Source organism: Monodon monoceros, unplaced genomic scaffold, assembly GCF_005190385.1.
Source record: "Monodon monoceros isolate NGI ecotype Baffin Bay Population unplaced genomic scaffold, NGI_Narwhal_1 Super_Scaffold_18, whole genome shotgun sequence".
In the NCBI taxonomy this organism is placed as follows: Eukaryota; Metazoa; Chordata; class Mammalia; order Artiodactyla; family Monodontidae; genus Monodon; species Monodon monoceros.
In genome coordinates, this window is record NW_021703774.1 from 79,048,749 (window position 1) to 79,120,619 (window position 71,871).

General features: G+C 46.0%; 1 protein-coding gene across 1 annotated transcript; it reads right to left on the minus strand.

Annotated features, from left to right (window-relative positions):
- Nucleotides 1-17,751: 17,751 nt before the first annotated feature.
- ATP1A1 (ATPase Na+/K+ transporting subunit alpha 1) lies at nt 17,752-50,937 on the minus strand. Its single transcript, XM_029227173.1, has 23 exons — nt 50,656-50,937; nt 38,976-39,080; nt 38,225-38,284; nt 35,740-35,943; nt 34,973-35,086; nt 34,449-34,583; nt 34,219-34,336; nt 33,493-33,761; nt 32,767-32,965; nt 32,399-32,508; nt 30,350-30,484; nt 29,469-29,661; nt 28,027-28,202; nt 25,584-25,720; nt 24,581-24,731; nt 23,811-23,979; nt 23,511-23,665; nt 22,790-22,913; nt 21,471-21,616; nt 21,226-21,356; nt 20,835-20,936; nt 18,583-18,674; nt 17,752-18,112 (listed from the first exon to the last, which is right to left on the minus strand). The coding sequence occupies exons 1-23, from the start codon at nt 50,665-50,667 to the stop codon at nt 18,084-18,086; spliced, it is 3,066 nt and encodes a 1,021-aa protein (XP_029083006.1). The 5' UTR covers nt 50,668-50,937; the 3' UTR covers nt 17,752-18,083.
- Nucleotides 50,938-71,871: the final 20,934 nt, after the last annotated feature.

Sequence of the window (71,871 nt, forward strand, 5' to 3'; positions counted from 1 at the left end):
GCCTAGCACCATGATTGATCACCCATGCTAAGGAGGGTTTGTTAGGGAATTCAGCTGCAAACCACCGGCTGCCCAGCCAAGTCCTCAGAGCGAAATCCAGGGGTACAAGGCCCCTCGGCTCTGCGGTTGCAATGACACCCTGATATGGCCTCCCTGGGTCCTGCCTCAGAGGTCCCTCCATCCACCTGTTAAGTGAATGCACTTCCCCTTCCCCACCAGTTATTGGGACAAAATGTCCTATGCTTTCACCTTTATGTGGCTCCAGATGTTGGATTTAATTTTTTAAAAAATTCTGCAGCAGAAATGTGGTGGTGAGTCTGGGATGCGTGCGTATGTGTGTGCTCCTCTGTGTGTGAAGCCAGTCTCTCAGCAGCAGCTAAAAATGTGAAGCAGCCAGTCTGTGCTGGGAATTGAGGACACCGTATGCTTGCATTTCTAGGTCTTCCTAAGGGTTATATAACTGCCCCCCCGAAGCCAGGGGGCAGGAGCAGGGCCAGCTGTGGGACATATCTCCAAAGAGGAATGCTGAGGAAGGACTGACCTTGAGAAGATGGGGAGTTGGCCAAGCCATGGAATGTTCCCAGCCTTGGGGCTTAAACAAAAACTGTATTCAGAGAGTGAGGGCTCTGTTGAGAACAAACCCTGTCTGTCTCCCTGCTTTGTCTTGGGGGCTTATCAAGGTGAACCCTTACCCTGTGGGGCACTGGATATTGAATTTAGAGCTGGGCACAGCTGCCAGAACAGAGCCCTGGTAATCCTCCCAGCCATCTCTAATTAGCAGGCTTCAGGGCATCTTGAGGGCCCCACGGAAGTGAGATAAGAGCTCCAGCCTCATCTATTCACAGAATTCTTGGGGGAGGAGAGCCGTGGGAGGGAACACAGCTAATGAGCAAAGGCTTATCAAGGGCTCACTCTGTGGTCATCCTTCGGGGAGGGAGGTATCTGATTGGCCCCTTCCCCTTGGGGGCCTTGTAGAAAAAACTCTGTTTGCCACTCTCCCTGCCCACTATCTTACTTGACTAATGCTTATTTTTCAGGCCTCGGCTCAGAGGGCTGAGACCTAGAGCAGCGTTTTTCAATCTGTGGGTCATGACCCATTAGTCGCTTGTGTAATCAATTCAGTGGGTCACACCCAGCATTAAAAGGAATAGCATAGACCATCTGAGCACATCAGATGTAATAAAGATACCTGTTGTTTCAGTTACGTGTATGAAATGAATTCTCATTGGTCATTTCAAAAAATTGAAAGCCTTTGGCTTAGAGGCTATATCTGTCCGTATCCTTCTCACTACAGGCATCAGAAACCCTGGCTCAATCTAGTTTGGACAAGAAGGATATTTATTATTTCACTTAAAAGGAAGTCCAAAGGTGGGGCAGGCCTCAGGATACAGGATCCACTTTGATTCAGGCTCCTCTATGCCACCAAGGATGGCGAGCCTTCATGAGGGGCTGGTTGTCCTCAGGCTGGTAGCAACATGGCTACGGAAGCTTCATGTCACATCACGAGAACATCACGGAAAGCAGAGACTGGCTCTTGTGGCTCTGAAGAGTGAGGAAATCTGGCTGACTTCTCTAGCTCAGTGGGGAATTGGTCACAACCGTATTCCTAAATGTATCACTGACAAGAAGTATATGACTCCCATGAAGAGAGAGACTGAGCAGGATATCACCCTGGAGCTGGAGATGGGAGGGAAGGGGGGATACCTAATCAAAGTAGCATTCTGATCATGGACCAGAGGACAGAATGGGTGAAGATGCTTGCAATATCGAAACTGATTTCTAGGATATATAAGAAATTCCTACAAACCCAGGAAAAAAGAGAGCAAGAGAAAAATGAGCAAAAGATATGAACAGGGCTTCCCAGGTGGCGCAGTGGTTGAGAGTCTGCCTGCCGATGCAGGGGACACGGGTTCGTGCCCCGGTCCGGGAAGATCCCACATGCCATGGAGCGGCTGCGCCCGTGAGTCATGGCCGCTGAGCCTGCACGTCCGGAGCCTGTGCTCCGCAGCGGGAGAGGCCACAGCAGTGAGAGGCCCGTGTAACGCAAAAAAAAAAAAAAAAAAAAAAGATATGAACATGCAATTTTCAGAAGAGGAAACAGATGACAAGATATTCAAAATCATTGCTAATCACCAAAGAAATGAATTCAAATGAATTTTTATATACATTAGATTAACAATTAAAAAGCTGGGCAATTCCAGTTGTTGATGTGGGGACAAGGGAACCCATACACGCTGCCTGTAGGAGTGTGGACCAGTGCAGCCATTCTGGAGGGCAGTCTGGTCTTCTTGGTCAAATTATGTAAATGCACATACCACGTGACCAGCAATTCCACTCCCAGGCAAGTTCTCACAAAGGCCACTTTGCGAGAGGGGACGTGTGAGGGTATTCCCTGCAGCTTTACTTGTGGTGGAGGGACGTTGTCCACAACCCCATGTCCATCACTGAGAGAAGGAAGAGGTCAAATGTGGGTGCACCAACAAGGCCCTAGGCAGCAGTTAGAAGTGATGGACCAGAGGTATCCATGGAACATGCGTGGATCTTAAAAACAATGTATTTGGGGGGGAAAAAAATCTACTTGGTGGCTGTGAGTTTTTTGAAAGGTCATTTTCTGTTTGAGATGCCTACTGAAGTATATCTGGATGAAATGACATGATGTCTGGAATTTGTCTTAAAATACTCCTCAAAGAAAAAAGTGAGCACGGAGCGGGGTAAAGAGATGAAACAAACTTGGCAAAATATTGGTAGTTGTTCAAACTAGGTCATGGCTATGTGGAGCTTTGTTATATTATCTCTACTTTTGTGTGTCTTGGAGATTTTTCATAATTAAAGTTTAAAACGACACACAAAAAACAATACCCATGTTGTGGGAAGACATTGGAATAAAAAGATACACATTAAAATGGTACCTATAAGGCAGAAGAAAGGAATGGGAGTTGGAGATGGTGAATAAAAGGGAAAGGAAAATAGAGAAACTATTTGGTGTTCCATCAGGAAGGCCCAGAAAACTCAGGATGCCCCCAGTGGAGCCTGGGATGCATAAGGGCAAAAGGGGGCGGGGGGTGGGGCGGATGTATGTTTGCAGGCAAACAGGATCTGCACAGCGCCCATGTTGATTTCCTCACGGAGCCTTCTTCCAACCGCCAAGGCTTGGTTAGGCTCCTCCTGTGAGTTTCTGCAGCAAGTGGGTCGGGTGGCAAGGGCGCAGGAGTGGGGAGGGGTCTTTGTTGGCACTTACTTCACAACATCTTAAGATCTGCTGACTGCATGGTCTTCCCCGGCAGACTGGGAGTTACAGGGTGTGGGGCTGTGTGTTGTGTTTTGCGCAGTAATGCATCCCTGGCACGTGGTACAGGGTCCACCACACCAGTGTACCCTACAACTTCCATTTATTAAAAAACAATAGCCAAGGCTTGTTGAGCATTGTCTCATTTTATGTTCACAAACAACGCTATGAAGTAGGAAATAGCACTTTCCCCATTTGGTCAACAAGGACATGGAGGCTCAGAGAGGTTAAGAAACGTGTTCAAAGTCACACAGCTAAAGCTCGGCAGAGCAGGGCCCAGTTGGACCATCTGCCGTTGGAACCAATACCCTCAATCACTGCACCACACTGTCTTGAGGGAGACAGTGAGGCCACTTGTGTTACAAGAAGCAAACACACCTGCAGCACTTTGCAAGCACCAGAAGACACTCCCAAACCAAGAGCTAAAGGTGGTGGTAAGGCTCTGGGGTACAGGCATGGTTGAGAAGGAAAGAGCCTGATTAGGGAGATGGGAAACCAAGGGAAAGAGCTTGCTAAAGACAGCGGTGGGAGACCAGCACGGGATTGCAATTGAACCCAAGAGCATCTTCTTCAAATTGCTGTGGGGCTGAGATGGTAGGCTGAGCCCAGCCCTCCCCCTTGGTGTGTCTCTTCCCTTCTAGGTAGTTCTTAATCAGCGCTTCTGAACTGGGGGTGGCTTTGCCTTCCAGGAGACAATTGGCGATACCTGGGGGGAGAGTGTGTGACTAATGGCATCTAGCGGGTAGAGGCCAGGGGTGCTGCTAAACATGCAATGGTGCCCAGAGCAGAGGACAGTCCCCACAAGCAAGAATGACCTGACCCGACATGTCAACAGCGCCAAGGTTGGGAAACCCTGCCCTGAATCTATCAATCACTCTTAACCTGTAAGAAAGTTCTGACAATTCACCTCCTCTGCTTCCTACAGTCCCCCTCTCTCAGCTTCCAGAAGCTCTAAATACAAGGACTTGGCCAAGACAGGGTTTGTCAGAAAAGCCCGAGAGCGGGCTGGGTCTAGGGAGCTTCACACGTTGGTGGCATTTCTCTTGATGGTTCATTACAGCCCAGCGTTGGCGCACCGTGCTGCCTTCTCATGCTGATACTTGGGCCTAACAGTGTGCTGGTTAATGTTTAACAGCCGGCACTCTGCGAAAACAAGCCACGGTTTGCAGCATTTGCCGACTTCCATGGTGTAAATATTCTAGCCTCCGCCAATTTCAAGCTTCTGTTAGACTTGCAAAATTCCCGAAAATGGATCAATCAAGTGAGCTGGTAGGAGCCAGCTCTCACATGCCACTGCTTGGTCCCACCTTCAGATCTTCCATTTTCTCTATTAAGCTACGCAAACACTGACCTACTGAACCAGTGGCTTAACAAATCAAAGTTTATTTCTCACTCAGACTCCAATACGGGTATTCCTGATACAGCAGCTCAGGACCCAGGCTCCTTCTGTCTTGCGGCTACCTTCCTCTAGGGCAGTGGCTCTCACACTTCAGTGTGCATCAGAATCAGCTGCAGAGGTGAAAACGTGATTCCCCAGAGTTCTGACTCAGCAGGTCTAGGATGGGGCCTGAGGATGTGCATTTTCTTATAAGTTCCCAGGTGATGCTGATGCTGCCGGACAGGGTACACATGCTGAGAACCACCGCTCTAGGGCAATACTTCTTAACTTGGCTGCAGAGAGGGATCACCCAACTCCTGATGGCTGGGTTCCACTTCCTGAGCTCCCGATTTAACGTGTCTAGGAGGCAGCCTGGTCCTGGAGATCATTAAAGCTCTCCAGGTAATTTCATTGTGCCGCCAAGGATGAGAACCACTGCTTTAGGGCCTTACTGTCACTTCCTCCATTCGCAGGTGGATGTGGAAAGAGAGTGAGGACTTTACACGGAAGCGTTTATGGGCCAGGCCTGGAAGTGATCTATCGGAGCCTGGCTGCATCTCACAAGGCAGGCTGGGAAGTGTGCTCTCACTGGGAGCTCAGGAGGAAAGCGGGCATGGTTTGCTGAAAAACTAGTGAGTTGCTGCTGTAACTACTTCCTACCTGCTGCTTTGGAACAAGTATACCTGGAGGGATGCCCACACATGTGGATCCATGAGTCTCTGTGAGCCGACATGAGCGTGTAGGAGTCCCTGGCTTTAGGGTACGTCCGGATAAAATCTACCAATGGCAACATGGGGCGCTTTTATGTCCTTAGAGGAAGGCAGCCTGATGTGGTAGAAAGAATCAAGGCTTACACACCTGTGCTCCCTTCCTCAACCACCTTTTACAAGTGACAAATCTCTCTGAGCCTCAGAGTCCCTTCTCTGTGAAGTGGGAACAGTATCTATCCATCTCCTTCAGAGGATTAAGTGAAATTAGTATAAATTAGCCCAAAGAGTGCTGTAGGCATATAGTATCTGTTCCATAAACATCAGTTCCCTTTCCTTTAGAAAATACTGCCCTGTTAGCACCAGAGGTAAGGGAACTGAAACAGGTGACCTGCCGAGACTCTGGGTCTCTCCCCCAGCACACACATGTGTAGTGAAGCACTGGCTGTGAGTGTTTCGCTCTCTGTTCTTTGGGAGAGAAACCCTCACAGAACTCATTATAGTAAAGGATGAAACTACATTTCTGGGACAGTATTTTGTTGGCAATAATGTCCTCACATGTCTGTCATTTTAGGAAAAAATTAAAACCCTGCAACTAGTTTTAAAGGGAGCAATTATTTACACTACAAAAAGATTCTTTGTGTTACTCAACAACCTCTTCAAACAGCTTTGCTTTCCTGCGCACAAATTAAGCACACCAGGGCAGCCAGGAATGCTGGAAGGGAGGGATCCTTCCTTTCTCTAGAAGGCAGAGCTGGGAAGGGCAGTCATCAACGCAGAGCCTGCAGGACGTAAGTGACCCGCCATCCTTCAGCTCACAGTTCTGCCACAGCCTGGGAAGCAGATCTGCCACTAGCCTAACGGGAGAGGCAGCACAGAGCTGGCCGGGATTAGAGCTGCCTGCCTTCATGCTGCCCAGTTACGCAAACTGCAGGTTTAGTCACCCAGCACCTCCTGGGGGCAAATCCATTTGAGTAACTGTTCAACAGTGTGTGCTTAATTTCTAAGAAACTTTCCACGATCTTATGTTTTAGCACCAACTCTAACCTTCCCTATTCTTTGTTTTCCATAAAAACTGCCCTTCTCCAGTTCTTGGCCCCGGCACTAGCCTTCTGTCACAACGCCAACACATCCGTCGCACTTGCTAAATATGGGCCAGGTACAGAGTCTTAGGAGTCTGGGCTCCGAGCTCAACTGTCTGGGTTCAAGGCAGACTCGCCCACCTCTGCCACTTCTTAGCTGTGTGACTTCAGGCAAGTTACTCCACTTCTCTGAGCCTCAGTTTTCTCATTTGTAAAATGGTTGTAGTTCGGGCCATTGCCTAGCCCACGTAGCTATTTCTATTCTGGGAACACCAAGTCTGCTCTCCTAGGTTTGTCTTCAGGGGACACTTGGAGCACAGTGCAGATGCGCTGGTGGGCGAGTGTGGGAAGTGAGTTACCCTTTAATGAACGCTGATGAAGAGTCGGGCTCTTTTCATTTAATCCTCACAGCACCCTCATATGGTAGGAGAGGCAGTTGCCTCCACTGTGCAGGCAGAAAGAGAGGTTTGGAGAAAGTCCATTACTTGTCCAGCTCTCCCATTTAACAAGCTGAGGAAACAGACTTCCCAAACCACTGCTGAGACCCCTTCTCTCTAGGCACACAGACTGAGAGGGACAAGGAATAAAAAATAAACCCGGGCTTCCCTGGTGGCACAGTGGTTAAGAATTTGCCTGCCAATGCAGGGGACATGGGTTTGAGCCCTGGTCCGGGAAGATCCCACGTGCCGCGGAGCAACTAAGGCCGTGCGCCACAACTACTGAAACCTGTGAGCCACAGCTACTGAGCCCGAGTGCCACAACTACTGAAGCCCACGTGCCTAGAGCCCGTGCTCCACAACAAGAAAAGCCACCGCTCGCCACAACTAGAGAAAGACTACACGCAGCAACAAAGACAGCCAAAAATAAAATTAAGTAATTAAAAAAACCCCAAACAAACAAAACAGAAAAAAAAGAAAAGAAACCCAGCTCCTGAAACTCTCTGAGCCCAGATGCCAGGCAGCCCCACAATCAAGCACAAGCCCACCCAGGAGGCTCTTCACCTCTGCAGCTCTGCACGCCCGGGTCAGCCTCCCAGAGGGCAGGGAGCAGGAGACCCACCAGCTAAGCCTTGCCTCTTCTTCTCAGCTACACGAGATCGTGGCAAGTCTCTCTGCCTCTCTGACCTTCTCTTTATTTATGATACATCAAGTGATTTTATTTATTTTTTATTGAGGCATAATAAACATTATTTGTTTCAGGTGTACAACATAATGGTTCAGTATTTGTATGTATTGTGAAATGATCACCACAATAAGTCTAGTTTATTTAGACTTACATAGTTACAAATTTTTTTTTCTTGTGATGAGAACTTTTAAGATATATGATTAGCAACTTTCAAATATGGTCTACAGTATTATTCACTGTAACTGCCATGACATTTCTTTTATAACTGGAAGTTCATATCTTTTGACCCCTTTCACCCATTTCACTGCCCCCCCTCCCCCACCTCTGGCAACCACTAATCTATTCTCTATCTATGAGCTCTGTTAACTGTTTTGTTTTGGTTTGCAAATTCCACATTTAAGTGAGATCATTTGTCTTTGAGTCATTTCATGGAGCATAATGCCCTCAAGGTCCATGTATGTTGTTGCAAATGTCAAGATTCCACTCTTCTTTATGTCTGAGTCATATTCCATTGTGTGTGTGTGTGTGTGTGTGTGTGTGTGTGTGTGTATGATCGTGCATGTGTATGTGTGTATATCAAAGGACGCTTAGGTTGTTTCCATATATTACCTACCAAGTTGATCCTTGAACAATATGGGTTTGAACTAACTGTGTGGGTCCACTGACATGTGGATTATTTTTGCTAAATATGTGTACAGTACTATACCATCTGTGGGTGGTTGAATCCATGGATGTAGAGCCTTGGATACAGAGGAGGAACTGTGAAGTTTTATTTGGGTTTTCAACTGTGTGGAGAGTTGTCACCCCAAACCCCATGTTGTTCAAGCGTCAAATGTGGTGCTGCAGTGAACAAGGTTATGCATTTATCTTTTCAAGTTAGTGTTTTCATTTTCTTTGGATAAATACCCAGGAGTGGAACTGCTGAATCATATGGTAGTTCTATTTTTAATTTTTCGAGGAAACTCCACACTGTTTTGCATAATGGCTACACTAATTTACATTCCCACCAACAATGCACAAGGGTTCCCTTTTCTCCACATCCTTGCCAACACTTGCTATTTCTTATCTTTTTGATAATAGCCATTCTAACAGGTGTGAGGTGATAACTTATTGTGGTTTTGATTTACATTTCCTTGATGATGTTTCAGTGATGTTGAGTACCTTTAATAGTACATATTGGCCATCTGTATGTCTTCTTTGGAAAAACGTCTAGTCAGGTCCTCTGTCCATTTTATAATTGGATCATTTGTGTTTTTGCTATTGAGTTCTTTTTTTATTTTGTATATTAGCTTCTTATCAGATATATGATTTGTGAATATTTTCTCATTCAGTAGTTTCCCTTTTCCATTTTGTTGATGGTTTCCTTCACTGTGCAGAAGCTTTGATGTAGTCCCACTTGTTTATTTTGCTTTTGTTGCCTCTGCTTTTGGTGTCAAATCCAGTAAATCAGATTGATGTCAAGGAGCTTACCACCTATGCTTTCTTTTAGGAGTTTTATGGTTTCAGGTCTTTTTCAAATATTTAATCCATTTTTAGTTAATTTTTGTGTGTAGTATAAAATAGTAGTCCAGTTCCATTCTCTTGCATGTGACCATTCAGTTTTCCCAACACCATTTGTTGAAGAGACTGTCCTTTCCCTACTGTATACCATTGGCTCCTTTGTTGCAAATTAATTGACCATATATGCATGGATTTATTTCTGGGCTCTCTATTCTGTTTCATTGATCTATATGTCTGTTTTTAATGACAATACCATACTGGTTTTATTACTATAGTTTTGTAATGTAGTTTGAAATCAGGACACATGATTCCTCCAACTTTGTTCTTCTTTCTCAAGATTCCTTTGGATATACCAGGTCTTTTGTGGTTTCTTGCAAATTTTAGGATTATTTGTTCTATTTCTGCAAAAACTGCCATTGGAATTTTGATAGGGATTGCATTGAATCTATTCATTGCTTTGGGTACTATGGACATTTTAACAGTATTAATTCCTGCAATCCATGAGCATGGAATATTTTTTCATTTATTTGTGTCTTCTTCAATCTCTTTCATCAGTGTCTTATAGTTTTCCATGTACAGGTCTTTTACCTTCTTAGTTAATTTTATTCCTAAGTATTTTATTCTTTTTGATGCCCTTGTAAATGGAACTGTTTTCTTAATGTCTATTTCTGATAGTTTATTAGTGCATATAAACAACAAATTTTTTTTTTTTTTTTTTTTTTTTTGCGGTACGTGGGCCTCTCACTGTTGTGGCCTCTTCCGTTGTAGAGCACAGGCTCCGGATGTGCAGGCTTAGCGGCCATGGCTCACGGGTCTAGCTGCTCCACGGCATGTGGGATCTTCCCGGACCGGGGCACAAACCCGTGTCCCCTGCATCGGCAGGCGGACTCTCAACCACTGCGCCACCAGGGAAGCCCGTATTTTATGTTTTTGATGTCACATTTTACATCTTTTTATTTTGTCTATCCCTTAACTAATTTTTGTATTTATAGTCATTTTTTACTACTTTTACCTTTTAACCTTTATACTAGCTTTATAAGTGGTTAATCCACCATTTTTACATTAGATTATTCTAACTTTTACTATATGTTTACCTTTAGTAGTGAGATTTATACTTTTTTATGTTTTCCTGTTATAATTATACCCTTTTCAGCTTAAAGAAGTTCCCTTAACATGTCTTGTAATCCAGTTTTGTGATGATGAACTCCTTTAGCTTTTTCTTGTCTAAAGAACTCGTCTTCAACTCTCCTTCAATTCTGAATGACAACTTTCCTGGATAAGAGTATTCTTGTTTAGAAGTATTTCTTTCAGCAATTCAAATATATCATGCCACTCCCTTCTGGCCTGCAAAGTTTCTGCTGAAAAATCTGTTGGTAGCCTTATGGAGCTTCCCTTGTACCAACAAATTGTTTTTCTCCTGCTGCTTTTAAGATTCTCTCCCTGTCCTTAACTTTTGACATTTTAATTATAATGTGTCTTGGTGTGGGTCACTTTGGGTTCATCTTGTTTAGAACTCTCTGGGCTTCCAGGATCTGGACGTCCATTTCCTTCCACAGGTTAGGGAAGTTTTCAGCCATTATTTCTTCAGATACATTCTCTGCCCCTTTCTCCCTTTCTTCTCCTTCTTGGACCTCTATAATGTGAATATTAGTTCACTGGATGTTTTCCTATAAGTCCCTTAAGCCACTGTTGTTTTTGTTTCCTGTTTTTTTCTATTTGCTGCTCTGATTGGGTAGGTTCCACTGTCCTGTCTTTGAGTTCACTGATCCTTTCTTTACTTCGTCTAGTCTGCTGTTGAACCCCACTAGTGTTTTTTTCGGTTCAGTTATTGTATTCTTCAGCTCTGTGACTTCTATCTGGTACTTTCTTATATCTCTTTGTTGAAGTTCTCACTGTGCTCATCCATTCTTCTCCCAAGTTGGGTGAACATCTTTATGACCATTATTTTGAACTCTTTTCAGGTAAATCACTTATCTTTATTTCCTTAAGAACTTTTTCTGGGATTTTATCTTGTTCTTTCATTTGGAACATATTCCTCTGTTTCTTCATTTCCCTTGACTTTCTGTTGACTTTTATGCATTAGATAAAAAAGCCACCTCTCCCAGTCTTGAAAGAGTGGCCTCGTGTAGGAGATGAACCTTATTGTTCAAACTTGCCCTAGCTCTCGGTTGTCTCTCAAACTTCTGTGATTGCCTAAGCAATCTATTTTTAGTGGCTCCCAGTAGTTAAAGGTATGCCAAGACCTGTCAGTGTCCCAAAGGAAAGGATCTCAGCACCTAGATTCAGGCTGACTGGAAGCCAGACCCTCAGGCAGCAGATTTTTTTTTTAATTTATTTATTTTTGGCTGCATTGGGTCTTCATTTCTGTGCGTGGGCTTTCTCTAGTTGTGGCAAGCGGGGGCCACTCTTCATCACAGTGCGCGGGCCTCTCACTATCGCGGCCTTTCTTGTTGCGGAGTACAGACTCCAGACGCGCAGGCTCAGTAGTCGTGGCTCACGGGCGTAGTTGCTCCGCGGCATGTGGGATCCTCCCAGACCAGGGCTCGAACCCGTGTCCCCTGCATTAGCAGGCAGATTCTCAACCACTGCGCCACCAGGGAAGCCCCAGGCAGCAGATTTTAAAGTATGCAAATACTATACAGTCCTGTGGGACTACAAACGTAAGTCCCACTGGCCATTAGAGCCAGGCGATGTGGATATGTCCTCTGGGTAGCCGTTGCAAAACTGCGGGTGCTAGATGATTGTATAAGTTCCTTTCTGGGAGAAACCAGTTACCTGGAACAAGGCAGAAGGAGAGCACAAAGATGGCCTCCATCGTCCCTCAAATTCACCTTAATGAGCTCCTAGATGTGTGCCAGACCAGAAGTCTGCTCCTCAGGCTAAAGCTCCAGGACAAGAAAATAGGCCTCTTCCTCAGAGCGACTGGGTATATATTTCAGTCTGCTGTTTGTGCTGTGCCGTGGGGTGGTAGCCAGCCAAACGCATTCTCTCTGATTGTTATAGGCCTGTGAAGCTCAAGGATGCAAGCCTTTCTGGCCATGAGAGCCAGGCAATCGAGGAGTGTCCCCTGGGCACCAGACCTAAAACCTGGGGCACCTGTCATGTGCAGAAGCTCCCCTCCAGGAGATACTGATGCTGTAAAGTATGCAGATGGAGAGTGTAAAGCCAGGGCCCGTCTCCTGAGATCTCTGGAAAGGATTTCTGTAGGACCTTAGATGTGTGTCTAATTAGAACCCTCAGGCCACAGCCTATAGGCCTCTTTCATAGGAAGACTCGGCTCCTTGGACTGTTGCCTCATGCCGTGCCCCAGAGGTGGTGGCTGTTTAAAAACTCTTTCTCCCTTGGTTAGAGTTTTGTGGGACCCTTGAGCATAAGTCTCAATGGCCACCAGAGCCAGGTGGTCTAAAGGTGTTCCTTGGGTGGCAGCCACAAAAATCAGGGTGTTGGAGGGGAGGGTACAGGTTCCTTCCCAGGAGATACTAGCAGGCTGGCAGAGGAAGAGCGCAGATGGTGCCTGCCAGCAGCCTTCATCCCTAGGAAGAACCCTGCAGGCCCTTAGGTGTGTGTTAAATTAGATGTCTGCCCTCAGGCTGATGCGTTAAGGCAAGCAAATAAGCCTCTTTCACATAAGGTCTGGACGAATCAGCTCCACGCTGTTCTCTGGGGTAAGTGAGTCCAAACATATGAGCCCTTTAAGAGCTGTTTCTCCATTCACTATAGCCTGTGAGTCTTGTGGACGCAAGCCCCGTTGGTTTTCCAAGCTAGACGTTTTGCGGGCTTGTCTCTCAGATGCAGGTCTTAAAGTTGGGGTGCCTCTGCTCCTCAGGGAGAAGCTCTGGATTTTAGATTCCTTCCTGATTGTGGGTCATCACACTGAGGGTAGAGTTTATGGCCAGATTGTGTCTCAGCCTTTCCTCTCTGCTTCAATGTGCTTTGCCTGATGTGTAGGAGTTGCTCAGCTAGTTTTTAGGGTTTTTTTTTTTCAGAGGAAATTGTTCCATATGTAGCTGTAGGTTCGGCATGTCTGTGGGAGGAGGCGAATTCAGGATCTTCCTACGTCGTCCTCTTGAGCCGGAACCCGCCCTTCTCTTTAAATAGGGAGTGTTGGCCACTGTGCTAAGTGCCAACTTCTCTTTTTAAGGCGCTGAACTGAGCACCAGGGATAAAATGGAAAAGAACAGACCAGCTCCCAGACCTCATAGGGCTTATAGGTTAACAGGCAAAAATGGATGTTAGATTATTACATAATTGAGTAATAAATAGTTAGAACTGTGAGTTCTATGAAGAAGCAGAGTACTATTCAACTACCTAATAGGAGATTCCAACCTAGTTGGAGGGTGGGAAGGGTTTCTTGTGAGATTATTTGAGGCTCAGGACAGGGATTTGAAAGCTCTGAAACCCAGGCAGGTCCGAGGACCTGTGTCTCTTTCAGTGTCTGTGTGTAGATCTCCTCACCTTGTTTACCTTCTTGTGTCACTTGCCGTGGTCTCCTAGTCCATTTCTGGCCATCCTAATTCCCTCCATGACTAAGGGTTATGTCATGAGGGTTAAATGCCACTGACAAACGGTAATTGGTATACATTTAAGTGCTCAATAAATTTGTCTATCAGGAGGAGTTTGGACATAGAGGGAGATGGTAGATAGATTCAGAAGGGAAACGTGAGAATTCGTTTAGAATGAACAGTTTCGAGGAAGATAACAACTGAAAGGGGTGTCCTCCTTCCCATTCAGCTGCTAGAAAAAGAGGTGTTTTTTTTTGTTTGTTTGTTTGTTTTTGTGGTACGGGGGCCTCTCACTGCTGTGGCCTCTCCCATTGCAGAGCACAGGCTCCGGACGCGCAGGCTCAGCGGCCATGGCTCACGGGCCCAGCCGCTCCGTGGCACGCGGGATCCCCCCGGACCGGGGCACGAACCTGTGTCCCCTGCATCGGCAGGCGGAGTCTCAACCACTGCGCCACCAGGGAAACCCCATGACTCATTCCTAATACTCTCTGATTTCCAACTTCAGAGTCTTGAGAGATGGAGAGAGACCCTAACTCATAGATCTCTGGCAAGCCTGGGCATGGATTTCCTTTGGGTGGTATCAATTCTGATCCAAAAACAGAGACTCAAGAGATGAGGGTGAAATGTTAAAAATATGGCTGCTTGGGCAGCAGAAAAAAAAAGCCTGGTAAAGAGCATGCTTTAATTCATTCAACAAGCATTGATTGTGCCAGATGTTGGGGTGGGTGTGGCCTGATCCACACACTCAGGAACTCTAGTTCCCTGATAAGGGAACAAACCAATAAACAGAGGCCTAGGGGCTAACGGTAAGGTGTGCAAAAACGAGGGCCCATTGAACCTTTCCCAGGGAACAAAGGCCTGAATAGTATCTGCAAAGGTGAGTCGATTAGCCAGGAGAATGCAGGTTGGGCCAAGGTTGGGTTGGAAGGGGGATGCCAAGGGGACTTGTAGGATGGCAGGGGAAGCAGTGTGGAGCACATTTGTACTGCCCAGGAGTTTGGATGGCTGAGCAGAGACGGGTTTCTGTGCTGAGGTCAAGGAAGAAGACATGCATTGGTGAGAGGCAGCCAAGGGGAGTTTGGAAGATGGCATAGGGCAATGGTTCTTAGATTTTGACGTGCATCAGAATCACCTGGAAGGCTTATTAAAACAGATCACTCGTTCTCTCCCCACTCCCCAGAGTTTCTGATTCAGGAGGTCTGAATTAGAATACACTTTCTAATAAGTTCCCAGGTGATGCTGACCTAGAAATGACACTGAGAGCTGCTGAATTAGAGGAAGGCAGAAAGTAAGGAGACCGGTCAGGAAGCTGTTGCTGATGCCCAGATGTGAAAGGCAGTGGTGGCAGAGAAAAGGATTTATAGTGCCAGCCGCTGTGCTAATCCCTTTACATATAATCTCACATAATCCTTTTAACAACTCTGAAACACCACCCTTATTCTAGAGTAAATGAAGCACAAAGAGACTAAATTCCGTGCCTGTGGTCAGTCAGCGACAGGGCCACTGTGTCCAGGGTGTTAAGACACAAAGCCCATGCTCTCAGCCACCAAACTGGAACCAGCAGTGGTTGGTGACCGGCAGGGTGGCAGGGCCACAGCAAGGTAGGGGAGAGAAGCCTCACGTGACTTCCAGGGTTCTAAAGTGGCAACAGGGCGACAGATGTCTTTGCCTAGAGCATGTTCATTGTGAGGGACCTCAGACTTGGGTTTGTTACTGGGGTTAAGACTCTATAGTGTGCTGTGCTCTTTCTGAAAAAATACAGATGTCCAGGAGACAACTGGATTTATGGGTCTGGGGCTCAGGAGGGAGGACCAGATTGGAGAGTTGGGAAGCATCATGTAGGTGATCCGTTGTGAAACCCCAGGAAGAATATGAGGCGGGAGTGGGTGAGGACCTCCCGAGCAGCCAAGGGGCAGGTGGAGATGAGGGGAAAGGTGAGCAGAGGGCAGAGGTGATGTCGGAAAGACACGGCGGCTGTTTCAGGAGGCGTGTGACGGAGTCACAGGTGCTGCAGAGGCCAAGGAAGGACCGGCGAGTGCCCAGTGGATTAACAGTCAGATCAGTGACGACCTCAACCAGGACAACTTCGGTGGACCAGTGTTAATGGGAACAGGCAGGAGGCAGAGGGATGAAGAAGTGATGGGCACTCTCCTCAGAAGCTTGTCCATCAAAGGAAGGAGGGTGAGAGCTAAAGAGATGAGGAAGCAGTAAGGATGTTGAAAATGGCAAGAGCTCAGATTATCGACGTGGCCAAAGGGGCAGGTGGTCGAAAGTGTCGGGAGGGCATCACAGAGTGTGACCAAGAGGGCATGACCCTGGGGATGTCTGGAGGGCATTGCAGGGGAGGGGAGGGTGGGAGTCAAGGGGGCTCAGCTGCGTATTTGTGGGGTAGACCGTTTCCATTGTTCTGGAGCAAATTTTAGCTCCTCCGGACGGGGCTAAAGTTAGCGGGTGAATGTAAAGGCGTATGAGGAGGCCCGGGCACTTACTCTTGCTGCGTGTAGGAAGCTTGGAAAAATCTGGCCCTTTGGGAGGCCTGGCTTTGGTGCCAGCTTTGCCTGTTGCTTATCTGCGGCCTCTAGATCAAACGTTTGGCTCGTAAAACTTTTTATTCAAGGGATTGTCAAACAGAGAAAGGGCAGAGGTATTCTGGTGGAAAGACAGTGGGAGGTTCCGCTCTGCCCTTGTCCTGCTCTGCCTTCCCCGCCGTGTTCCCAGAAGTCCAGGGCTGCACAGAGGCCTGGCCAGAAAGCTATCCGGGGTCACCTCCAGAGTCTACGGTCTCAGGCTGCTTCAAATGCCTCTAGGTAGGGAATACCCATGACCTTCATCTGGGGTGTGTTCACTGGTCAGCTGTCAGGCGTGCCAGGGAACAGACGTGTAGGGAGTAGAGGAGAGGCCAGCAAGCCTCTGACAAGGCTGTACCAGTCTAAGCACATGGGGCAGCCTCATTCTTGCCCTCAGACCTATGTCCTCAGGGAGGACTCAGTAACCACCAGCCCTGAGCCTGAGATCTCTGTTGGTTCTTAGCTTTATCCTAGTTCCCTTATGTTCGGCTGAACAAGTGTCTCTTTAAAAATGACTTGCCTACAGGCACAGAGATCATCCTGGAAGAAAGCGCCCCGAGAAAGAAGGGAAGACTGGTGGGTTGGACTAAGGCGGCACTGACCACCTGGCCCTCCCAGTGCCCCTAGCAGGAGAGGCTGGGGGCAATGACTGGCTGGGATGTGGGCGTCAGCCGTTCCCTTCCCATCTGCACAGTTTGGAAGTGAGCACAAGAGGCATGAGCAATGAATTAAGCTTTTCAGAGAAAAAATACTCGAACCCAATCTATGACCACCTGGCAGGCCATGATCATTGGTGCCAGAAGTAAGGACTCCTCATTGCATTGGCCTGAAGCAAGGACAGCCTTCAAGTACAGGTAGTTAACAGCACGCAGGATGGATTACTGAGCGATGGGACTTGAGGGGGCCTTTTACACTCACTCTTTGAAAGCCGGAGGTATACTTGACCTTGAAGTAAACAGATCTTTCACCTTTTTTTCTTAAGTAGCTTCTGGAAAATAAGCACTCTCTGAAATGGAGCCATTCAATGCTAAATTAGGAACGAGTTACGAGGAAGGGAAGCACTTTGTGATGTCCTAACAGACTGTGCATAATAGGTAGGTTTCTGCTTCTCAGACAGATCTTCGTCTAGAGACACTTGAGGCTGTCATGGTGGCGGTGATGATCTAAGAGGCCACAGGTGGGGCTGTGACCAGGACGGGAAGAGGAGGCCCTCCCCTGAGGGTCTGAAAATCCTTCTCGTGACGGGTGCGTCCGTCAAGAAGCAGATGTGAAGGCAGCAGGGGGAGTTCCAGCCATACCACCCGCAGTGGCCCACGGGAAAATGGGGAGGTAAGCTCACCTACTCAGACCACGAAAGCATGGGCAGAAAGTTTCCCCTTAATCTGCGGTCCTTAAACTTGAATGTGAAATCGGAATCACCTGGAGACTTATTAAACAGATTGCTGCTTAGCTTCTGGTTGAGTGGCCCCGGCTTTGCTGTGCTAACAAGTTCCAAGTGATGCCGACGAAGCTCCTGGCCAGGGACTCGTGTGCTGGGAACCACGGCTCCAGACCGATCACATAAGAAAATCTGGACCATGGAAGTGATGAGGGCATGAGACCAATTCCATTATAATAGCCATCTTTATTTGTAAAAATCCAGATATAAAATGTATTCTTTCAGTCTTTCCGAGTTTTCCTTTTTACAAAAACAACAAGGCACATAAAAACCTTCCCCGATGTTGTTCCCACAGACGGATGTTTCTCGGGCAGCCCTCCCCCCTCCCCCCCATATAGCTACATGCTTCATTCCGGGACATCTCGCTTCTTCCCCACATGCTTCGGTGCTTTCCTACCAGGGTAGAATTCCGAATTCCGAGACTGAAGTACACAAAGAGGGGGTGGGTGGTGGGTGCAGAGTGTGTGGCGTGATGCTCTCCGGCGTGCAGGAGGGGGTCTAGTAGTAGGTCTCCTTCTCTACCCAGCCTGGGGGGGGGGCCACAGAAAGAGAGAGAGATAAGTGACAGTGAGTCTTCCTCCTCGGGAGGGGGCAGAGGGAAAGACAGGAAGAATGGACCTCAGGGGAACAAAGCCAATGGGGGGGGGTGGGGTGTTTGACCCAAATTCAATCTGGGCCCTCAACTGTATTTATTTAAATGCTTTTATTAAGAGTAACGTGTTAATTGGAAAGAGGGTTTCGATTTCTGACCACGTTTCCACTGCATCCTATTTGGTTTGTATTTGGTCAGTTCTGAAACCTCAGCTGCGATCTCCATGCTGAGGATGGGCTGTGACTCAAAGTCAGCTTACAGTTGGCTTCCGATGGACTTAGCCAAGCAGACTGATTGTGGAGGAGCCCAAACACTTCAAAGGAAACAGAGCAAGAGCCGGTGGCCCCACGGGCGCCCCTCCGCAGCCCCCCCCCCCCCCCCCCCACTAAAAATGCCTGTTCTCACCGCCAGGGCGCCGCCTGATGACGAGCTTCCGGACTTCGTCGTACACGAAGATGAGGAGGGAGTAGGGGAAGGCACAGAACCACCAGGTAGGTCTGGAAGTAGAAGCAAGTGACAATGTGTACGTGTACGCGCAACTCAAAGGAAAAAGAAACCGCACGTCAGCGTAGTGATAATGAGCTAATCAGCCTGGAAGGAGAAGCCAAGTACAGTCGTGGGTAGCCGGCCGAGCATGAACACAGAACGCACGATGAACACAAACAGCCCGCTGCTGTGCGCTCGGGGCCCGGAGAGGCAGAAGAAAGCGGACCGCCACCTTCAGGTGGGTTTTCCACGAGAACTGGCTTGTAGGTCAGCTTAGATTTTTTTGTTGTTGACGATTCCAGAGCAACTGGACATTCTCTTTCTTCCGTTTCTAAAGTATTTAAGAAGCTCGCTCAAGTTTATCTGTCTGATGTCCTGGCACCTGAAGATAAAGAACTGCCGGTGTGGGTCACAACCAGTTCAATCATCCCCCGAATGTGGTCTCTGACAGTGGGGGCTTGGGGCAGTCAGGAGTGCACTGAGTCCCAGACCTGGGGAACAAGAAGCTCAACCCCAGCAGAGATCCGAGGCCTTTGGGGGCCCAGGGGCTGCTGCCACAGCCCCCAGCCTGGAAACAGGCTCCCCAGGCGCCCTCCAAAGGAGGCTGACGCTTTCTTGACTACCAGCTTCCCGCAGCAACCACTGGAGGAAGGCTGTCCCAAGACAGAGCTCTGGCATCTCCTCCTCCTCTGCCTGTCTCGTGTGTCCTCCACATGCTAGAAGATGACCTCGTTTGACTTGGGGACCCTTGTAACTAAGCCACCTTCCACGCTGGGTAGAACCTATTGGGAACAAGTTCTCTAGTCATAGCAAAAGATGCCCTGAGGCGCCACCAGCCTGTTGTAGGCTGAGATTTTGTAGAGATTTTCCATTTGGGCCTTTTAGAGAGCTCTGATCCTCCTGGCCTCCTCTTAACAAACAACGGCCCAAGATGACAGAATTCACCTTGGATAAGACTTGCTCCTGTTTCGTGCCAGCTCTGTGCAGGGGGCTGGAGACACAAAGTCAAAACAGATGTCGTGGCCCATGCTCTGAAAATAACAATCTATGCGAGAAGTGACAACACTGGCAAAGGAGGGCTGCTGCTGCACTCGCCCAGGAGGGTGAGATCACATGGGGACAAGCCCTGAGAAAACCAACCTTGAAGAACTATCGGGACTGACGGGGTGGGAAGGGAACAGCCTTCCCAAATATGTAGGCAGAAGAGAAGTACTGAATTCACCTAACATAAGCCTGGAAGGGTATAAGGCTAGGAAGACAGGCTGGCACAGTAACAAGACCCTGGATGCCAGGCTCCCCTTGCACCACAGATGGGCAGTCAGGGAAGCCAACAGGGTTTGGTTACTTTGGGGATGAGATCAGTGAGAGGAGGTGAAGGGCAACAGGCTAGTCGAGAGTCCATATGGGTCTGAGCGAGCATGGGAAGACTGATGTTTAGATCAAAAGCTTGACTCGTAGGATCCCATTTTCTGTGGTTTAGCATATTTTAATAGGTTGCAGCTGCCTAACCTCAACCAGTTGGCAGACACCCAGAAACACACTCAATGCTTCAAAACACTACTGGAGTTTGTGGCAAATCCTATATGTGAAAAGTCAGGTGTATCAAAAGTGCAGTCATTCACCATGTTTAAGGCCAGTCTGGTTCTGGCCAAAGACTAGTGGTCAGTCTCCTCCGATCCTCCACCCATGATCTCCTAACACTACCCGTGCTCGACTGTAAAGTAAAAGGACCTCGGATCTGCTCCACCATTGTCCTTCGAGAGCAGAAGAGTCAGAGGCCCACAGAGGTGAGGGGCTTGCCAGGCGACGCAGTGACTGGGTGGGCCAATCAAGACTGGAACCTGTGTCCCCAAACTCCAGCATATCCCCCACTGGCCTCAAGACGACGGGGCTGTGGCCATGGGGGACCTGAGCGCTCAGTGCAGTTGTGGCTGGTGAGCAAGCCCAAGGGCCAGAGCCCGGCTGGCCCTAGTGACAGCAAATCCTAAGCACAGTCTGGGGATTTGCTGGTCTGCATTACTGAGTCAGCCTTTCCTCATTTTCCAATCCAGAGGAACTCTTGTACACATCACCCAAAAGTTCCCAAAATAACAGCTACTAACGTGTGTCATGAGAGGAAAAGCCACACTTACTATTTCCCTCTTTCTGGAGCTAGAAGAGGATGGACTTACTTGAGGGGATACATCCTCAGGGCAACACCCATTCCAGGGCAGTAGGAAAGGAAAGCAGCAAGGGCCGTCTCTTCGAAGAGGCCAAATATTAAGATCTTGTTCCTAAAAAAACAAGGAGTGGGAAAAAGTTAAAAAACACAAACAGAAGTGTATCTTCTAATGCTACGTGTCAAATGGCAGGTCGATGTCTTTATGTATTATTAGTTGTACTTAGGAACCTGACTGAGGTCAGATGAAGAAACCTAGAAAACATTTTGCTTCCTCAATTTGCTCTGCAAATAAGTTTCCAGAAACTCTGCCCTGTGTGTCAGGTGCTGGGCTTTTGGCAAAGGGTTTAGACGTCACCAGACCCCTTCTTTGAGCCAGGACCCCCTGACTGTGCCCCACTCACTTCATCCCCTGCTGGAAGACAGAATTCCTCCTGGTCTTGCAGATGACCAAGTCGGCCCACTGCACCACCACGATGCTGACAAAGAAGGCTGTGTGGCAGGTGAACTCCACGATCTTCCTCTGTTCGTAGGTCTGAAATGCATAAGGCAGACAGATGAGCATGCGTGTCCAGAGGCCATGTGGTCCCACCCCGTGGGGCTGGAGGAGCTCCGTCCAGCACTGGTCAGGCGGGCAGCCCTCACTCACCCACTGCTGCCCGTAGCTATCTTCCACGTCGTTGATCCAGCGGTCATCCCAGTCTACTCGGACGCCCAGCAGGTGAGTCGGGAGGAAGCCGTTCTCAGCCATAATCACAAAGTAAGTGAAGAAGCCCCCCAGGGCCTGGATCATACCTGAGAGGTTGGAAAGACAACTCGAATGCCAGGGCCTGGAGGAAGGTCTTGGTCACTCACAGGCTATGATCGGTGGGACGGACGACCCGGGACACACTCCTCGCTCACACCTGCTCCACTATGAGTCACTTTTTAGAGGTTAAAAGACGGTACCCGGGCCTTGCTCTTAAACACCCATCTCTATTACTCGATCACCTGCTTCTATGAGGGCACGACCCTCGGGGGTGAAAATCTATTTCCCTACATTTTAATTCTGAAAAATTATGACCTTCCCTCCCACGTCGCAACATTTTTACACATCGCCTTTTTGCCAGCCGCTGTGGAAATCATGAAAGTGGCACTTTCTGACCTAATCTTTCTCCTCCCCCACTTTCAGGGTCGTTCTCCCCAGGACCCAATCCAATCACTATGCCCTCAACTTCCTGGGGTGGGATTTCAGCCCACGCTCTGGACACAGTCTTCCTTCTGCTCAAAATTAGGTCTTTCTGGCCATCAGCCAATTACTTTGTTGTCAGCAACTGTCAAATCAATCTTTTCCACATTTCCATAACGTACTATCTGTCCCATTTTACCCGAGCGTTCACAGTGATGTCACCCATTACTCCAGAAGAACAAGTTGCTAATGGTGGCTTCACCAAGTCTTCCTAAAGGCAGAGGATTTAGGATCAAAGGGTATTTTCACTGCCCACCGCCTAGACCACCTGTTAGCTGGTCATGCGCCACTGGTGGAACAGAAATCAAGCACTGGGGGTGGGGAGAGTGGGTGTGCAGAGTAGCCACTTGGCGGTGACCTAGTAGCCAAACCTGCAAACTCTGGGCAGTGAGTTAGGGTTTGCAGAGTCCAATGAGTGACAGATACTAGGTTTCCCCAGGAAAAGCCGCCTTTGAGTTAATAGTGCAGCTCCCAGGAACTGTGCCTGGCACTGGAAAGGCTCTGTGAGCAGGGGCATCCTTAGTCCTAGGGCAGATGAGCTCAGTCGCAGGTGCCCAGTCTAGAGAACTACGGGTTCTTGGCAGACAGCAAACGATTTATTCTCACTTGGAAAGGAATCTAAAAGAAAATCCCCAGTCTCACCCTAGGTCATGGCTCATCCTAGATTTGAAAGTCACCCAACGCTCGAAGTCTCAGAGGGCAGACACCACCCTACAGACACTTTAAATCCGCCGGCTCACCAATCTGTCCGTAGGCCATGCTGATCAACCGCTCGTTCACGAGTTTGTCCGTTTGGGGGTTTCTGGGCTGTCTCTTCATGATGTCGCTCTCAGCCTGCTCGTAAGCCAGGGAGATGGCAGGAACCTGGGGAGGAGGGGCGAGGAGGGATTTAAAATGATCAGAAACCAGCAAGCTGATGTTGTGAACCTTTTGTTTTAAAATTCTTGCCCTCCCTTTAAAAAATGTTTTTCATGGGCTTCCCTGGTGGCGCAGTGGTTGGGAGTCCGCCTGCCGATGCAGGGGACGAGGGTTCGTGCCCCGGTCCGGGAAGATCCCACGTGCCGTGGAGCAGCTGGGCCCGTGAGCCACGGCCGCTGAGCCTGCGCGTCCGGAGTCTGTGCTCCGCAACGGGAGAGGCCACAACAGTGAGAGGCCCGCGTACCGCAAAAAAAAAAAAAAAAGTTTTTCATAACATGAGATATTACGAATCCCACTTTCAAAAAAAAAAGGGGGGGCAAAATTATACAAAAGGGAAGATTTCTATCTGATAAATGGATGTTGTCAGCTGTCTTGAGGAATGATAACACCCAGTCTTTGATGCTGAGGCTGCCACACATTGGAAGTGTCACTACCGAGAATTTCTTCTCCTTACAGTGGCCACGGGGACCCAGAGAGCACAGCGGTGAATGCTAATGCCGCACCTTAACACTATGATGTGTGGAAGCCGTGACAGTCACTCACCATGTCTGTTCCCAAGTCGATGCAGAGGATGGTGACAGTCCCCAGGGGTAGTGGAATGTTGGCAATAATAAATATCAGGAAGGGGGTGATCTCTGGAATGTTACTGGTGAGGGTGTAGGCAATGGATTTCTTCAAGTTATCAAAAATCAGACGACCTACGAAAGCAAAAGACTGTTTTCACTGTGGAGCTTAATGAGAGGGACCAGATACTGCACACATCCCTTAAGCGTACAGAAACGGACACGGCTCGGCAGCATCTGGATAAGGTTTTGGTGGTCGCTTTACGTGCAGCACTCTCACCTTCCTCTACTCCAGTCACAATTGAGGCAAAGTTGTCATCCAGGAGGATCATGTCGGCAGCTTGCTTAGACACGTCTGAGCCAGCTATCCCCATGGCAACCCCGATGTCAGCCTTCTTCAAAGCCGGAGAGTCATTGACACCGTCGCCAGTTACAGCCACAATGGCGCCCTGCCAGAAAACGGAGGGATGCGGGTTAGGAATCGTGTGGTCTAGCGATGGGTACAAGGGAGGTGCAGCCTCCAGTCGCCTCTCGAGACAGACGCTGCTCCTTTCCCACTGAGACCCTACAGAGACGCGGAACCGTCTCAGCCAGGAATGCACACAGCCAGAGTCCAGGAGTGACAGTAAATGTGTCCCTCACCTGGTTCACAAGGGCTACTCAAAGTCATGACTTGGGTGAGCGGCGCTTTGGAAAGCCCCCCCACCCCCACCCCCAGGTCCTTGCCAGGTATGGGATGCGAGTCCCCTGGACATTCACATCTCCAGTGTACACATTAGGACCCTGCTCTGCTATTCCAGGCGAGTGCCGAAGCTCCGACTGTGGGCCACAGCGAAGACCCGTACAGTGGAGTACGTGTCTCGGCTGAACCGTGATCCAGTCACCACCCTTCTCTCTATGCCTGGAGCGTCTTACTGGCACGTGTATACTGAGACCGAGAGAAACTGGCTCATGTTTCCACCACTGTTGCTTTGTTTTTTGTTTTTACTGGAACTGCCATCACTGAGGTCAGTGGCGCCTGAAAGAGCCCGGCCCCAGCTGTGCGCTGACCTGTCTCTGGCAGCCTTCCACAATGATGAGCTTCTGCTGTGGAGAGGTCCTGGCAAACACGATCTCCGTGTGGTACTTCAGAATGTCATCCAGCTGCTCGGCAGTCATGTCCTTCAGATCACTTCCATGTACCACGCAGGCCTTGGCATCCCTGCCATGAGGACCGAAAGACAAGTCACCCGTCACTTCACCAGCACGGTGCTCACCCCCATGAAGGCATGTTGCCACACTACGCACAACACTTCGTAAACACCACAAAGCCAGAGGGAACTGTCCCCATTATGTATTATCTGTGCAGTGTTTTACAGGTTACAGAGCATTTTCATGTATATTACCTCATTCAAGACTCACAATAATCACTGGGCAGGCCTGTCTCTCATCTTCCTTTCCCCATCTTTATAAGACGCATTGAAATAACATAACTAAGTTTTAGGCGGTGACAGAGCTGACGGAAAACCAAACCCAAAGTAGGGTTTGTTTGGCTGGGGGTGAGTGGGGATGGCCCTAAACCTTAACAAAACATTAAAAACAAAGTTGTCTCAAGTTATCTATTCTACTTTATTACCAAAATCTCCCTTTCTGGCCTGAGCTACCTGGACAATTGTGCCTTGCCCATTTTACTTTGTTCGTGTGGACCTGAAAATGACAAGGTGCTGGGTGCAGGGCCGTATGTGTAGCGGTTAACAGTGTGAACTCAGAAGCTAGACTGCCGAGTGTACTGTGTGACTCAGCCTCAGCCTCCCTGCTCCGCAAGGTGGGAGAATCACCTACCTTCGTGGGTACCGTAGCAAGTGCTTAGAACGGCAGGCACCATCTAAGTGTTGCTTATGGTGACCGCTCTTATTGAAAACCCTCCCCAGGAACAAGGCTGTTTTCTGGCACTGGAGGGGCATCCCTAACCCGGAGCAAGCCTAGAAGAAAACTGTGTAGAACCAAGCTGAAGATGCCCAACTTCCAGCACCTGCACATTCAAGGCAACAGTGGTCTGACCTTCCCGCCTTACCTGGGGTTCACCTGGCTCACTGGAATGTTGAGGCGGGCAGCGATGTCTTCTACGGTCTCGTTTCCTTCCGAGATGATGCCCACACCTTTGGCAATGGCTTTGGCTGTGATTGGATGGTCTCCGGTGACCATGATGACCTGTGACAAGGAAGAGGACAATTTATTGAACGCAGCTGCCTAGCAAATGACCTTGAGAAGTCTTACAAGTACGCAAGAATAAATGTCAAGGATGATTCGGCTTGTAATATCAAAGGGAAAGAACTGCAAATATAAAACCGATAAACACGAGCTAGCCCAAAATACAGACGTGAGTTCACAGAAGACACAAAGCAATACCCAGTTTTTATCTTGGTACACAATCACACAGAATAAACAATATCTTTGTCCTTTTACACCATCACAGAAAAATACTCAAATTTACTGAAACCAACAACAACAAAAAAAAAACGATAAAAATCTGATGCTGGTGAGTAAAGGGTCAGCATTCTGAAACTGGCCCAATTTGGAGGGAAAGCAGTAAGTAACAAGAATTCAAATCAGTCACTGCTCTTTCTGACCCCAGATTATATTTAGAATACAGTCGAGGTGGCAGGAGAATAATTTTCACAAAGCTTTTCAGGGCAGTAGTACTCCTGAGAATGAGAAAGCGGAGAATCAAACAGCCAACAAGACAGACCACACGGGCTACACTGAGCCACGTTGTGTCGCAGCGCACCTGAACAACGCTCTGCGACTTAAGACCAATACAGAGCACACCGGACACTCCTTCCAAACCAGTACCTGAAAACACACAACACGTGCCATTCACCACATGAAGTGCATTAATTTAGAACAAGGCAAATATTTCAAAAGGACACTCTATGACATAAATCACAGCGAGATCCTTTTTGACCCACCTCTTAAAGAAATGGAAATAAAACCAAAGAGAAACAAATGGGACCTAATGAAACTTAAAAAGCTTTTGCACAGCAAAGGAAATCATAAACAAGACCAAAAGACAACCCTCAGAATGGGAGAAAATATTTGCAAACGAAGCAGCTGACAGAGGATTAATCTCCAAAATTTACAAGCAGCTCATGCAGCTCAATATCAAAAAAACAAACAATCCAATCCCAAAATCGGCAGAAGACCTAAATAGACATTTCTCCAAAGAAGATATACAGACTGCCAACAAACACGTGAAAGGATGCTCAACCTCACTAATCATTACAGAAATGCAAATCAAAACCACAATGAGGTACCACCTCACACCGGTCAGAATGGCCACCATCAAAAAATCTACAAACAATAAATGCTGGAGAGGGTATCGAGAAAAGGGAACCCTCTTGCACTGTTGGTGGGAACGTAAATTGATACAGCCACTATGGAAACAGTATGGAGGTTCCTTAAAAAACTAAAAATAGAACTACCATACAACCCAGCAATCCCATTACTGGGCATATACCCTGAGAAAACCATAATTCAAAAAGAGTCATGTACCACAATGTTCACTACAGCTCTATTTACAATAGCCGGGACATGGAAGCAACCTAAGTGTCCATTGACAGATGAATGGATAAAGAACATGTGGCACATATACACAATGGAATATTACTCAGCCATGAAAAGAAATGAAATTGAGTTATTTGTAGTGAGGTGGATGGACCTAGAGACTGTCATACAGAGTGAAGTAAGTCAGAAAGAGAAAAACAAATACCGTATGCTAACACATATATATGGAATCTAAAAAAAAAAAAAAGGTTCTTCAGAACCTAGGGGCAGGACAGGAATAAAGACACAGACATAGAGAATGGACTTGAGGACACGGGGAGGGGGAAGGGTAAGCTGAGACGAAGTGAGAGAGTGGCATGGACATATATACACTACCATATGTAAAATAGATAGCTAGTGGGAAGCAGCCTCATAGCACAGGGAGATCAGCTCAGTGCTTTGTGACCACCTAGAGGGGTGGGATAGGGAGGGTGGGAGGGAGACGCAAGAGGGAGAGGATATGGGGATATATGTGTATGTACAGCTGGTTCACTTTGTTACACAGCGGAAACTAACACAACACTGTTAAGCAATTACACTCCAATAAAGATGTCAAAGAAAAAAAAAAGTGCCAATGTAACTTTGTTAAATATGTTAAACCATACTACTTTTAAAATAAATTTATTTTATTTTAAAAAAAACTTACCAAGTCTTCTGCTCTTTTTAATTTGCTACATTACATTTCCCTTAAAAAGCTGATTTTTTTTTTTTTTTAATCCCTCATCTGCAGTTTACACCAACATTTTAATACCACTGTGGTCTTCTCTGGTGGTAACTAAAAAGCTTTGGAGATGAGAAATTGATACTCCAGGTGAGAAACACCAGCTGCCACATGGACCCCACAAGGCAACGTCACTAAGTAAGGTGCCCCGAGCTGCTGAGAGGTGATGCCAAAAAGGGGGGTGGGGCGTTACCTTAATTCCAGCACTTCGACATTTGCCCACGGCATCAGGGACGGCAGCCCGTGGTGGGTCGATCATGGAGATGAGCCCCACGAAGCAGAGATTATCAACAGGGAAATTCACATCATCGGTGTCAAACTGGAAGCCTTCGGGAAACTGGTCATCTGGCAGGAAAAGGTGGCAGAAACCTGCAGGAGGGCAGGGAGCCTGTGAGGACTTCTAGTGACAGAGGCAGCAGCAGGACAGTGGCTTATTATTCACTTAGTTTGGAAGGTTTTTTAAAGTCTACTTTTATAACCAAGTGAGTTTTATCGATCGTTTATGAATGGCACAGAATGCCTAGAAGAAAAACTGTGCAAAAGACAGAGTCCATCACTAAGCCTCAGAGGAAGAGGCTTTGTTCAATGTAGAGCAGACTGACTCTGGCACCAGGGTTTCCGGCTCCTAGACCTGCCCACTCAGTTACTGAGACGTGGCACATCATGTCATTATTTGTCTCCACTTCCGTCTCTGGGAAAAATCAAGGCCACATCTCTGCTCACTGTTCATCTAACCAAAGTATACCGCTGAGCACCCACGTGGGCCATCGTGCCAGCTTCTTTGAGGATAAATGCAGATCAGACACGTTCTGCCCAAGGGGTTTATATCTAGTATTACTGTTCACACAAGAATCATGATATTCAAGATATTTCTTTCAATGTTGTGTGAAGGTTACAGTGTACTTTAAAGTGGTATCAAGTGGAGTTCATATAAGAGAGGCTGCTTCTACTCTGGGGTGGGAGGTACAGAAACAAAAACCACTTAAGAGCGACCTTTCAGTTGGATAGAGACCTAAGACACCTCAAGTTAGACGAGAGCAGGTAAGAACATGAGTAAGGGACCAGTTCTAAGTTACCCAAACTAAGAACAGAAGAATTACATCAATAATGAATTTTTATCTGTCAACCTACAAGATTACAAATGCCACTTTCTCAATGACACAGTGGGTGAATGTACTTCTAATCCGAGGTGGCTGACAGAGCAGGAAGGACAGGTGGCATCCTGGGCCCCGAGTTTACCGTTCATCTAATTTATGAGCTGGCGGCACAAGCGCCCGTGTAAATTCGCAGCCATTCCGTGGCAGTCAGGAAGTGGCTTTATTCTAGATGCCCTAGGGAATTCCTTTTCATTTCGTTAAGTTTACAGATCACGGGCACAGCAACAAACGCCAGATCATAAAACTCTTTTCCCCTCTTTTTTTGAGCAAACAGAACTGACCAGCATGAGACCAAAGGTCAAAGTCCGAGTCAGAAGCAAACCAGCAGCATTTTGCTGCCCAGTGTCTCCAGCGCTTATTGTTTTCAGAACAATAGGGGGCAAGTAAAGGGAAGTTAACGAGAAACAGAGGTTAACCCAGTAACTTGCAATCGTCTCCTGGACTTGTTTGCGGCCCTGTTGCCAGGCTATCTGCATACCCAGCACGCGCTCTCCAAGACCACCCAGCTCCAGGTAGGCGTTCTGAAAGGCGTCCTTCAGCTCCTCGTCCAGGGGCTGCTCCTTGCCGTGGATGAGGATGGAGCTGCAGCGGTCCAGGATCCTTTCCGGGGCACCTTTCATCACCAGCAGGTGCCGGGGCTCAGCCGTGTTGGGGTTCTTGTGGATGGACAACTGTGAAGGATGGTGGAGATGCAAACGATGGATGGCTGGGCCGGACAGCCCAGGGAGGGAATTTTTTTCTTTTTTTGGCCGCGTCGCGCAGCTTGTGGGATCTTAGTTCCCCGACCAGGGATGGAACCCAGGCCCCTGTTAGTGAAAGGGTGGAGTCCTAACCACTGGACCACCAGGTAAGTCCCTAGTAGTTGTTTTCAAAAATATCCAAGATGCCCTATTTCTGAACTTTGAAGTGTCTCGCACCTTGTAACACACTCTGAATGCTACAGAAGAAACAAACGTGGCGAGGTGCTCATACATCCCTGACACGTGTTCATGTACACAATTTTCCCGAAGAAAATTCAGAAAAGGGACTGGCACACGTGTGTGCACCTGCAGCCCTACCCAGCCCCCTCTCCAAACGCCCACACCCACTCCAACCGACAAATGAGAATTCAAAAGGGCCCGGACAACGTATTAGAAGAGGCTTCATTTATCCTACTAATACTCAAATAAATTAGGATTTTCTATACGGAGGAGTCAGGGTAAGATGTAAAGTTAAAGCATTCATAAAGACTGTGACTCATTCGTTTCTAGAAAGCATTTCAGCGTGGAAAATTCCAAAAGGGATGATGGATCTTTTTCCAGCGTATGTCCTTCTTTTCTGTCCCCTCGGGCCCCCCACAAGCTCCCCAGACCCTCAGACCTGGTACTTGTTGGTGGAGTTGAAGGGTATCTCAACGATCTTGGTGTATCTCTCTCTCATCTCCTTCACAGAACCGCAGCACAGCTCAATGCACTTCAGGAGCGCGGACTCGGACGCATCGCCTGCAACGGCCCGCTGTGAACAGAGACGCCTCTGTTAGTCACCCTGAAAGTGCTCTACCCAGGCATCCCTGAAAGCCAGAGAAGACTCAGAATGTCTTCCCATCCATCAGGAGGAGAGGGGAGCTGGCAAGGAGGGGCACAGTTGTGGCGAGTGACCACGGCGTCATAGCCCCTAAACTCCAACCTCCTCCTTGCCAGCCTCCTGGCCTCCCGCCCCACCCAGAGGCCCCCCCCCATACCGGCGCAAGAAGGTGTCACCTACGCTTGGGAGAAGCACAACACACTCTTCCAGCCTACTCCGGCCTTTTTTACCTTCCCTGGGCCTGCTGAGAAGTCTCAAAGCCAACCATTCCCAACCACCTATTTCTAGTTATGAATCTGAAAATACAGAGTGAGAATGTAAATATTTACGGTACCCTTCACTGCCCTGCAATTTAAAAAAGAAAACGCCTTGGGTTCTCAGGACGGAGGGCAAGCTGTCTGTGTCAAGGGCAAAACAGGACTTCACATTCTAAACTAATTCAATTGTGCAGGAGTGTCTGGGCCTGAATGATGCCAGCTGAAAGCTATTATTAGCTCCAACGGCAATGTGATCAGCCACCATTTTAGTTAATGCATACATGTTCGGTAACACATATATTTTGTGTGATACACTGTAACACTTATATTTTGACATACTGAAAACATTTTCGGCTACAGCAAACTTACACACATAAACATTTTAGAACTCTGGCATGCCAGGCCGCACGTGCAGATAGCAAGTTAATGCTCACTTACAAATATGGTAGCCCTGTTTAACGAGAAATCTGGTGAAGTTTGGTAAGGAGCATGAAATAAGTGGGATCACTTTAGTAAAGGCCAGTTACTAAAGCAGAATAGGGCTGCATGCCTTTTTTTTTTTTGATAATGCCACTAATATAACATGGCCCCAACCCCCTGAAATAACTTAGAAATAACATCTCATGCTACCTTTCTGGAGCTTTTAAATGAGCAAAGACTGGATATTTATGAGTCCCTGTGCTCAAAGACTAGAAAATTTCCACTTTGAGGTAAGAAAAACGATGAAGCTGGCATCTCAAGTTTTATCCCAAGATCAACAACATCCTCCTCAAAACAACATCAATTCAATGCCAAGAGAATCTCCTTTAAAGAATAAAGGAATCCTATCTTCACGACAGAAGCCATCTCGGTTCCGTCGGAGCCACATTCTCTTCAACAACCCAGTTTCGACCCAGAACCACCACAGGCAGCTTTGGGGAGAGGGAGCCGCCCAGAGGGCCCCATGCAGCTCCTCTTGTCCGCAAGGACCTTGTGCAGCTCGTGACCTTTCTGGGACCAAGTCTTTACTGGGCCACACAGAAAACATCTCTCAGTCATTTCAAATTTCATGCAAATTCCACGGGGCTACGCTTAGCTTATTTCTGCAACATTAGTAGCCAGCTAAGAACAAATAAGATAAGAGAAATAACAGCTATTTTAAGAAAATAAATGGCTTAAGGGATTGACTGGAATCTGCTGTATCCTAATATGCAAATGCAATTCTTAAGTCACAAAAGTAGCCCTCACTGTCTGCTAGGTTAGGTGATCATCACATAAACTCAAGAGTAGTAAAGCTGGATTTTACTAATTAGGTTTTTCACCAGTAAAGATTGCCTCCCACCTCCCCCAACTCCTCTTTGGTCAGGTTTTACTGTATATTCCACTTTTACTGACCTATACTGACCGCAGGGTACTGAAAGTGTTTGGGGTCTACAGGCAACACAACTCAAGTTACACATAGCAAAGCATCCCATGGACCATTCCAAGTGTCCCAATTACTCTACAGCCCCCAAAGGTCACGTGCTCTTCAAACAGAACCCTCAGGTGGTGGTTCCTGGGTGGCATCTGCACACCTCAAAGGCAACCTTAACAGAACTGCTGAGCCGACCTTCAGGATAGGCAGGTTCTCCTGGTTAGCCTGAAACACGGCCCTGTTACAAAGCCCTGCAATTCTGGACAGAGCGAGCCAGGTGGCCGAGGTCTTGTCGAATGAGACACCTGGTGGAAGCAAAAAGAGAGGAAAATAATGCACTGGCTTTGCACTAAGGGCCCACAGAAATGTGAGGTGACACGTCTCATTTCCCAATGAACAAAACTAGTCAGGTTTTAGGCGTTTTCCAACCATGTTTGTACTGACATGCAAACAAAACCCCAAAAGACAAAAAACCTAAACCATCTAAAACCCTGACTCTTTACCAAATGATAAAAAGCAAGCAAGCAGGTGAGGCTCAGGTGTGGGCCGGGCCCTGGTCTTACCACTCTGATTCTCCGTCGTGTCGGCCTCGTGGATCTGATTGTCGAACCACATGTGGGCCACCGTCATCCGGTTCTGGGTCAGAGTTCCAGTTTTGTCTGAGCAGATGGTGGACGTGGACCCCAAGGTCTCCACAGCCTCCAGGTTCTTCACTAAGCAGTTCTTCCTGGCCATGCGCTTGGCGGTCAGGGTCAGGCACACCTAAAGCGTTGGAGCCAGATTACTTCTAACTCGACCAGGCGGCCATTCCATACTAACTCTGGCTACCCCCTAACATGGGAGAAATTTGCCTAAAACTAAATCTCTCCAAGCGTCCTCTGAAGTTGGAGGAAATAATAATGGTAACGTGTATGTGGGGCTTCCCCCACCCCCCTCCAAAAAGCAGACTATTAAGAAAAGTGAAAATAGCCAGGATGTACCATAGTCTGTTTTCCCTACTTTCCCCCTAGTTCTTCTCCTTTCTGTGCTACACTGTTCTGGATCACGTGATAAAATTCAAGGAAAAAAAAAGTATGCTTCTGGGTTACTATCTTCCGTATAAAAACATGCTGAGGTCTTTTCACTGTCTAACCCTACCAGGTGGCTCTGAAGAAAACCCACATACAAACACATGCAAAAAAAACCTAAGTCGGCAGCCCCCGCAGTCCCTGAGGAAAGGGTAGCGGATGACTCTCACACTCAGGCAGGCCGTCAGAGCGAGCGAGCATCGCCTTCCCCAAGCCTCTTACCGTGACGGTGGCCAGCAAACCTTCTGGCACGTTGGCTACAATGATGCCGATGAGGAAGATGACGGCCTCAAGCCAAGTGTACTCAAGGATCAGAGAAAGGATGAAGAACGACACGCCCAGGAACACGGCCACACCCGTGATGATGTGGATAAAATGTTCAATTTCCGCAGCAATGGGAGTCTGGCCCCCTTCCAGCCCAGAAGCGAGCGTGGCGATTCTGCCCATCACGGTGCGATCCCCCGTGTACACGACAATGCCACGTGCAGTACCTTAAAAGGAGGAGGAGGGGGAATTGTACTAAATTTTACCAATGAAGCCGCAGAATCTGCACAATTACCTGGCAGGTTTTTAAAAAAAGAGACAGAACACACGTTTTTAAGGGCCAGCTCCTTGGCGGTACACGCCGTCTGTTTTAAACTATAGGGACTGTGGCAAAGGGATTTCTCTCCATTAGCAGGACAGCGGCTCCAAACCCCACACTAGCTTAGCACTGCCAACAGAAGAGGCACGCAGAGGTGGAGGGAAGAGGGAAAAAACAGCCCCAAGGCCTCCTGGGTCTTCCTGCCAGCAAGTCAATTGCTTCTGCTCTGTGCCTAACTGAAGTGGTCAGAAATGGGGCCAATAAGACAAAAAGAGAAATTGTGGCCGTGGGTTCATTTTGGTGGTGGTTGTTAATGCCCAAAATAAATGCCACGCCGTGCTGAAGAGTGCTTGAAAACGGTCTACCTTCAACGCAGTTGGTTGAAAAAAAGGCAATGTTCCGTGTCTCCAGGGGGTTTTCATTGGTGAAATCCGGAGACCTGGTCTGCGGTTCTGATTCTCCAGTGAGTGAGGAGTTATCCACCTGCCCGTGAGAAAAGTAAGACACGTCATGTGAGCAACACGAGCCTCATCCCGGGCTACTGGCCCACTCAACTCACTCTGTCCGGAACTATGGAGACTCTGTTTAAACCTACCTTGCAGCCGTTTGCAGAGATGATTCTGAGATCAGCAGGGATTCGATCCCCTCCTTTCACTTCCACCAGATCCCCAACGACAACTTCTTCTGCATTTATGCTCATTTTTTCACCATTTCGAATCACGAGGGCTTGCTTTTGGAGGGAGAATACAGTTTACACCATTCCATCGGATAAAAACCAATACCAGCAAGAAGGTAGTGTCAAAATTACAAAATGATCTGTAATCCTAATTAGCTGAATGTATAGCAAAGATATCAATCTGTTTACTTATACAAGTTACAAAAGCTTGCTCAAGTTATCTATGAGGCAGTCCGCATGTTGCCATCGTGCTGTGTACATTCAGAGGGAAGACACTCACTTTTTGGGGTATAAGAAAAACAGGTCTGGTTTTGGGTGTGGGGAGAAGGCATCCTCCTCTCTCTGATGGAGCCACTGAATATTTGGAAAACCTTAACTTCACACCAGCTCCAATTCTTGGGGCTGTCAAGTCACCTGATGGAGAAGGACAAAGCAGCAGGTACCTGAGGAACCATGTTTTTGAAGGACTCCATGATCTTTGAGCTTTTAGCTTCTTGATAGTAGGAGAAACACCCAGTTATGATGACGACGGCAGACAGCACCACACCAAGATACAGCTGGGACAGAACAAACAAGTTAGGATGCATGGCTCTTGGTAAAGAATTGGGAACATTCAGTTAATTTTCGACTGGATAAAAACCAGACTTTTAACAGAGATCAAGGCTTCAGAAATACAGAACTCATGTCTTCATGTTTATCTTCCGCGAGACGGTGTACAAGAGTGTCAGAAATGGAGTCACACTGACGCTTGGTCACTAGCTTGACAGACTTTGGGAAATATTCTCCATGAATCAGTTTCTCCTGCTTTATTAAAGAAAGATATTTTCAAAACAACTTGTGACTTCTGAAGAATGGCCACCAACCATTTCTGGACGTGTGTAATGTTCCAATATTAAAAGCTGCGCTCTGCCGCTCAGTGGCAGCAAGACCTGAGCCAGGGCCCGAGCGGAGCTGCTTGTTCACAGAAACAACATGCAGGGCAGAGGCCCAGCTTGGAAGAACATCTACACACAGGGCAGGAGATGGGAGAGAGAACTTGAAACGAAGAAGGAAGAACGGATGGGCCTTGAAGGCAATCGTTGCTGATGCTACTTTTCCCCAGTGTTTAAAACCATCAAGTAACCAGTGGTAACTGAAAATAAATAGGTGGCAAAGACAGAGGATACTTTATGCATACCTAATAATCCAAATTAGAAACGACGGCACTCACATTATCATTTTGAGGTTCCTCTTCTGTAGCAGCTTGGATGCCATAGGCCAAGAAACAAAGAATTGCTCCAATCCACAGTAACATTGAGAACCCCCCGAACAGCTGCCGACAGAACTTGACCCATTCGGGGGTCGTGGGAGGGGGAGTGAGGGCGTTGGGACCGTCTCGGGCCAGGATCTCAGCAGCTCGGGCAGTTGTTAAGCCCTGAGAAATAGAGGAACATAAATAAGACAAACTGCTTCAGGACTTACAAGCTAATACAGCCACCTGACAGCTGGGAAGCTGCAATAAAAGAGTTGAGGAGAAAACTAAATGTCCCAGGGCAATGTAGAAGCTGGAAAATTCTGATGATTCCCCGCCTAACCCCTGCCCACGTCTGCAACAGTTCAGGCAGACAACAGCCCAAGTTTCCTGAGGAACCTACAACACCCAAACTAAAATTCTTTTAAAATTGATCCACGGACAGACTGGAATCTGGTCCGGTCTCTTCCGAGTCTTAGATAAGGGATTCATGCCAAACTGCATTTTTACCAAAAAGATATCAATCTTAACTAATCGATTCAGTTTTGCAAATTAAGAGCTTAAGAGTTTCCTATGTACTGAATCTGTCAGGGAAGCGGGGGGGGGGGGGAATCACTCTATCAATATCAAAGGAGGAAAAAAAATATCTGTCAGAATCCAACCTGTTATTGGGTTAACTTGCCAAGCTTCAGTATAGAACTTTATTCTTTGGACGGCAATTAAAATACTTGTCTGGGGCTTCCCTGGTGGTGCAGTGGTTGAGAGTCCGCCTGCCGATGCAGGGGACGCGGGTTTGTGCCCCGGTCCGGGAGGATCCCACATGCCGCGGAGCGGCTGGGCCCGGGAGCCATGGCCGCTGAGCCTGCGCGTCCGGAGCCTGTGCTCCGCAACGGGAGAGGCCACAACAGTGAGAGGCCCGTGTACCGAAAAAAACAAAAAAAACAAAGAAAACCAAACTTGTCTGGCAGGGAAGGGTTCACACATGTGCGTATTTGAGCTAACCCCCCCGGACACCTGTCAGTTGAAAAGTGTTCACTGGAAGAAGCAACCACTGTACTGAGGCCCTGCTGTTTTCTAATGGGCCTTAAAACCAAGATGCAATGACAGCAGACAAGAGACATGAGGCTCCCGGCCATGAGGGGAAAATGTGATTACTTTCATCATAGAATATCAACTCATAAAAAAGACATAAAACACATTTTTGCCTGAAGTGTGTATATATATTTTGTTTTCATGTTATTTTTAATATTGGAGTTAACTAGGGAGTATAGGGAAAGGGATAAAGAACATGAAATGTTTCAAGGAAAACAAGGACTTACTTAGGACCCTCCCCTGCCTCAAGTTCGTGATGTGATCCCTGGACAGAATAACCACCACCACCACCAGCCATCTGAGCTGTCTCTACTTGTTGAGCACTGAGTCAATCCAGTGCTTCCAATTAATTGTTTAATTCTCACCACAACCCATTTTACAAGTAAGATAACAGACCCTAAGTAACTTAGGGTCCCAAAGAACATACTTCATAGGAATCTAATGAAAACTTCAGTGAGATAACCCATGTGATGTGCTCAGAGAGGAACTGCCTGCTGGGTCTTAGAGTCAGGCCTCCTCTCAGAGCTTAAGGCCCCCAGACTTCTCAGAACTTCTTGATAATTTATTGAAACAATAGCTACATACACTCTAGTCATTCCTCAGACTTTCTAGTGATTGTCTAGAAAATAACAAACTCCACCCCTGCGCCTGACTGTTTACTTTTATATTGTGTGTGGCAAAGTTAATATCAAAATCCCCTCGATAACAAGGATACACAATACATACTTTATTTAAAGGTTTCTTTGAGCTGTTCAAAAAACAAGTTTCAAATAAATGATAGAATAAACCAAAGGCTCTGACAAACAGCAATGAGCTAGCTGATAAAAGTGCAAAAATCTGAATCGTTCAAGATTCAACTAGTTGAAATAACTCAATTTAACAAATGTACAAGAATAAAGAGAAGATTTGTAATCACAAGGTCGGGGATGAGCACGGCTTTGGAGCTTTTCAGTTTCAAATCCTGGGACTCCCACCTATTGGCTGTCACCTGCTATAAGATGGGGAAAGTAACACGCACTTCCAAAAAGTTTCAGGGGAAACAAAATAGTAAACAGCATATAAGAGCCCCGGCCCTGGGACTTCCCTGGTGGTCCAGTGGTTAAGACTTGGCTTTCCAATGCAGAGGGTATGGGTTTGAGCTCTGGTCAGAGAACTAAGATCCTACATGCCTCGCAGCCAAAAAACCAAAACGTAAAAGAGAAGCAATGTTGTAACAAAAAAAAAAAAAGGGCCCGAGCTTTGTGCACGTCATGTAGCAGACACTCAGATGGTGGCTGTCGTTGTTCTCCTTGAGTCCCTAAGGTTAGGCCTGTGATACTGGGGAAAACGGGATAGGGAAAATCAGGATTCTATACAACCAATTAGAACATACTCGGCTCAAGTCCGTTCCGTATTTGCGATGAAGCTCGTCAAGGCTAAGTTTATGGTCATCCTAAGGGAAAACAGAAGGAAAAGAATTAAACACTGTATCATTTAAAAAAAAAAAAAAGATTTTAAAAAGCATCAATGTCAGCACTCCTATCATTGGGCTCAGAAGACAAGTTTTTCTTCAGTGCACAAGTTAGTCTACTTTCACCATCGTTGCCCAATGACTTGGCAACCATACAGCTACCTACTGAATAGTCTTCACTGGAGAACGGCCCAAGCTGTGTGATGGGAGCCCGACTGTCTGCCACCTATCGTCAGAGAAACCCAACAGTCTTAGAGACCTATGAGACCTCATCTACCTTCTCTGATGACCAGGCAGATTACAGACAGGTTGCATCTGTGGATGCCTCCGCAGCCTGCAGAGGCTGGAAGTTCTCCGTGTTCAGTACGATGCAGACACACAAAAGCAAAGGCCCACGATAATATCATCCACAGTTCCTCTGTGGACCTTTGGTTATGCCGGAGCGTTGAGTAACTTGTCCAACCCTCTAACGGCTTTTATAACGAAATTTTTCCATAGCAACCTCTACAATTCAGTAAAATCTGTACAACTGCTGTAATCTCTTTACTTTGAAAATGAAGCAAGTCTCTGACTGAAGGATGACTGGGGGGAGGGGTACCATAACACTCAAAGGAGGTAAGATACAATTAATTTTTAAGACGAACAAAGAGCAGCCTTCCTCCTAGTACTTTACCATAGAAACTTCCTTCTTCAGCTCATCCATATCCCTCTCTTTCTTGGCCTTCTTTTTGTCGCCATGCTCTGAAACAGCTGCGGGTTCATATTTATCACGTCCAACCTACAGAGGAATGTGGGAAACGTGTGGTTGTGAATTCAGAACAGCATTTCGAAACTCAAGATTGTGGAGAAAGGAGTTTCAGCAGTTTTAGGAGAGCCATCATTTTGAAGAGTCACTGGGCTAATATCCACGGAAATACATGTTCTAAGGCTGCATACTCAACAACAGTCTAGGATTGATACTGCCATCACTAGCTCAGGTCAGGCCATCTGCACCCTAGGGCATTAAGACCAGTGGGAAAGTCCTGTCAGGCCTCAGAATGGCCCTGCCAGTTGCTTCCATTTGGGGTAAATGGGGGGAGAGGGTTGTGCTGTCAACATCTCCATGCCTTGGCCCTCCATCTTCCCCACTGAAAGATGAAACTATCCTCACATCACTAACTTAGAGTACAGTATAGTACTTAAGCACTTGGATTCTGAATCAGACAGGTTCATACCCTGGGCTCCACCACTTAATAACTGTGTGTCCTTGGGCAAGTCACTAATTCTGAAATTCTTCTGTTCTCTTCCCTAGAATGGAGCTAATGGCGCCTACCTCCTTAGAGGTTTGAGAGGATTAACTGAAACATACACCTAAATGCGAATGACTTTTATTATGACGTTTAAGTTCTTATCTTTGCAAAGAAGTCATTTCGGATCAACTTTAAATATCTTTAGGGTTTGCCTTAAGAGCACTGACCTTTTCATCTTATTAAAAAAAAGTCAGCCCAAGGATCCTTCAAATTCTTCAAGTGAAAGACAAACAAAGGGAGTCCCCACCCCAATCTGCAGCCCGAGAATAAAGCCCCCAAATGAAAGTCCCTGGAAATATTTTGACATAAGCAGGATGTAGGAAAAGCATGTGCATTATCACACAATTCGCAGGATCCACCTACGCCTCTTGAAAACTGGAACAATTTTTAGAGAAAACGTTGATTCCACAGTTTAAATTTAGACTGTTCCACTCCCCCACCTCCTGTTGAAAATGCCTGAGCTCAGCTACACAAAGCCTGAACTTGGTGCTCCCAAGGCTAGTAGTCCCTGGAGAGAAGGCGCCCCTCACTCCAGAGGCCCCCCAGCCCACAAACTGATACTATCACCTAAGAAGGGCAAAGAAAGGCAATTATATTAGCAATTTTCTTACAATGGATGCTATGTGGTGCTATCTGTATTCATTTGTGGCTCTCCCTTAATCACTTCTGATTTTCAGGAGTACCTCACCAGCTACTAAAGCAACAAGTAGAAACACTGTCTAGATTAAAATTGTACTGTGCTGAATATAAAATAAATTTTAAAACATCAAAGCATATAGGTGTCTTTCAGTCATAGCTGATATGGTTGCAAATAAATACAATGTTCACTTGAATTTGAAAATACCTTCTTAAGACTCTAAAGAGATCCTGGCTCCAGGTTAGTTAGTGTTGCCAAAACACAGAGACACATACAGTATTCACATTGCTCAACTTGTGTGGTCACATTTACAGTGTTCCCTGCCCATTAACTCTTTGAGAGTGTTCTTTAGTTTCTGCGTCTTATCTGTTAAGAATGAAGCAAGTCTAAAGACAGTCAACATTCTCCACATTCTCTCCACTACAGAGCAACCACACGTTGCCAGAGAGCCTCTCTGGGAGAGCCCTGGGGCCAGAGTTAAAATGAAACATCACACACACACTGGAAGCAAACAGACAAAACAAAGGACGGGGCTCCCACCAGAGAGGAACTGAAGTGGGACTTCCTTCATATATTTAATAAGGAAGCACAACACTGAAAAAGCACGTCAAAGACATCGACTAGGGATCTCTAAAAGACTCACGTGGCCCGTTTGTATTGATTTCTTAAATCCAGTTCACAAATTCTCATTAAGCAAGTTGAGTATCATTAAAACATATCTAATTTCAAGATACGAAAATCAGAGTTAAAAGCCGTCTGCCTCACCATCTGTAGGCTTTGATTATTCTCCGACTTCCGATACTTTCCACTCCGAAAGATGGGGAGAGAATTATTGGAGCAGCTAGACCTTGGACATGTTCCAGAGTTTTATCCCCATTTACAAAACAGATCTCCTGCCTGAAGCTTCTCAGTTATCAGTGGTTAAGGTAGCTGGAAATCAAGATTCCCTAATAACCCTCCCCATTCTTCATCCCTTCACGGCATATAAGGGGTGGTGGTTTAAAACAGGATATCTGTGAAAGAGACAGGGGAAGTGCTAACAAGTGATATTTCTTCTCCTTCAAGCTTTAATTGTTTCACTAAGCAATGTCCAGAAGACTAGGCAGCTTATGCAATTCAGTGCTTCCCTACAAGTAAAACAATAATACTAGCTTATCTTGATGGGAACCAAATATTACTCGAGTCCCTACCAATCTCAAATACTAACTTCAAAGCAGAAAAAAAAATCTGTGTGTGTGTGTTTGGGGTGGGGTGCAGTGGTGCAGGGTAGGACAGGGAACAACCTAAAATTAGGTAGACAGCATTTTCTTTATTATTTCTTTTAAAAGCATTTGGGAAAAACAAAGGTCATGAAAAGGGGAATGATAATATGGTCTCCCGCATCTACTGCGATGACCTGCCCACTCCTCTGGGCACTGGGCACACAATTCCCACTGTTTCCATTAGGGAATGCAGGTCAGTTCTCCTTCCTCCACGGAAGACAGGCAGTGAGTGACCAGGCTCCCTTCAACAGCACCCTTGGGCACCAGTGTGCCGTCTCTGAGAAAGGGGAAGGGTACACAATGGAGGCTCAAGGCCACTGTCATACCACCCCCCCAAAAGGGCCACTTGTGAACATTTGTTTTTCCCATTCTAATTTAGGAAGTGGGAGGTCACAACAAGGGCAGGGGCTTGCCCAGTGTGACACAGCCTAAAATAAAGTGTCATTACTTCGCCCTGTGCTTCCTGGGGATTTCATCCTCTCAACGGTTCACTATGAGTTTCGCCACCAGTTGATCTGGGTAGAGGGAAAGGGTGCTCAGGAGATGGGGTGAGAAAATTCTTGACAGGAGGAACCAAGGTTGAAACCTGGAACAAGGTGTGCTTGTTTATTATTATTTTAGTTGTTTCAAACTAGTTTCTTTAGGGGTTCCATTTTCACTCCTCAATGGATTTTATGCATTTCTCAGATGCTTCTTCACTCATTAGTTCATCTAGTTCTGAAGGGTTACTGAGTGTCACCTTGATCAGCCAACCATCTTCATAACAAGATCCGTTGACAAGCCGTGGATTTTCTGCAAAAGCTTCATTAATTTCAGTTACTTCTCCTGATAGAGGAGAAGAGAGTTCACTAGCAGCTTTTCCACTTTGCAAAGCACCAAACTCCTCATTTGTTCAATTCTGTCCCAACTTCAGGGAGACTACAGACAGTAAACATCTCCCAAAGCTTCCTGTGCAAAACTGCTGATTCCCACCATTCTAACACTATTTTCTGTTGTCATCCATTCACGTCTGTCTGTGAATTTACGCACAGAGTGGGGCTGGTGTGCAACGTTGGGAAGGTGCCCACCCTCAGCCCTGGGGGCTGAGGCCCCAACGTTCACTTTTTTAAAAACACAGACCAAATCCTTACAATGAGCAAGGCCTGCTAGGGCTGGAGATGCTCCTTCCTCTTCTTCAGTAATTAACAATTTAAAGGGGGTGGAGTGGGAAGCGGATATGACAGGTGCAGAGAAACATCCCAAAAATTTTTACAAAAGCACACAAAGAAGGTGCAATGAGTTTAGGAGACAAGCTTCCATCCTAGATGTGAGTCACTTGACGTCTACGTAAGCTGAAACTGCCCCGAGGCCTTCGGACCCATCTCAACCGGCCCCCATCAGGCCTTAGAGGCTTTCTCAACTGTGCAGTGTGATGTCTGGCCACAGCTCCCACCACATCAGCACAATGCCCTGTGGCCAGCCGGGAGGTCAGAGGTCTTCAGACTTCCAAAACTGCTGCTGATAAAGTCTGGAGGGTACTTGGAAGCAGAGATGTCCACACCCTTTGGACAGGACTATGGATGGTACTTTTAAGTCAGTCCCAAGTCATTCTACCTCTGCCATGTGCCAGCTAGACGACCCTGAACAGTCAGCCTCAGTTTCCTTGTTGCCTAAAATGGGAATAACACTTGGTAGAACTACTAAAGACTCTAGAGAGGCATTCTGATAGATGAATCAAGGGGCTGCCATCAAATCCAAAGACAAAACACCTAAAAACAGCACTGTTTCCAAAACTGACAAAGCTTTGGACTACCAAGAGGGGCCAGAGGAGGGTAAAAGTAATTGCCCCAAATGCAGCGCATTTCAAAGCTGGCCAAGAGGGTTGTAGAAAGGATACCTCTGAACCCAATTTGGCAAATTCCACCTTAGCAGGAAGTTGGAGGGATGGTCTCCGATCCTCACTGGTTACCTAGAGGCACTGCCTAGTCTGGGCTACATCTTTCCTTTATGTAAAAAGGGGGGCGCGGGTAGGCTTTCCAGTCTCCCTGGGATGATATATGATTAATCATTATGAAATACAAATGTGTATGTGAAGGTACTCTGCAAAGCACTACACAAAGGTTATTATAACTTGGTTTTAATGAACATGTAAATCACTGCCACTCGTCACTTACTATGAAAAGTCTTTATGAATTAAAAAAAAAAAACACCTCATTTGGGGCATTTTTTATTTCATCATCAATTGAAACTTATAAAGATATAAGACATGACCAATCGCAGTTCATCACACCCTTGGCTCCTAAATGATTAAGTAGTTTAGTTTATGTACAAGGATTTTCCATCCAGGGAGCTGAGGGTGGAGACGGCTGGGGCTGAAAGAGGATGGCACTGCAGGGCTCTGCAGCCCAGAGCAGCGTTTAGGGCAGAGAAGGAAGAGGACGTGACCCGAGGGACACCTGGCCTTCACAGTCCTTCTCTCACTCACCTAAACCTGCCACGAGGTGGGGAATATCAAGTAGCCAGGCCAAAGCAGTGGGTCTCTTTGTGAGCCCAGCTCAGTCCCTCCAAACTTGGGCTGCAGCCCATCAGCCAGCAGGGGACAAAGAAAACAGCTCCAGCTCTAGCCAGCGGGTTCCCTCAGCCCAAAATGAACAAGGCTTAACCTTCCTCCCCAATCTGCCTGCATGTGAAATTTCAACGAGACTGCCAGTCCACCCTACCTGCAATAGTCAGTATACATCCATGATCATTCAAAACGATTCTATGGGGCTTCCCTGGTGGCGCAGTGGTTGAGAGTCTGCCTGCCGATGCAGGGGACACGGGTTCGTGCCCCGGTCCGAGAAGACCCCACATGCCGCGGAGCAGCTGGGCCCGTGAGCCATGGCCGCTGAGCCTGCGCGCCCGGAGCCTGTGCTCCGCAACGGGAGAGGCCACAACAGTGAGAGGCCCGCATACCGAGAAAAAAAAAAAAAAATTCTAAAACATCTAAATAATCAATATACTTTAGATTTACGACCTCTTTAAAAATGTGCTTTTTCAGTTAATTAAAATAAAAAAACTTGTTTTTTCAATGGGGTTTTCTACCTCTACATTAGGTACCTGGGTAATGAAGAGTTAAAATGTTCTGCCTGTTTCCACCCATTTGCTGCCCTCCTCATGCCTTTTTTCATTTTGTCAGGCCACTCTTTAGCTGGTGCTACTCAAAAGAAGTTGTTGGTTTGAGAGACCCTGGCTTAATAACCAGCACAAGCATTAAAAGGGGACTGAATCAATTTCCAGTAAGTCCTGATCACTCCTCAACGGGTACCTTGAAGCCTAGGGTGGGAAGTAAAACAGCTGCAGGGCTGAAGAGGACAAAGGCAATGACAGGCCCTAGAGAAATAGGGAAATAGAACTCTCAAGAAATAAGTTGAGAGTTCTGCGTATCAGGCAATGTTAGGGAGTGAGTGAGTATTCCGGCTGGGAGACCACCGGCTGTTCACGAATCAGGAACGTCCGGTGTGTCACTAGAGAAATGCCACCTGAGTTGAAACCAATAAACCAATATGGCACCACGGAAGCATCATGTGGAGGATAAAGGAAAAACACAAGAAGATAACACCCCAAGTGCGTGAGGCCCTGCCCTCACCATGACAAACTGGAAGGATAAACCAAGCACTAAGTCTCAACGATCCACAAAACCTTAACACACTGTTTATCAGGCCCCCAAACAATACAGGTCCCAAAGACAAAAAACACAAGCCATCAAGGATCAACTTTTCAGATCACCAACCAAAAACATCTAACAGCTGTTACTGAACAGGGTTTGAATAAAACCAGGTACAGAGGTAATTAATGCTCAGATATAATCCATTGTAAAGTCACAAAGGAACTAAGGAATAGGGTCCACTGGCCAAAATCCCCTTGGCTCAGGATCCAAATGAAACCAGAGAGAAAAACTGCAGGGTGCGTTGGGGGGGGTAGAGTGGGGTGCTTCTATTCTCACTGACAGAATCTGCTATCTGAAACATTAGTCAAATAAATGTGAAGAACTGCTTGTGGATTCCTGACGACAGATTTAAACACAACTAAGGAGGTGACTCATAGGCAAAGAACAGTCTCTCTATGACTACAGCCAAAGAATACACTTCCTCTCACACACATTGGATTCATAGCAACGTGAGAAAGTTCAGACCTGACTTGGTTATGGCTCCTTTTCCAAAAATATATAAACGAAGGAGAGTTTTAAAGAAGTAGTGGATTTTAAAATTCTCTGTCCTTCACATTATCACTTACTGGACACGTAATTTCAGCGGAATCCGAAATTGGACAGCTCTGGCAGGGATGGGGAAACATTCTGCCCAGTGCTTTGCTGGCCCAAAGCAGCAACTCTGATTACTGTGAGCCCATCTGATCTGACACTCGTGTTTCTTCTTCTGGCCTGCTGGCTGGCAGAGCGCCCTGGGCGTCTAGAAGAAGGCACCACAGCACAAATGTTCACCCTCCTGTCCCTCACAGAGGGCTGAAAAGCGCGTTTTATTTCACAAGACTTTGACCAAGACTCTAAAAATGTAAAGCCTTTTACTTGGAAAGTGAAAGTAAACGAGAACTCGAAGATGCCGTTCAATAGCATCCCAGCAGTGTCCAATGACACTTCCCCTCAGCTGCCCTTAGGAGGGTAATTCATAGTATTCAATATTTCCCATTCTTTTCAATCTTCAGTAGTTTTTTTTCAGCTGAAAGAAAAACCAATTTCTAGTTTTGAAAAGACTTAAGACTGACGAACAGCAAAAACCCATAGTTTATAAAGATTAGATCTCTCAACGCCAAATGCTTTAAAATCCCAACAACAGCTGCCACTCACACTTCCCCTGTACCCTCTGTAAACGGAACACAGGTGACTTTCACTTGGGTGAGTATCCTACCTAAGCGCCAGATGAGAAACTGACACTTCAGGGCTTTAAAAAACTTTGTTTTAAATAAAGAAACTAATTTTACTTACTTTTCCATACAAAATCCTTCGAAAACTATTTCCCTTAAAGCCTCTTTCATTCTTAAGTTTGTGTATGCTATGTGAAAGAACATAGCCTGGACTTCCCTGGTGGCGCAGCAGTTAAGAATCCGCCTGGGGACACGGGTTCAAGCCCTGGTCCGGGAAGATCCCACATGCCAAGGAGCAACTAAGCCCCGTGCACCACAACAACTGAGCCTGTGCTCTATAGAGCCCGCGAGCCACAACTACTGAGCCTGTGCGCCACAACTACTGAAGCCCGCATGCCTAGAGCCCGTGCTCCACAAGAGAAGCCACTGCAATGAGAAGCCCACGCACCGCAACAAAGAGTACCCCTCACTCGCCGCAACTAGAGAAAGCCTGCGCGCAGCAACGAAGACCCAATGCAACCCCCCAAAAAAAGGAACATAGCCTGACAGAACAGAAAGTCACTTATCTGTTCATTTGTTGCTAAAATAATCAGAAAACAATGCTTTAGAAGGGTTCTGGGATGGAGAATGGATGGGTACCCAGTCTATTGGGCTTTACAATGTTGAATTCACTTTTTTTTTTTTTTTTTTTTTGCGGTATGCGGGCCTCTCACTGTTGTGGCCTCTCCCGTTGCGGAGCACAGGCTCAGGACGTGCAGGCTCAGCGGCCGTGGCTCACGGGCCCAGCCGCTCCGCGGCATGTGGGATCTTCCCGGACCGGGACGCGAACCCGTGTCCCCTGCATCGGCAGGTGGACTCTCAACCACTGAGCCACCAGGGAAGCCCGAATTCACTTTTTTTAAGTGCAATTTAGGAATAACACTTCCAGGGGTCTGGATATTTTAAGTTTTATTCCTCAACTGAATAAACATTTTACTGGATTTTAAAAAATTCCTCGCCCCCTTTTGGGGACGGGGGTTGTCAGGCTTAGCCTACTCTCAATCTCCTCAGACTTACGATGCAGACCTCCCCCTTTCCTACCCTCCCACCCAAAGGTGAGTCACCAGAGTGTTACAAACTTACTGGCAGAGAAAACTACAAATTAACAAACAGTAAGTTACCCAAAGAGAATACACCCTCAGAGCAGGGTACAGAATGGCGAGGGGGGTGGGGGCTGTTCGTCACTTATACACTGAACACTTGACAGGGGCAAACGGTGTGATGCATCCCCGACCTTCTTCTCTGTCCCTAGGGCTAGTTAACCAGTTCCTCCCGTAACCACTCCACTTGCTCGGGCCAGGCCTGGGCAACCTTCCACTCTGAGGACTCTGCCGTGCGATGTCTTCAGTCTAAAGTACTAGCTTTATAGCAGCCAGAGGGAATTTAGTCACACTTTCAAGCTGAGCTCCCAAAGGGCAGCTCATAGTGCTACCATACAACCGGGATTTCTGCTGACATCTGTATCCCTTGTGCAACCTTCACCTGCACCTTTTTCCAGGCTCCTCTTTAAATCACTACCCATAAACCATGGTTTCTTTTCTAGGTAACTAAGTTAATGTTCAAACAATGGAGAACTGCAGTGAAGGAGCAGGTGACATCTCCCCTCCCCTCATTTTTTGTAAACTTGAGAAAAAAGAAAGTTTCTTGCGTACCTTTGGTGAGCTAAAGGATTGTGGGTGGTAGGCCTAGCTGTGGATTTAAGCCAAGTGACTGGCAAAAACACCCAGTATGAAAAAAAGGACAAAATCCTATTTCATCCAGGAATGATTCAGCAGGAGCTGTTCTTCCATTTCTTTACCAAAAGCTTAGGAGATCGATTTTTAAGGAGAAATAAAATCACCTGAAATATCATCAAAACCTGGGCTCCCAACAGTAATGGGAAGGGGAGGGGAAGAAATTAACAATGACCTTAAAAATTAGCTACCAGCACTGGCTTCCTAGTTAACCAATTATCAGCAGGGCTTTAGTCACCACTCCACCCACATTCTAATCCCCATGTGGAAAAATCCCAACATTTGAGCATAAAATATCCTTCTGAACATTTGGACTATCACCGTAAGTCACTGGGGACAAAGGGGTAACTTTATCCCAGGGGAATCACCCCCCCACACACACACACACACCACCACCCCTTGTTTAATTTATCAGAGTACCCAAAATACTAACTACAACCCAGCAGATAAGCAGCATATCAGCCTGTGTTAACCAGTTACAATTCAATTTTGTGTTTGCCAGCCACTAGGCATTTTATTAAAAATCCATAAGACATCTAGGTTGAACCTCCACGACCCAGGTATGTTGCTTTCTTTACCACCACTGTGCATGTGTGTGGTTACGAAAGGGACATATAGATCTATGGACATAACTTAGTTATTCAAACATCTCTCTGGTCCATTAATCCAGCCTCACAAACACCCAGTTTCATCTGAAAAATAACTTGAGAGTTCTGCATATCAGGCAATGTTAAGGAGTGAGTGAGTTTTCAGGCTGGGAGACCACAGGCTGTTCACGAATCAGGAACGTCTGGTGTGTCACTAACCAACCATTTGACCTTGAGCAAATCACTTCACCTTCCTAGGCCCCGGGTACATATCTACGATCTCTACAGCCCCCCAGTCAGTAATGTGAGGCTCAAGAAATAAACTTTTTTTTTGAGGGGAAAGAGACAAAGAAATGAGCTTTAAAGAGCTTGTTTACTGGAATGACTTAGGGTTTGATAGTGTGGTACAAGCACAGGCCACTAACCCAGTTTTCATCCTGGAAGTACAGAGGCTGGCACTCAGCTCTTTTCAGCTGCTTGACCTGAGCCAGCCCTCCACATTTTGTGCTTTTAGAAGATGCCACTTGTGCATTCCCACCTCTCCTTACTTTCTCGACCAGGTCCAAGCCTTTCAATGACCTCCTTCAAAATCCATTTAGAGTCCCCAAAGAATGCACCGTCCCTCTTCGCCCATCACTCACTCCACACCGAGGAGCCCTCAGAACCTTCAAAGACCTACTAACCGCCAAGGCACTGTGCAAGCCCTGGACACAATGGAGCGGATTCTCTCCTACCAGTATTCTCTTGCCCTGGTCATTTTATCCCATCAACTGATACTTCTGATTGTTCTTTTGTATAAACTTTTCTCGACTGGACTTTGGCCCCGTTGGGGTCTGCCACCCAGTCTCTTGCCGTGGCTACGGGTTATCACAGCTCCAAGTTACAGAAATGCAGGAACCAGCCGTCGTTCTGGTATCCCCACAGCGCTCGCCTCTCCTGCCCAGGGGACCCCCCTCGTTCCTTCGGGAACACCCCTCTTCCGCAGGTCGGCACTCCTACTGCGTACTGCCCCGACTTCCCGTCCTTTTTCGTGTTTATAGTACCCGGAGACCCTGGTGGATCAGCCTGTGCTCCTTCCTGGATCATCCCTCAAAAAAATCTACACACACCCTCCCCACCATTAAGATAACCATTCCAGTTGCTCCAGCTGTCCCGGGCGCATCCCATGTTTATGGAAAGGGGCCCATTAAAGCTCTCAAAAGTATACCTTAAAGGCCATCCTAGGGCAAAGACACACCCTTTCTGGCACCAGCCTGCCCGACCGGCTCCACAGTAAGGGGAAGCCACTTTTTTCCTTTAGGGGAGGGCGGCCGCCTCTGCGGGCAACTGGCTAAGCCCGAAGCCTCCAGAAGGAGCCTGGGACCCTAAGGCCGCCCCCGCGTCGCAAGCCCCCCAGCGCCGGGCCGGAGCCGCGGCGGGAACGGCAGCCCGGGAAGTGGCCGAGCAGAGCGCCCCAGGATAAGGGGAGGAGCACGCCTTTCCTCGGGGCAAGAAAGGCGGAGAAAAAAAGGAAGGCGAGAGACGCGAGGTGAGGGCGGAGGGAGGGAGGGAAGGAGCGGGTTGGGGATGCCGCCGGCGGCCCGCTCCTTGCCGGGGCCGCCCAGCAGCCGTCCTCCCTCCTCCTCCTGGGCCCGCGGCTCCCGAGCGCCGCCTCCAGGAGCCCGGACCCCGGGCGCGCTCGGACTCGAGGGCCCGCAGCCCCTCTCCAGGGTGTGAGCGCTGCCCGGCGCTGCCGCCCTCCGTCCCCCCGGCGCTCCCTTCCCCCGCCCGCCCCTCATTACTGCGCTTCCTCCATTACCAAAGTGCGTCGTCTTTTAAGCCTCACCGCTCCGCCAACCCATTCCGCGCCCCGCCGCTTCCTCCTCCTCCGCCTCCCGCTGGCTGTGGTCGCCCTCCTGACTTCCTCCTCTTCCTCCTCCTCCCCTCCAGGGCTCCCCGTGCCCTCCCCTGGCTCCCCGGACACTCACCCCCTTCCCCATACTGGCGGTGGTCTGTGCCCCGCGCCGGGTCCTGTTGCTTGAGAATCAGAAAGAAGCGAAGAGAGCGGCTCCCGGCCGAGCAAGCGCGACCGGGGGAGCGGAGAGAAGGGAGCTAGGGCTGCCGCGGGGCGGGAAGGAGGGAAGACGGCCGGCGGCTCGGGCCGATGCCTTTTCTGCCGCCGCTGCCGGGGCTGCTACCGCTGCTGCTGCCACGTGTCCGCCTCCTCCCGCCGCAGCTCTGCGCCCCAGACCCAGCCGCAGCTCAAACCCGCGCCTCCTCCTCACTTCCTAAAATATGCAACCTGCGTGTTAGCCCCGCCCACGCCGCGGCACGTCACCGTTACCGGAGCAACCTGACACCGGCCGCGGGCCTGGCTCCACCCCCGCCCCAAGCCCCACCCCCTAGGCCGGGGCGCGCCGGCTGCGGCCGGTCCGGGCTCCCGGCAGGAGGGCGCCGGGCCCTGGGGCGCGTGTGCCCACGTCCCGGGAGGCCGCGGCCGCGCCACTCCCGGGCGCGCCGGCTGGCTGGGCAGCGGGGACTCGGCGGCCATGCAGCTCCCGCGCCCCCCTCCCGCCGCCCTGCGTGACGGGCCTGCTTTGGAGGGCACGCAAGGTCCTCGGTGGGTGCGGGGACGTCCACGGAACTGGGTCCCCGAATCTCCGCGGACCCGGGGCAGAAACCTTGCGCGGAGGGGCCTTTCTGGGCATCGGAAAGCTCCTCTGGGACTAAGGGAAGTACCGGGATGGGGGTGAGGGGTCGGATGTGCCTGCAGCCAGCGCCCGCAGGAGAGACTGCGCCCCCTCTGCGGAGTCCAGGCCCCCGCGCCCACCTGCGATGGCCTCCCCGGCCAGCCTCTTGGTGCCCTCCCGAATGCCTCCTGTGGTCTTGGTATCCCCGTTATCCATACCCCCCCAGGGCCTGAGCTGGCCTTGCCGGAGGTCCCAAGTGCCTTCTCCCTCCTTTGCTTCAAGACCCCCAAATGATAATCCAAAGGGCCTGCTGTTAATTCATTCACGCTACTGTGTGAATGAAAGCTGCTTTTCCAGTTTGGGGATTCATTTTGGGGGGGAGGAATAACTGAAACCTAAGGGAATGCATATCCTTAGCAAAAGGGGCTCCTCCGAGGAGGAGATGTTTGAGGGCCTGTCTCATGCCTCTCCTTGCCCCCAACCTGGCACAGCAGGGCCTCTTTCACCGCAGCCTTTGGTGCTGTGAGGGACCTGGGCCTGGAGTGTGGTGAGTCCAGGAACCCCCCAGAGGGCCCTGGCCTGGCTGCGCTGTGTGGCCTTCTCCCATTACAGCTTCTGCAGAGGCTGCAATGGCTGAAGTTCTCCTACAGTTAAAAAGCGAAGTATTATTAACAATGTTTTGGGGAAGTCAAGCATACTCTGGGAAAGCACGATTTGCAGGAGAAAGTACTCCATGTCTCTGGGAATTCTGACTAGAAACAAGGAAAACATTAACTTCCTAAGCAAGTTAAAACCGGCCCTATCAACTCCAAGTATTAATTTAACGTGAGTAAAGATGTGAAACTTGAAAGAAACGGGGAAGGGGGGAAGGAAGAAAGAAAAACAAAGGGGGAAAAAGTAGCAACTGTGTTATCAGTTAGACCATTAGCATAAGTCTTGTTCCTTCTCAGAAGAAACTGTTTCTTTCCTCTTGCCCAAGAATGCATTAAGGGCTGGTGCCTCCTCCAGCGACCTTCAACCTTGGTTAAATCAGTGGGGGCCCTGAAGAGCAGAGGAATTGCCAACTGAATTCAAATTCGTGACTGCTGGGGAAAGAACCCCCAAATCCAGAACAGAGTTCCAAATGCTGCTAATTCAACAGAAGGAATTTATGAAGAGTTATCAGGGCTCTGTCTCCAAGGGTCTAGGAAATGCTTTATTTACATGCCCTACATCCACCATTACCGCTAACCTGTAGGAAGCTTTTGCTTGCTAAAGATCTCTCAGCTTGTTTGAGATTCATTATCCCTTGGGCCCTGGTCTGCATGGAAAAAACACAGCAAGAACAACAACAAAATGTAGAAAGCAAAAGTCTGAACAATGTAGGTTTCTCCTGCTAGCGGATCACCTTTTCCTCCCTTCATAAGTAAAATTATCATTTTTTTTTCCCCATTCAACAACATAAACCTGATAAATCAAGGCATTTCCCTTGGTCTCTACAGCTGTTCATTTGGTAGCTGAAGATTACCAAAGGTCCTTTCAGGAGGACCTCAAAGTTCTAGCTATATGCCAGAGAGGGGAAAAGGCATAAAAATAAGAAATATTAAAATCCAAAACTTGTCATCACCTCCACATAGCACTTTTACATATAAAATCCGCTAGAATTCTCACAAGTCCAAAAGGTAAAGGGCTTTAGCCGCACTTTCCAGCGTGGGAAACTGGAGGTTTGAGGACTTCCTTCTAACAAGGCCACTCAGCTAGCAATGGGGGAGCCTGGCCTCAAAATTGCAAGATGGGAACCCATCTTCCTGCTTGTAAAATGTGGTCTCTGAGCATAGCACCAAGGAAGTTTTGGTGGAAGAATACTAATTGCTTTCAACATGGCTGTCCTCACAAATACAGAGAGAGGGTTTCCACGTGCCTCTCCTCTCGGCAAGAGCCTTTTCTGCAAATTTCTACTCTTCATCAGTCTACTGTGTGCATCACCGTGAGGCAGAGAACCATTTCTTTTATAAAAATGACTGATATAGATCAACAAACACTCCTCCACCACTGTTCTGACCCACCTGATCCCACCTCTAGACGCAAATCCCATTCCATTTTCAAGTCATTTGATAATCCATTTTTCATTGCAGTCCTGTTGAAAGAAACATAATTTGACAAAAACAGGTCAGAATATCAGAAAGGGCCTTGCTATTACTCCTCTAAAGTTGATGTTTCTACAAACGCTACAGCCAAGTGTTATGGTCTCGGCACTTCTGGGCAATTTTCAGGGGTGTTTTTAGGGGTAAAGTTTATTGCCAGGTGTTGAGGACAAATTTTAAGAGGTGAAGGGAAAAAACATGATAAGCAGGAGCTGAAAACTTTTTATGGGAAAGAATGTTGTAAAGAACGCCTGCCAGGTTGTACTATGGAGCCCTGAACACGCCTATAAAATTAAGACAAAGGGACATTGTGGCCAGAATTGAGGTGCAGAAATCTCAGATGTGAGAGAGATGCTTTGGAACATAGGTGACCAAAGGGGGAAATATCCTTTTTGGGGGACAGGCTTCTTTCCTCCTCTTGGGAGAGGTTTCTGAATGGAACCTTGGAGAGCAAACATTCCCCTCATTTTACATGAAGAAACTGAGGCCCAGGGAGTGATTGGCACTGGATAGTCCCAGGACACTGGCAGCACTACTGTGCATCTTTTCAAACTCCCAGAGCAATGCTGAGGATAAAAGAAACTTCCAGAAGAGAAGGTAGGGCAAATTCTGCCTCTCTATTCTATCTACCTCTTATTCTATCAGCTCTTATTAAACTCCTAGCTTGGGAAACAATTAAACTGATCGGTCCAGAGACTCAGCATTTACAGCCCTCAAGGCTGCCAAGTGTGGATGGCTTTGAGGAGGATTTGACACACCATGGAGGGTTGGCCCAGTCATTGTGAATAGTCAGCAGATGTCTGAAAAATATGATGCAAGTCAGTATTTTGAGCCAAGTGTGCTAGCACTTTGAGTAAGTACTTGCTGAAATGAATAAACATGCCATTGCAATTAAGGGCTTTAGAATAAGAGTTGGAACCTACGTGAAGTTAGCATTTTCCATTGGAAGCAAACATTTGTGAGATCAATGAGCTAGGGATCTGGAAGGACAGAAGTCTCTTTGGCCCAGCTTGCACTAAAGGTTGCATGGAAACAATCTTAAGCGTGCATCTTTATCTTTTACCATTCCCTTGGTACCCCAGAAAGCCACTTAGCTGCCACTATCACTGTATTACGGCCAACCCTTGTCACCATTCCAAAGTTCCTCCTAGCCAATGTCTATCTCGTCATTGCAAATCTCTTTTTTCCTGTCTAGCAGCAGACATCTTACCTCCTGCTTTAAAAGCACAGTTCTAGGCAGACCACTGACCATCAGAAGTCTGTCAGCTAAAGAATTCTGACCCCTGAAACTTTTCCTCCCTGACTCTGTTTTCCAGTCATCTCTTAACTCCCTATCAAAGCTCTTTAGTATGCTTGTAAACATATTTTCTTCTGTTAATGATTTTTGAAGCCCTTAGGTTTTGCCTCTGGTTATTTAGAAAAGTCAACGTTCTCTTGGTCCCTGTCTTGGAGGCTGTTATTAAACACACAGAGTCAAGTCCTCATCAGTCTTTTCCTCAGCATTCCTTTAATACAACTGCCACTTAAATAATTTGCTCTTATTAATAGCAGTCTTTGTAAATGAAACAATTATGAAGTTGTTCCCCAGGTGTTCTACACTGAGTCCTGAAATTCAGAGTCAGGTTGAGTCTTCTTTTCTAGCACTCTCCCCACAGGCCACTGCTACTCCCCTCACCCCAGTTCAAAACATTATTAAATTTTACAATATCCTGGAATGTAAAAACTCATCCCTTGTAAAACTCGTGTAAAAACTCATCCCTTGTTCTCTATAAATCAACAACCACTGAGGCATTGCAAACAAAAATTAAATGGCAACAAACAAGGGATCTGGAGCTTAAAATAGTCTATTGCCAGAGTCGTATCTGTGTCCAGGCAGTAGAGGCGTGGCTTCAGGCAGGCTTACGAGCCAGCACGGGCAAGCCGAAGGCAGAGAAGAGGCAGCAGGTAAGTGTCACCGAACCCTTCTTGTTCTCAGGGGAATACAGCACTAAGGAAATGAGTGCTGCCATTGGGGTAGATAGATTTGCTATTCTTGGCCTTTAAACCCTGCATGGAAAAACAATCGAGAAAGTTCCGTGAAAGCTGGTTCCACTGAGAACAGCACTCTTCCCTAGATGACTTTGCACTAAAATTGGGTTTCAGGGACTGTGCAGATTTTCCCTTCAGCGGAGTGAAAAGCCACCATAATAGGAGAGAATACAAAACCATCCAAAAGTGGTTTGGTTCATTTACAAGAGTCTGGGAGTTTTTGTAGCAAGTAACCCAAAAATAGGTCAGGTACAAAAATAGTAACCAGCTCAATTCATTTCTAACAGCTTAGGTTTTACTCTGGAGTCTGCCATTTGGTTGATGGGTAACCTCTACATGTGAACTCTTACTGATAAGCCCCTAAGAAAGTCCCCTCTCTTTCTTCCCTTCTCCAACCCCTACCTCTGGCACTCTACACTGTTTAACAGAAGTAAGAGCTAGTTCGTGCAAAAAACAAACAAAACAAAAAACAAAACAAAACAGAAAAACCCCAAGAATAGCCATTACTGGGCATCTACTCTGAGCCTAACATGGTGTTTGCTGCTGGCATAAAATGACAACTAAGACGCATTCTCTGCCCTCAGAGAGTTCACCATTTGGCATAGAGAAAGACACGCAAAGAGATATTAGCAGCACAGTGAGAGGTGCTATATCTATGCAGCGTATCATGGGGGCATAAAGGAAGAAGTGGTCAGTTCTGCCTGCGGAGCTGGAAAGGCTCCCTTGGCTGGATCTTGAAAGATGGGTGGGAGTTCATTAAGTGGAGCCTCGTGCGGGTGCACGTGGGTATGTGTTTGTGTAGCAGGGGTTGGTTGCAAGCAAAAGCAGCAGCATGGGTAAGACCCTCAGCACCTAAACAAACTTAGTCTGTTGGAAGACTGGCTGGTAGTTTAAAATCGCTAGAGCGTAGGCTGTGAGAGAGAACGCAGCAGGAGATGAGCCTGGAGAGGTGAGCAGGGTCCAGATTGTGGAGGACTTGGATGTCCATTCTAAGGGCTTGGACTTTATCCTGTAGCCCACAGGGAGACACTGCAGGATCTTAAGCAGGGAGGTGGCATGATCAGATTTGTGCTTTGGAAATATTCCGCTGGTAGTACCAGAACCGTGGGATAAGCTTTCACAATCAGTGCATTTACCAAAGCTCTTCTGATGGTATTACTGAATTCAGAATCTCAAGACATCCATGCTTCCCCATATAGCTTTGAGATGGCATGTTAATTTTATTTTCTTCCTTTTTTGTGTACACACATGCATGTCTTGATCCCCATTATAATCCCAGTCATTCACCGCTTCTCCCAAACAGAGGATTTCAAGTTGCCGGACACAGTGGAAAACTGGGATTTGGACATAATTTTAACAATCTCTTAGTACACAAGTCTCTGACCTTGGAAGACGGTTCAATCTGCAGGGACGGTACCAGCAGTTTACCCAGTTTTCCTAATATTTTTTTGCTATGCCGAATTCCAAATAGACCAAGGACTTGGTTGGCTTCCACTTCTCCCAGAGACCAGTTCTTTTTTTTTTTTTAACATCTTTATTGGAGTATAATTGCTTTACAATGGTGTGTTAGTTTCTGCTTTATAACAAAGTGAATCAGTTATACATATACATATGTTTCCATATCTCGTACCTCTTGCGTCTCCCTCAGAGACCAGTTCTTGATGCAGTTCCACTGACTAAAGAAAATTTAAGCTGCCTGGCTCCCCATCTCACATATAAGGACCAGCAATCTAAAGGATAGTGATGATAGAGTAAGAGGCCAAATGAATGAACAATTTGGCTTCCGTGGTCGAGACAGTTCAAATAAAAGATGTCCCCGTGTCAACAAATTTCAGCTCTTTATTTCTTTGACAACTCTCTGTCGCTTTGACACTTCGCATCTGGTAGTGGGCATGGCAGCAGAGGCAGGGTGGAGATGCTGGTGGGGTGGTGATGACAGAGGTGGTGGGTAGGGGCTGCAACGATGCTAAAGGGGGTGGACCCAAAACAGCTGATCCAATAACAGGCTCCCAATCGAATAATTCCTTCAAGCAATTGCATCTTCCTCCTCACATGAAGCTTTTGAGTCTATTTTATCTGTAACCATATCACCGGGCTGCCGTGAGAGTCAAGTGACATGATACTCTTAAGGAAACATCGGGCCTGTCGCCTAGTAACTGTTCAAAAAGTGTAAGGAATGATCTTGTCTTGATTTCAAATTCCTATTCAGCCTGGGAGAAACAAGGTTCAAGGAAGGATGAAAGCATCCATGAAAATGTGTCTAGAGGAGGAGGGAGTGAGAACAGAATCTGCTTTTTGCTGGCTTTCCTCTCCCCCCACCAGCCTCTTGTATCCAACAGCGGGCCTGTCTGCGGACACGCAGCCAGCTTGTAGCGGAAACCAGAGTACAGAGTGCAGGAGCTAGGTAAGCAAGGTTAGGGCAACAGTCCACCTATCTGAATTGGTCTAGTTATCACCAAACCACAGGTGAGGACCAGGGAAATAAGCCCTGCACTAAAGCATTGCAGCACTGGCCTCATGGAGAAATTTTCACCTTCAGAATAAGAAGCTTGACTATCCATGTTCTGGACTGCAGGGGTTGATACAGCACAACCTCCTTGGGAAAAAGAAAGCATTTAAGAAAGCACTTGGAAGTGCAACTTAAAACCATCAAAGCCTTTTCTTATTTTTTCCTTTTTACTTAAAAAAACAAAACGAAAGAAAAGAAAGAAAGAGAAAGAGAGAAAGAAAGAGAGAGAGAAAGAAAGAAAAAGAGAGAGAGAGAGAAAGAAAGAAAAAGAGAGAGAGAGAGAGAAAGAAAGAAAGAAAGAAAGAAAGAAAGAAAGAAAGAAAGAAAGAAAGAAAGAAAGAAAGAAAGAAAGAAAGAAAAGAAAGAAAGGAAGGAAGGAAGGAAGGTCCCATCTGCTAATGCAGTTGCTAATCGGCAAGGGAGAGTTCTTTCTCTTCCTAAGAACAGGCCCTGCTGTGTTTCGGGGCCATCACTCCCGATCCTGGAAAAAGCAGCTGAGTCTTCCAGGCACCATGCTGCAGACTGGAGCTGCAGGGAGCTAGGTGGGCCCAGGGATCCACTTCCCTCTCATGCCTTTAACCTTATCAACCAGAGTGCTCAAACTCAATGTATTCTCTTTCCCCTTTGCTTTTTTCATAATGGAAGAAAAAAAAAAAGGTGATGTTAAAGTTTTGAATTAAGAAACAGTTGCCATCTGGGTAATTGACTTCTGCTTGAAGCAGCCCACCTGGTTCTCATCAGTGGCTCCTGACAGGTATGCAAGTGTCAGCTGAAGTCTTGCATTGACTTCTAGGCGCAAGCTCGTGGTCCATGCACAATACAGAAACCTTAATTCCTGAATAGCGAAAGCAGTTTTCTCTCAGGTTACCTCAATGCATGGTAGATTTCTTAGGTAGATTCTAAATGCAGACATTTAGAACGAAGGCAGTCATGTTGGTCTCATCCATTCCTGGTCATACGCTGCCTTAAGAAAACAAAAAATGAAAAGCCAGTTTTCTTTGTCTTCCTGTTTGGACATCCACGTGATAGAAATATGTATGACTGAAATCACCTTGCTCTCTTAGAGGATTCAGGAGTCTGAGTGTTTCCAACTCCTCAAATAGTGGAAAGAGGGGTGGGCAGCCTGGGAGGAATATCAGGTGTCCATCTATGGGTTGGATGCCATGCCCTGCGCTCCTCAGCAGGCTTCATGTTTGCCAGCCACTCCTGTTTCCCCAAAGGGAGGCACCATCAAGCAGCACGAATGGGGTTGCAGTCCCGTTCCCTGACCTGAGATGCCCGCATGGCAGGAAAAGAGTCACTAGCTTTGCATACAACTCGCAGCCTCACTTTCTGTTTTCGTGCACAGCAGAGCTGGTGTCAAGCAGGACGGTTGGCGAGGACAAGATATAAAAGGAAACAGAATGCTGGGAACTTGGGTGGTCTTGAGCAAGTCCTTGTACTTTCCTTCAAGTCTGTTTCCCTGGATCTGAAATGTCTAGAACTGAGTACAATTAGGAGCCTGTGCTCAGGCAACATGGGATGCTTGAGTTGGGAGGGGAGCTCTGCATCGGACAGAAGCCTCACTCGCAGGCAGTTTGGGTTTTACGAGGGACACTGAGCTTTTGAAATGAGAATTCCACACCACAGATAACCTGGTCTGCTCTCCTCTTTTACAGAGGAATTCAGTCTGTGAGGCTGCATGTGCTTTTCCCAGGGTCACAAACCACCTGCTTAATGTCAAATCGAGACCCCAGCCCCTTCTCTTTCCACTACACCGTGCTGCTTCCTTAGCTTTAGGACAACTCGGAAACATCTACTTAAGGACAGAGATGTTTTGCTTCCAAACCAAGAGCTGAGGGTCATCCAAAACATGCAATTTAAAGGATCAACTTTTTGAAAAGAGTTTCCCATGTTTCTCTGGGTACTCATATAGGTTCATCTTAAAAATCTCACTCGACCTCTTTTCACTCATGTCTCAATGGAGCTATGTCTGAATACACACACACATACACACACACACACAGACAAATATACACACTATTGTTTTGAATTTGAGAGAATTCAAGGAAGCCTTGAATGGTGTCAAGGTAAAATTAAATTAAAATCTCTTGCAGGGGTCCCAGGCTCAGGACAAGACTCCTCTAACTCCTTTCCTGGGAAGCCTGCTCTGTGTCCAATGACAGTTTCCTGGACTCTGCATCACACCTGTATGGGGTTTCCTCGAGCTGCTGGGTGACCAGCTCCACTCCATGGCCCTCTTGGCTCCAACATCCGCAGACTTTTCTCTTCCTTCTGCCAACTGGAGGAGCATGCTGAAAAGAACATGGAGGGCAGTAGCATGGGGGCAAGGGCCTGGGAGTGGAGCTGGGGTAAGGCTTGGGCAGAGGGGGGAGTCCGAGGCAGCCAGAGCAGCCTCCAGTAGCCTGGTCCAACTCCCAGCAGGCTCCGTTCTGCTCCCTTGGCCTGCCTCAGATCTCTTTTCTTAATCCAATAAAGGGGCACTTGCCTAAATTTGAAAAGGTGCCATAAGATTATTTCATCCACCATATCCTGTCCTGAAGCAGTTAAGCTCCAATTTCCTCTTCAAAACTAGTTTCTGTCTGATAGGGCTCTTTTGATATTGATCTAGAATCACTAATATTTTATAGCCTCTAAGGCATTATTGTCTCTTTACTCTCCTGTTTCTTGCCAAATGGACAGTGTCTCAGATCTCCTTGTTCCTTCGCCCACTCTTGTTTCTCTCTCTGCTGCTACAACAGCCAGCTACCCACAGCCCTGCCTTTCCACAGAGCAGCCTCTCCTCCTGGCTCCTCTGAAAATTCTAATCAGAAGAACTCCATCTACCTGCATCTGGATCATGCTTAATGTACAGAAAATCAGATCCCCACCCTTTAGAATAGTGGTGGTGGATGGTGAAGTACTGATTCTAGATCCTTTTGCATGGGGGCTGGTGGGACCCATAAGCCCCAGTGCCCTGGGGGCAAGAGTTGCTGGTATAGCAGCAAAATTCCTACCTTTTTCAACGCAGGGATCAGAGATTTCTTTGGTAACCTTATTTTCCTATTTAAAGCTGCCCTTCTTACCATAAATCATACCCCACTGATAATAAAAGGTTGCCTTTTTGTGGTAGAAACATACTGTGATTTTGCCTGGGTGTTGCCCACAGCCTCTAAAAACATCAAGAAAACAGATCTGGTGAAATATTGAACATTTTCACCCTAAGGTTGGGAATGAGTGACTGTTACCCATTACCACCACTTCTACCATCATAACAGAAGTCCTGAGACCAGCTGTTCAGCCCACGCCTCTAGCAACTTTCCCCTCCACTCAGTGGCAGGCTATTCCTAAAACTCAGCTATAGCTCAGACCCTCCTGTTTTTCCATCACTGGTGGACTGCAGGTTTCTATGGCAGCCACACCTCCAAAGAAGTCTGAATCTCAGCCTCTTTTAAGGGGGTCTTTTTTTTTTTTTTTTTTTGCGGTACGCGGGCCTCTCACCGTTGTGGCCTCTCCCGTTGCGGAGCACAGGCTCCGGACGCGCAGGCTCAGCGGCCATGGCTCACGGGCCCAGCCGCTCCGCGGCATGGGGGATCCTCCCGGACCGGGGCACGAACCTGCGTCCCCTGCATCGGCAGGCGGACCCTCAACCACTGCGCCACCAGGGAAGCCCTTAAGGGGATCCTTTTAAGTTTCCAAGTATCTTCACATTCACTATCCCTCTGCCCCAGAGGTCACAGCTGCTCTCGGCAGTGGCTCCTTCTGTACCCCTTAGATGCATCTTCTACGCTTTTGAGTAGTTATTCACCTTTTTACTAGCTGTAAGAGATTTTTTATATTAAAATGTTTCTGTTCAAAGTGCTGGTCCGGTTTTCAGCAATTCACTGGACTCTGACTGATACAAGACCTAAATAAATGCAGGAATAAATAATGTTCATGGGTTGGAAGACTCACTATTGCAAAGAAGTCATTCTCCCTAAACTGAGCTACAGATTTAAGAAAACACGCCTCTCCTAGGTGCTTCTTTTGAAGGTACTGGGGTGTTAGACAAATATAAAATATCCAAAATTACTTGGTTGTTGCTGCAGTACATTTCTGGAAACCACATGGAAAGTCCTAAATCTGATCTTACCCATGGAATCTGTGTTCTAATTGGATGTTGAATTCTTGACCAAAGACTTGGCATCAGATAAATCAGAGATACTAAATATATCATAGAGGCAAAGATTCAGAGTTTAAATTAGTAGTGCTCAACCCTGGATGAGCATTAGAATTATCAAGGAAGATTTAAAAAACAAACAAACCAGTGCCTGGGCCCTGCTGGCACCCAGTTGAAGCCAAATCTTTATAGGTGAGCCCAGGTAATCAATATATTTTGTTTGTTCATCAAGATCCATAACCAAAGGAAAGAAATAGCTGTCATTTGGCACTTCAGAAAAAAAAAAAAAAAAAAGAGCCACCTGAAAGCAAATCATAAGATTTATTGCTTCTCCAAGTGTAAATTTAGAGATCCCACACTGATGAATGAGTCATTTCACATGGTAGTAAGACATTGCGTATTGCACCTACTGTCCACCAAGTCTGAATGTGATCTAGTGCCCTCAAGGTACAATGTTCTAAGGCTGATGGTCAATGAGTTAATGAGTATTTAGAAAGATTCCACGACAAGTGTAATATCACTGTATGAGGAATTTGCCTAGGAGACTCTGGAAGAGAATACACACAGTCCCTGTTCTTAAGAGGTGTTCAAGGTGACAAGAGCACAATGATTCTAAAGTTAGGCTTCCAGTAATTTAAAACATGGAATGTTGGCCTTTGCTGATGATAGCATTTATATCTGAAATGATCTCAACCAGGTAGATCCAGTTATTTGGAAATTGTGGTAATCCAGAGATACATTTCAGGATTCTTCCCTTCCCTTGGCAAAAAGCTGGAGAGGGCTGACCCAGGGAAGGGGAGCCTCTGCTCAGCTTCGGGGTCTCCTCCAGGTGCGGTCAGTGCAGAGAGGAAGGCGGTCCCCGAGAGCCAGCCACCAAGAGACTCCGAGGAGAGCCCAGCCCTGGAGCTTATACAAACTCAAGAGATTGGCTTCTCTGTTATTTTTTTAATTAAAAAAAATTTTTTGGCTGCGTTGGGTCTTCGTTGCTGCGTGCAGGCTTTCTCTAGTTGCAGCGAGCGGGGGCTACTCTTCGCTGCGGTGAGTGCGCTTCTCACTTGCAGTGGCTTCTCTTTTTTTTGGAGCTCAGGCTCTAGGCGTGCGGGCTTCAGTAGTTGTGGTGCACGGGCTTAGCTGCTCTGCGGCATGTGGAATCCTCCCAGACAAGGGATCAATCCTGTGTCCCCTGCATTGGCAGGCGGATTCTTAAACACTGCACCACCAGGGAAGTCCTGGCTTCTCCTTGAGATTCCAGTTCTCTGTCATGAATTATGTGATTTGAAGCAGGGCACTTCATGACACCTCAGTATATCCACTTTAAAATAGAAAAATTGTGTCTATTCCCTGCCTACCTCTAAAGATACTTTAAAGACAAATTAAATTCTATTGAAAAGATATCTGAGCATTTTAATAACATTTAATAACATTTAATGACATTTATTGAACAGAATATGGAAATTACAGAGAAATATTTATATAATTAAGAAAATAAAACTCACCCATAATCACACTCATAATCCCACAATCACTATTTTAAACAAAACACAAATGAACATATGGAAACATATGTATATATATAACTGATTCACTTTGTTATAAAGCAGAAACTAACACACCATTGTAAAGCAATTATACCCCAATAAAGATGTTTAAAAAAAAAAAAAATAAAGTCACTGCCAGATAACTAAAAAAAAAAAAAAAAAAAAAACACAAATGAAGAACGTTCTCTAGATGCAGTTTTCTATCCTGTTTTTTAATATAAGATTATATGATGAACATTACCATAATCTTAAAATTTTCTTCAAAAGTACTATTTAATGGCTGCATAATATTCCATTTTATGGCAATAGCATGATTTGCTTATTCATGGTGAGATATACAACATGAATATTTTAAAAATATAAGGGAAAGTTAATAATCCAAGAAATTTTGGTTACTATTATTTATAACAGTATATTTGGAGATTTAAAAAATATACAGATAACAGTTGGAAACAATCTCAGAAGCACAGAAAATGAGATTTATAAAACACAATCAAGAGCAATTTTATTTTTAAAGGTCAATTCACTTACAAAGGACACAGAGAACATGCAATAATTTCCTATAACTACATTTCCATTGACTTCTGAGTGGTAATTTTATCTTTAATACCCCCTACTGGTTTGCCTTACGGTTGTAGTGTTATCATTTTCTTTTAGAAAAATATTGTGATTTCATTAGAAATCTGCCACCTTTCCAGTCCTATGCTCTTCATTCTTTCTCTCAAAAAATAAAGTGAGAGGGGTAGGAACAAAGGAAAAAAAGAATAACTGATTATTGCTTTATATAAATCCCTCCCCCCCACCCCCACCATATGCAATGAATAGAGGCTGGAGAAGCCCAAGAGAATAAGGACATATCCTCAAACTTTCTTTTAAGAACTTTGTAACTTGTGGCATTACTCATTCATTCAAGACCATTGCCATAGGCTCTACGTCTCAGATTACTGAAAGATAAACTCAGGAATGTGTGGATTCCCAGGAACCAAGGGGTTAAAGTCAAGTCAGGGCCAACGTGTGTTCATCCTTCTTAATGCTAGAATTCCAGGCAGATCAATTCAAAGTGCTTCTTGAGATAGCACTTAACTGAGTAGTTGCTTATTATAGCAAGTTCCATCCAGCAACTCCACTTCCTGCCACAAAGGTCAGCTGATGCCCATGTGTGATGTGAGGAAACAAGAAGGAGCTATCGCTCCATTTCTCATAGATCTGGGCTCCCTTCATTCATTCAAAAAGCATTCATTGAGAGTCCACTCTGCATGGCACCAGTCTAAGCACACTAACAAGACAGACCAGGTCCCTACTCTTGTGGAGTTTCTGGCCTAGTGGAAAAGATGAACAACAACAAAGCAAAAAGGGGGATTCCTATTTGTTTCAACTATGCTTTAAACACCTGCAACATCTGCATTTGAATACAGATAACTCTAGGTATTTGGGATTCTGCTCAAACTATCTCTTTGCAGAAGGGTACCTCATCACCCACAGCAGCTTCCTCCTACACCTAAAAGACCATATTTTCAGAGCAAGTGTTTTCTGGACTTCTTTAGAAAGCCCAGGGCCAGGGGTCGTCTTCATGGGATGGAAGCTTCTCCTTTTAGCCACAAATTTTAAAAACCTCTGATGAAAGCATTTGGTTTCTGGAGACACAATTATAAATTGTCGTTGATGTCCTTGGCTGGTGTAAATGTGGTAGGAATTTTTAATTGTTGGGAACAGTTTTTGGAGTTCATAATTCTTTCCTGTCATTGCTCTCCTTTTGGCTACAGCTGATTTAAGTATTTTTTGCCTTTAGATTCAAATAGCAGGTATTGCCTCTACATGCCAAATTCTGTGCAAGATACATCTATTTCTTCTTTGAATTTTTGTAATAACTTCATTAGTCCTGTGCTAGGAATGGGGAAGGAGAGACTCAGAGGGATTAGGGACTACTTCAAAGTCAGAGATAGAGGAAGGATTACACTCAAGCCTTTGGATTCCAAGTCCACTGTGTGCCCCTCAGGCTGAAGCTGTCTCCTTCTGTCTATGTGCATATGTACACAGCACTGAGCTAGATCTTGAGGAAAGTAATGTGAAATGCAATGGGCAGGTATCCATCTTAATGAAGATTATGATCTCATTGGGGCCACTAGCCACCAATGAAACATTAGGTTAGAGACATTTAATGTGTATTTGAATATATTAAATATTCCCTCAGCTATTGGCTGCCTCTCCTCAAATACAACCTTGAAGAGACCACAGGAGTATAAATAGAAAATATAATATTAATTTATAAAATTATATCTATCAATATATGATATAATTTACATATACTGTAAGTCCAATCAAAATCACAGCAGGAATTTCTGGGATTATGATAAACTGATTTTAAATTTTATATTGAAGAATAAGGATCTTGAGTAACTAAGCAACTTTGGAAAAGAAGGACAAAGGGAAGGAACAATTCTACTTGAAAATGAGACATTTGAGAAAGACATAGTAACTAAAGTTATAAGATTTAAGTGCAGAACAAGGAAATAGATCAATGGAAAGAATAAAGAGTCTCAAAATGAAACTATGCATCTATGAGAAATATATGATAAAGACAAGTGTGTGGTAAAAGCATAGACTATTTAGAAAATTTGGGAGAAAATGATCTTACTATATGGAGAAAAATAAACTTGAATCCCTAACTTGACCCATTTTAAAAAGCCCTCAAAATGTGAAAGTAAAACTATAAAGCTAATAGAAGAAAATATTGGGGAGCATCTGTTAGCCCTTGGATGGTAGAGACATTGCTAAAGAAAACCTCATACGTTTGAGGTGACAAATAAATTGATGAATATGACAATAATAAAAAATGAAAGACGAGTTCAATGAAGGACTTCATAGACAAAGTTAACAGTGACAGGTGGCTGGTGACAGCGTAGAAGATATTTGCAATACCTAAAATCTTTAAGATATTAACGGCCAGCATGTACAGGGAATTAGTGCAAGTCAGCAAACAAAAGGTAGAAAAAAAGGACAATGGATATGCCAAGGCATGTCACAGAAGAGGAATCCTGAGTGGCTAATAACCATACGAGGAGATAAATGTTCAACCTGACCAGCAATCAGAGAAGAACCAGACTGACCATCACTGAGATGTTACTTCACATCATCAGACTGGCAAAAACTCTAAAGTCTGACAATACCAAGTGCTGGTGAGAATGACTTGAAACAAACCTTTGCACCACTGGTGTGGGAAGGTCAACCACTGCAGCTCTTGTAAGGAACAATCTGGCAACTGTTATTGAAGTTATGTAGGCATGATCCTATGACTCAGCAATCTCCCTCCTGGGTACATACCTCAGGGAAACAGTCCATAAGGAGAAACTGCAACTTTCTCTCTATGGACAGTTTCTCTGACCAGCATAGAGACCACTGCAAGTACAGTCAATTTACATAGACGTTCATGGAAGTGTTTTGGAGGCAACCTGAGGGTCCATCATGAAGAATACAGGTAAGTACACTTTGTATGTGCATTTGATAGAATAGTATGCAACAGGCAGAAGTGTTATACTAGATTTACATGTAGCACATGGATATCTCTCAAAAACATGTTCGAGGATTAAAGTAAGAACTAGAATAAGATTTGTAGCACAATGTTATTTATGTAATTTTAAAACAGACATATAAACAGTTTTTTATGGATGCACATTTATCTAAACAAACATATACGAGTCAGACTGGAAGGACACACATTAAATGCACCAGAGGGGTGCTGGAGAAGGGAAGGAAGTGGAAATTGAAGACGAGAGTGAAAGGGAGAAGATAAACAAAGATAAACCATGAAGGATATGCTTTGGACTGAGGAGAATGAGGAATTCTATTCTGCATAGGAACTGCAGAGAGGGAAAAGATCAGAGTGGTTTGGGAAGACCCAAAAGACTTTTCAAGGAAGATGTGGGATGTGAGTGGGTTAGGGGTAAAGCAATTAATGCATAAAGTGGCAACAAATTACTTCCAGCGTTTCCAGAAAAAAAAATTCCCACTAAAAATGAAATCAGAAAGACTCAAAATATAATAGAATACCCTATATATGAAATGTTTGCACTTCAGTGACGTTATATAACTTTCTCTTCTCATCAATCTCATTTTTTAAAACATAAATTCAGGGACTTCCCTGGTGGTCCAGTGGTAAAGAAACCACATCCCAATGCAGGGGACGCGGGTTCGACCCCAGTCGTGGAACTAAGATCCCACATGCCGCGGGGCAACTAAGCCCACGTGCCACAACTACTGAGCTTGCGTGCCTCAACAAGAAAGCCCATGCGCTCTGGAACCCGTGCACCACAACTACAGAGCCCACGTGCCCTGGAGCCCATGTGCCACAACTAGAGAGAGAAAACCTGCACGCCACAACTAGAGAGAAGCCCACACGCCACAACGAAGACGCAACACAGCCAATAAATAAATAAATAAAATATTTTTAAAAAACATAAATTCATTAAAAGTGGCTACTACTATGAAACAAAGTTGAATGTCAGTGCTTACTTTTAACAACTTTTCATATATTAGAGATATGTTCCTGTGTTGATAAAAAATAAAAATGTAGATTTTTATTAATCGCCTATATTATTTTTTTAATTTTTTAATTTTTCGGTACGCGGGCCTCTCACTCTTGTGGCCTCTCCCGTTGCGGAGCACAGGCTCTGGATGCGCAGGCTCAGCGGCCGTGGCTCACGGGCCCAGCCGCTCCGCGGCATGTGGGATCTTCCCGGACTGGGGCACGAACCCGTGTCCCCTGCATCAGCAGGTGGACTCTCAACCACTGCGCCACCAGGGAAGCCCTAGTTTTATTTTTGAGGTACTTATTTTGTTTAACAAATTTCATGCACTGGAATTTAGTCTTCATATTGCTTATGGAAGGTATGAATTCATTTTGATTCTGAAAAGACAAAAATGTAATGATTTTTTAAAATCCCCCGTTTTTAGATATTTTGACATAAAAAATGAGGTTGCCAGGTAAGTAAAGTCTGTCATCTGACAGACAATATAAAATGTTTTTACAGGTGGCAACATTAGGTCTACACTGACAAGATAAAATTCAACAGGGATAAATGTCAGCTCCAGCATTTAAGCTCAATAAAATCAATTACTCAAATAGAGAATGGGAGAAACCCAGCTCCACGATAATCAGTGAGAACAGGATCTGGGGAATTTAGTTAAGTGCAGGCTTAATTTGAGGTTATAATATGATGTGCCTTCTGCAAAAGTTGCTCAATATTTGCCTGCATTAGTAAAAGTGCAGCTCGTAAGTCATAGGCATCCACACTTACTGTACTCTATGCTGGTCAGACGTCATCCGGATGATTATGTCCAATGCTAGATACCAAGTGTTTTTAAATGATAGTTTTGTTTGTTATAAAGATAATACATATTGAAAAAAAGATTTACAAGTGGTCAATAAGCACAGGAGAAGACTCAATATCATTAGTCATTAAGAAATGCAAATCAAAATCATAATGAAATACCACTTCACAACCACTGGAATAGCTATAATAAAAATGACGGACAATCACAAGTGTTGACGAGAATGTGGAGAAATCAAAACATTTATAACTTGCGGGTGGAAATGTAAAATGGTACACTTACTTTGGGAAAACATTTTGACAGTTTCTTAAAAAGTTAAATATAGGACTTCCCTGGTGGTGTAGTGGTTAAGAATCCACCTGCCAATGCAGGGGACACAGTTCAATCCCTGATCCAGGAAGATACCACATGCCGTGGAGCAAATAAGCCCGTGTGCCAAAACTACTGAAGCCTGCACAACTACTGAAGCCTGAAACAACTACTGAAGATACCACATGCCGTGGAGCAAATAAGCCCGTGTGCCACAACTACTGAAGCCGCCACAACTACTGAAGCCGTGCTCCACACAAGAGAAGCCACTGCAATGAGAGGCACATGCACCACAATGAAAAGTAGCCCCAGCTCTCAGCAACTAGAGAAAGCCTGTGTACAGCAACAAAGACCCAACGCAGCCAAAAAACAAACAAACAAACAAAAATACTATGTGCTGCCCCAATGCCTCTTTAAAAACAACAAAAAAAAGTTAAATATAGACTTATCATATGACCCAGCAATTTAACTTCTAGGTATTTATCCAAGAGAAGTAAAAATATCTCTCCATACAAAAACGTGTTTACAGAGATAGACATAGCAATATTATTTACAATACTCAAAAAATGGAAACAACCCAATTCCCATCAACTGATGAATTTTTTTTAAAAAGGTGAGGTGATGAATATATTAATTAACCTGAGTGTGATAATCATTTCACAAACTATATATATGTCAAATCATCATACTGTACACTTTAAATATATACTATTTCATTTGTCAATTATACTTCATTAAAGCTGAAAAAATAATTGAAAAACCTTGTGAATGGATAAATAGTACAGTATATATCCATACAATGAAATACTACTTTGCAATAAAAAGGACCAAAGTACCAGTACATGCTACAACATAGGTGAACCTCAAAAACATGTTCAGTGAAAGAAGACAGAAACAAAATACCACATATTGTATGATTTCACTTTCACAAAAAGTCCAAAAAAGGAAAATATTTAGAGACAGAAAGTAGATTAGTGTTTTCATAGGGTAGGAAGGGGAAATTGGGAGTGACTATAAATGGGCTTAAGATTTCTTTTTAAGATGATGGAAATGTTTTAAAATTAGATTGTTGTGATAGTTTACAGTTCTGTCAAAATACTAAAATGCATTGAAGTATAGACTGGAAATGAGTGAACTTTACAGTATATAAATTATATCTCAGTAAGGTCATTGAAAAAGACAAAAAATATAATAAAAACTCAAGGAACATAAAAAATTAAGAGAATAAAATAAAAAACAATAACAAATAAAACATAAACAGAATTTCCCAAATTCCAGAATAACCGTGGCCAACACTTGGGGAATATCATTCTGGTTATCTCTTTATGCACATTGACAACCAGGAGGAGAGACAGTTAGGCAATGGGAGAAAAATAATTTTGCACAATGGTATAATTTCATACATGCTTTTTCTTTTCTTTTTTTTTTGGTTAAATTTAAATAGGATCTTGCTTGAATTTAATGGAATTAGTGCAAGTTAGCAATAAAAAGATAGAAAAAAAGGACAATAGATATGCATATGTCACAGAAGAGGAATCCTGAGTGGCTAATAACCATATAACGAGATAAAGTTCAACCTAACCAGCAATCAGAGAAGAACCAGATAGAGCATCACTGAGATGTTACTTCACATCATCAGACTGGCAAAAACTCTAAAGTCAGGCAATACCATGTGCTGGTGAGAATGACTTGAAAAAATTAACAGATTTCTGTAGAGCATGCCATCCAACAAGCACAGAACATATATTTTTCTAAAGTGCACATGGAATATTCTCCAGGATAACCATATGCTAGGCCATAAGGCAAGGCCACAATAAATTTAGGACTGAAATTATACTAAGTATATTCTCTAGCCACAATAGAATGAAATTAGAAAGCAATAACAGAAAGAAATTTGGGGAACTCTTAAATACGTGGAAATTAAACAACAAACTCCTAAATTACCACTGGGTAAAAGAAGTTACGGAGGAATTTAGAAATGCTTTGAGGTGAATAAAAATGAAAACATAACATACCGAAACTTAAGGATGCAGCTATAGTAGTGTTTAGAGGGAAACTTACACATGTAAAAAAGATCTCAAATCAATACCCTATCTTTTCACCTTAGAAACTAGAAAAAGAAGAGAAAACTAAACCCAAAGGAAACAGAAGGAAAGAAACAATAAACATAGAGTGGAAAATAATGAAATAGAAAATAGAAAAGTATTAGAGAAAATAAACAAAACTGAAAATTGGTTTTTTGAAAAGATTAACAAAATTAGCAAATGTTTCATTAGACTTACCAAGGGGGAAAAAAGAGAGAAGACTCCAATTAATAAAATGAAAATGGGGCCTCCCTGGTGGTGCAGTGGTTGAGAGTCCACCTGCCGATGCAGGGGACACAGGTTCGTGCCCCGGTCGGGTAGGATCCCACATGCTGCAGAGCGGCTGGGCCCGTGAGCCATGGCCGCTGAGCCTGCTCATCCGGAGCCTGTGCTCCGCAACGGGAGAGGCCACAACAGTGGGAGGCCCACGTACCGCAAAAATAAAATGAAATAAAAT

Excerpts from the sequence above, each read along its gene's own strand:
- ATP1A1 (XM_029227173.1), bottom strand. Across the intron at positions 35,944-38,224 it reads ACGGAACGGACTTGAGCCGA|GGCTTAACAACTGCCCGAGC; the intron begins GTATGTTCTAAT and ends TCTATTTCTCAG. Across the intron at positions 35,087-35,739 it reads AGGAACCTCAAAATGATAAT|CTGTATCTTGGTGTGGTGCT; the intron begins GTGAGTGCCGTC and ends GTTCTGTCCCAG.